At 36.0% G+C, this 72,089-nt stretch overlaps 1 pseudogene; it reads right to left on the bottom strand.

The window, feature by feature from the left end:
- Positions 1-46,620: 46,620 nt before the first annotated feature.
- Positions 46,621-47,738, bottom strand: LOC126777479 (uncharacterized; annotated as a pseudogene).
- Positions 47,739-72,089: the final 24,351 nt, after the last annotated feature.

Raw genomic sequence — 72,089 nt, 5'->3', positions numbered from 1 at the left:
TCCCAGCATGATCTCGCCAGTAACAGCAGCGGCACTAGCTGTCGGGTCATTTCCACTGAAGCAACGTTCCTTCCAAGGGACCGACGCATAGAAATCGCGCATACCGTCCCAATCCACCGACTTATAGTGCCAAACGCGACGTTTACATACCGCTAGTGGCGGCAGCTTGGCCTGTGGCACTCTGGTAGAAATAAGGCTGTGATCCGAAGAGCCAAGAGGAGCCTGAACCACAACCTGATATTCCACCGGGTGAGAAGTCAGCAGAAGGTCCAGTAGAGAAGGTGCTTGCCCATCAATGTCTGGGATCCTGGTGGGCTGATCAACCAGTTGGGTCAAGTCATGTGTGAGAACAAAAGCATGAGCAGTCCTTCCAGCATGGTCACTTTTGAGGGATTTCAACCAGGATTCGTGGTGAGCATTAAAATCCCCCAAAAACACCAATTCCGCGTTAGGAAATTGCTCTTGCGCAGCATCTGCCACCCGACTAAGATGGTCAAATAATCGGCTTGTCTCCAAGTCACCATTGTGGGATCTGTAGAGGCACACGTAGACTCGGCTCTGACGAACCAGGTCCACACGTACCACCAACATGGAGAAGGAGGGGTCCTCCAAGCAGCGCAGTCGGTGACAGCAAACATCCGTCCTGACGAACAAGCATACTCCGGCTTTCGCTTTGAAGGATTCTTCAAGCGTGTAGCCGGGATAATTAAGGTAGCTGGTATCGGCAGGACGGAGTATTTGTGTCTCCGTGAGAAACAACATTGCTGGCCGTGCTGTCTCGAGATGGTGGTGGACAGCGTTGAGGTTAGTGTGGAGTCCTCGGATGTTAGAGAACTCGACCTCAAACAGCGAGGGTATGGTGGGGGTGTGCACCGCTGTACGACCGTTATTTTTTTTTTGTTGCGCCATTTGGGAAAAATGAAATGGAAAAGAGACGTGAAGCGAGCGATGTATTGCCACGATAGGGATGGGCAAAGTGTGGAGGCGTGTTTCCCCAAGTGGTTGCCAAAAGGAAAAATACACTGACCCGCCGGACGGAAGGGCCCCCGAAACCCCCCGGAAGTGGCCGCCGGGACCCCACCCACCGGTCACCAACCGGCACGACGGTCCACCCCGAGATTATGCGTGGCCTGGTGGGGCAGCCTCACGAGCTGGTTAGGCACGCTCGGGCCCCTGTACTATGCCACGGGCGGCCAGCGGAACAGCCGTTTCTTCGGGTCTCCCTGTCCGGCAGGTCAATACAGTTTCCCCCGGCATTGGTTCAACAGCCGTCTCCAATTGGACCAACACCCATCGCGGCAATACTCGCTCGGGCTCTGGCTGTACGCTGGCTGACCTCGAAACGCGGCTGCAAGCCACTTCACGAGTTTTTCACCATGCGTACGGTGGTAACAAGCCAGGCGGACGTTAGCATCCTACCACCAGATGAGCAGATGGTCGCTCAGATATCCCTTAGTCGCCTCTTACGACACCCATGGGAAAGAGAGGGGCAGTGAAATGTATTCTTTCTCCGTCACTGCACGGTGAACTACTAAATACTTTCATGACTCGTCTCCATGAGCATATTTTGTTAGAAAGTTCCTAGTTCTTGTTCTTATCTTATGACATCTGTAATATACTATTATTCATATGTTTATATAATAGCTCTGTATTTATTTTGTAGATTTTATATGTATGTATGTATGTATATTTTTGATTACTAATTACCGCCTTTACGGATTTCTGCTTAGGCTAAAGGTTGACTGGCAGAGAATGCCTTCAGGCATTAGGTCCGTCTCTTGTTCCAACTGCATATTGTGGTTGTCAATAAAGTTTTTAAATAAATAAAAATTGTTCCTTATAGTGTTAATGTCTATAGACTCGCCTCGTTAGTTTAGTGGCTAACTTATATGGTCGCTGATAAAGAAGATTCAAACCCCGTGTCGAGCTGATCAAAATCTGTGAGATTCGAGTAATTTTTAGTAGCAGCTTGGAGTCTGGAAGTTGACGGCGTTTTCTCATGCCTATAAATATTGTAAGGTCTTTGATCATGTACTTGGACTTTTTTCGTTGCTGTTGGATGACTTTTTATTTAGCACTTTATTTATTTGTGCACAAACTTGTATTCTATACTTTATATTAGGCACAGATTACTACTCTCCCGTTAGAATAGTCGCCGTGGCCAAAATCGGTCAGGAGAATATTCATGAACATTGATAACAATTTATGACCAGATGAATTGTTAACCAATCAGCTTAATAGGGCTAAAAGTAAAAAAAAGTAATAAGTAAAAACACTTTTAATAATGAAAGTATTCAGTAGGTATTTGACGAATCCACTTCTTACAACCATTAAAATTTCTCATTCGTTCTTAGTAAAACGAATCCTTTTGACCGTTAATTGCTTTCGCAGCGCAAAGTGAACGCCTTAAGTTCAGGATGTCACCTCGTAGCGAAGTTTGCTAATTAACGGAGTTGAAATTTGATCATAATGCGAATTCTACTTCACTTATACGAGATGTAAGAGATATTTAACGGTACTTTATATATATATGATATAGTATCTGATACTTATTACGGGCTTAATATTAGAAGTGTTTTTTATGATAATATAATGTATAAAATAATATTTTTATATAATTCTCGTAAATTAGAAAATTACTTTTTGTGTTTTTATCGATTTATATAAAGGCAGACGACCAATTTTTATTACTTTTATTACAGTTTATTATATATAAGTATAAAGATTTCCTATACGTTTTTTTTAATGTTTTGGTTTGTCATCATTAACGGTCGTATTTGTAAGCGTTGTTTAGTGGGTAGTTAAACAATACCGCGTATTTCTAATTTCAAAACAATAATGTCAGAAAGAGATAAATATTTGTTTAACTAAATAGTCGGTAAGCAACATTTATAAGTAAGGCCGTAAATCTTTATATTTTTGATAAGAGAGTAAATTAATGTTTTGAGTCTTGTATTATATTTGTTTTAAAAAGCCAGCTCTTCTCTCATAGAAACTGGTACTGCGAAGTAACCCCTTAAACCATCAACGCACTACCAACTACTGGATTTGGATGTTATGTACATTGTGTCTGTAATTACACTGGCTAACTCACATCTAAAACTCAGCAACATTTTAAATTCAGCGGTAGAAAATTGAATAATTAATGAGTGGTGACCAGACGAGAAAGTTACTTGGATTATTTTAGTTTTGTTTTATTGTATAGGCATGGCAATGCTGTCAATCACAGGCAATGGTTAAGATATGTGTAAATACAAAAAATACAAATATATAATGACAATCAAGCATTCTATCTCTTTCTATCATCAGTAATACGATATTTAATAAAATAATATAAAGGATTATTAGTAAGTCTCACCTTCAAATCGGAACACAATAATACCAAATATTGCTGCTTGCTGGTATAATATGAGTGGTTGGTACACACCCACACGACGAAAATAATTTTTAAATACTATGGAATCTTAAATTTTACCTCAACTGAGCTGAAAACAATAATTTGAAATGACACACATATAATATAATATATATATATATATATATAATATATATATATATATATATAAATATAATGTCTTTTCCTGACCCTTTGACAACAAGTATGCTAAATTTCACGAAGATCGGTCGAGTAGTTTTGACGCGAAAGCGTAACAAGCAAATAAACAAACTCACTTCAGCATTTATAGCATTAATTAGGATAGTGCATAAAAATAGCCTCCGTTTGCCCTTGCCAAAAATATTCGTAATGAACATTGTACTTCAAAAAAGAAAATGAGTAGATCAGTAGTATTGGTCTTTGGATAAATACACCTAATTGTGTGTTCACGACACAAATTCCACCAATTAATCGTTCTAATTGGTTTATTCGTAGAAATATATTATGTTCTCATAGTGTATTTAATTAGTTAAAATACTGTAATTGCTTTATAAATGCTCGGGCTACTACAATTGCGCCCAAAGAACAAACCATGAATACTGGTGACGATATCGGTAAAAACGGTGATTCTTCGACATAAATGTTTACTAATATTATAACTGCGAAAGTGAATTTGTTTGTTATAATTTAACATCTTAATTAATCAAACGATTTGCATGAAAATGTATACACGTTGTTAGGTGTATAGAAAAGGACATAGAATACTAACACGGGGTGTGTTACTCTCCCCCAACACTGTGGTCGCAGAACTTTACTAATTAGCGAAGTTGAGGTCCAATATCAGGTCACATAAGAGCCTTACATTTGGTACATATCCTCATTATTTTTAAATATGTGTTAATCATATTTTAAAAATTAACTTCTTCTTCTTTTCTTTGTTAATAATTTAATTACGAAATATCGTATCGCTGATAGTAAACTCAGATTAGATAGAAGATAGAAGTCTTTTTAAAAAATAGGCTTATTTCCGATCCTACTCCGATCATCATCATCATATCAGGCGAAAGACATCCACTGCTGGACAAAGGCCTCCCCAAGGATTTCCACGTTGGCCGGTCTTGCGCTGCCCGCATCCAACGGCTTCCCGCGACTCGTTCTAAGTCGTCGGTCCACCTTGTAGGGCGCGTGCCCACGCTGCGTCTTCCGGGTCGTGGTCGCCACTCGAGAACCTTTCTGCCCCAGCGGCCGTCGGTTCTGCGAGCAATGTGCCCCGCCCACTGTCACTTCAATTTAGCAATTCTTCGGCTATGTCGGTTACTTTGGTTCGCCTGCGGATTTCATCATTTCTGATTAGATCTCGCAGAGAAACTCCGAGCATAGCCCCCTACATTGCCCTTTGAGTGACCTTGAGCCTTCTTATGAGGCCCATTGTGAGCGACCACGTCTCTGATCCATAAGTCATCACTGGCAACACACACTGGTCGAAGACTTTCGACTTGAGACACTGCGGTATTTGGGATGAGAAGATATCGTGTAGCTTAGCTTAGCTTAGCTACTCCGATATTTTATAGAAAATTGCCTTACAATACTTAGTTATCTCGGAGCAACATATTATTTCTATAGTAAATTCAAATAATCGAAGTTCATTTCGCCAATACTAAATAATTAATTTAAATCTTAGTTTAAAAAAGAAAAACTATATATACACACACCATATTATATATATACACTAATATATACATTGAGTAATCATGTATTGACAATCATAATATAATCTTGTCAATACATGATTACTCAATGTATATATTAGTGTATATATATAATATGGTGTGTGTATATATAGTTTTTCTTTTTTAAACTAAGATTTAAATTAATTATTTAGTATTGGCGAAATGAACTTCGATTATTTGAATTTACTATAGAAATAATATGTTGCTCCGAGATAACTAAGTATTGTAAGGCAATTTTCTATAAAATATCGGAGTAGCTAAGCTAAGCTAAGCTACACGATATCTTCTCATCCCAAATACCGCAGTGTCTCAAGTCGAAAGTCTTCGACCAGTGTGTGTTGCCAGTGATGACTTATGGATCAGAGACGTGGTCGCTCACAATGGGCCTCATAAGAAGGCTCAAGGTCACTCAAAGGGCAATGTAGGGGGCTATGCTCGGAGTTTCTCTGCGAGATCTAATCAGAAATGATGAAATCCGCAGGCGAACCAAAGTAACCGACATAGCCGAAGAATTGCTAAATTGAAGTGACAGTGGGCGGGGCACATTGCTCGCAGAACCGACGGCCGCTGGGGCAGAAAGGTTCTCGAGTGGCGACCACGACCCGGAAGACGCAGCGTGGGCACGCGCCCTACAAGGTGGACCGACGACTTAGAACGAGTCGCGGGAAGCCGTTGGATGCGGGCAGCGCAAGACCGGCCAACGTGGAAATCCTTGGGGAGGCCTTTGTCCAGCAGTGGATGTCTTTCGCCTGATATGATGATGATGATCGGAGTAGGATCGGAAATAAGCCTATTTTTTAAAAAGACTTCTATCTTCTATCTAATCTGAGTTTACTATCAGCGATACGATATTTCGTAATTAAATTATTAACAAAGAAAAGAAGAAGAAGTTAATTTTTAAAATATGATTAACACATATTTAAAAATAATGAGGATATGTACCAAATGTAAGGCTCTTATGTGACCTGATATTGGACCTCAACTTCGCTAATTAGTAAAGTTCTGCGACCACATGCGTGCCAACTTTACGAATTAAACTTTGGACGAGCTTATGTTACGAAGTTTTCGTTATCTTTTATTACGTAATATGGTAGAAAAACATTGCGGTTTTTTATAAAAAAATACCATATAATAAGGTTGTGGTTGTGGTGGGTTAGTATAGTCTACATCCAGTCAGAAGTTTACTTAATGGTAGAGTTTTGTGCAAACACATCTGGGTAGGTACCACTCACTCATCAGATATTCTACCGCTAAGCAGCAATACTTAGCCTAGCCCTACCACTTACTTTATTATTACTTTATATTTCTCAATGTATGTTCCAATTATATTATATTACTTTAAGATATATTTTTATTTCAAACTACAACGGCCTTACTTATAAACTTTGCGTAGTGGCTGTTTATTTAAACAATAATTTCGCTTTTTTCTAAAATTATTGATTTAACATTCGAAATAAGAAGACATTGTTCAAAAGCCAAGATGGCCCAGAGGTAAGCACGCATGAATCTTAACCGATGATCGTGGGTTCAAACCCGGGCAAGCACCACTGAATTTTCATGTGCTAACTCTTATTAAAATACATCTCATGCTTGAAGGTGAAGGAAAACATCGTCAGGAAACCTGCATATGTCGAATTTTACTTAAATTCTGCCACATGTGTATTCCACTAATCCGCATTGGAGCAGCGTGGTGGAATAACCTGCAAGCCTTTCCTGGTGGTAGAGCTTTGTGTAAGCTCGTCTGGGTGGGTACCACCCACTCATCAGATATTCTACCGCAAAACAGCAGTAGTTGGTGTTGTTGCGTTCCGGTTTAAAGGATGAGTGAGCCAGTGTAATTACTGGCACAAGGGACATAACATCTTAGTTCCCAAGGTTGGTGGCGCATTAGTCATGTAAGCGTTGGTTAACATTTCTTACAATGCCACTGTCTATGGGCGTTGGTGACCACTTACCATCAGGTGGCCCATATGCTTGTCCACCTTCTTATTCTATAAAAAAAAAACTTTGGCCCAGCAGTGGGACATTCACAGGCTGTTTCTGATTGTTCAACTAATCACCTACTAAATAAAGTATATAAAGCCGTTAGATTCCAAATGTGAATTAAATTAAATAGCATAAACATATATCAATCAATCAACAGCCAATCGTTGTCCACTGCTGAACATAGGCCTCTCCCAAGGTGCGCCAAGGCTCCCTATCCTCCGCCTTCCGCATCCAGTTGGTGCCCGCCACCTTCTTAAGGTCGAAGGTCCACCTGGCTGGAGGGATAATATAATATAAGCATAAACATAGTGAATTTCGAATTATATTTAATCAATTCCAAAGGGTTTAGAAATGTGAGATATTTAAGGTTAGAATTCGGAGGGTATGTGAGAAATTTTAGATCGTGTAATGAGACAAAGGATTTGAAATATCCGAATCGGGATAAGGTTGGGTTTCTTGCATTTTCTATAAGGTAAAGGTGTAATTCTAAGCTGTTCAATGACCTGTAGATAAACCGCCTTATGTTCGTCAATGATATTTTATCATATTAGCTACAGGCCACGGGCCTTCTTAAGGCGGTACGCAGAAAAGGCTGTCAAGTTTTAAATGTAATGAATGAATTTTGGAATATTAAAATATCAATTTTTATTTATAACAGTATTTGTTTACTGTGATAAAAATATATCAATTATTTACATCAATCAATCAATCAACAGCCAATCGTTGTCCACTGCTGAACATAGGCCTCTCCCAAGGTGCGCCAAAGCTCCCTGTCCTCCGCCTTCCGCATCCAGTTGGTGCCCGCCACCTTCTTAAGGTCGTCGGTCCACCTGGCTGGAGGGCGCCCTACGCTGCGCTTGCGCTTATTTACATCAGATATACTAATATTATATATGTAAAAGTAAGTTCTTTCATCACGAATTTAATGAGAACAAGAGATTCATTTATGTAGTGTTTGTATGTGATAAATTATATAAATTACTTATTTACATATTTATATACAATATAACGAGAACATTAAGTTTATGAATTTTTCGTTTGTGTTTTTGACTACCGTTACACTCTTAAGAGATGTCGCTTGAAGCTATAGGCTATAGTAGCTGATAAGCTTCTTTGACTTTGATTATCTTAAAAGAAAATTAACCAATAGTTCCTTTGTTAATGTTGAATCATCATCGAGAAAATGATCACCGTATTAGTTTAAGACAGGTGCTCGCGCAAAACTTACCAATAATTTTAAAACATACACACATTAAAACACTCTATCGCTCATATAATTTAATCAATCGATTAGGTGCATCATTCAATCGTTGCACGTAAAAAGTGCATGAAAATGTAAGAACTTCTTATTTAAATAAGATTTTTCGCGATTTTTTAGTTTTTATATGAAGTTTTTTTATTAGAACCATTTGAAAAAAAAATCATTTTTAGAAGTAAACAAAAAAGCAGTAATTACAGATATCAGAGAATGAATTCAGTTATAAAATTTCTTTTCCAATGTAAAGTCAAATTTATATCACTTAAATTCCTTGACACTTTGTCTATAACGAGGTTCTCAGATTTACGCTAAAGACAAGGCATACATTTTAATTTAATATCTGGTAATTCGAAGCGTTACATGTCTGAGGACATCCTTATCATGATGAGATCATCGTTAAGTTTTGTTTTACAATGATTAAAATATAATTATTTACTTTATCATTTAAATGCTTATATTTTTCTATTTATTATGGAATTAATAAAAATACCTTCGACCTGCTCCTCGATTCCATGAGCTCATGCATTGAATTGACAGTACCACTGAGAATCATGGTCATATTTACCTACTTTCTTCGATCAGTGAGATCGGTCAACTTTTGAGTGCAATTTTTTTTATGTTATAGGTAGGCGGACGAGCTATAGGCCACCTGATGGTGGTCACCACCGACCATAGACAATGGCGAGTTAAGAAATAATAACTATGTCTTAGATCGCCAATGCGCCACCAACCTTGAGAACTGAGTTTTATGTCCCTTGTTTCTGTAGGTACACTGGCTCACTCACCCTTCAAATCGGAACGCAACAATACCAAGTACTGCTGCTTAGCGGCAGAATATCTGATGAGTGGATAGTACCCACCCAGACGGGCCTACATAAAGCCCTACCACCAATTGTTCATTCAGTTGCAAATAAGTTGGGCTTAATGCTACTGCACTACGAAAAAGGAGTTTAAAATTAATACATGTAACCCCCCCACCCACCTACAGCATTAGGTAGCGTAATAAATTAAAAACAATAACTAATAGTACTGTGCTTCAGAGATCCTCTAACTCCTCGTCATTAAATAAATCCCCCACGAAAAAAATCCATGCTCAATTATAGCTTAAAAAATGAAACCAGATCTCACGAATTCAGAAAAAAATTATCGTTTTCGAGGGTACCGAACAAAAGAATCGTACTTTACTGATAAAAGAATAACAAAAACGGCGAGTTATTCCAGAGTTTTCGAACAAGAACAATCGTTCGGGAACTTTCTTTTTATTGACACGGCACTAGCGTTCGAGCAAAGTACTAAACACCGGAGGAAATATTTTCCTTTATATAACAATTCGATTTTTAATTTCATTTATTAAATAATGATGATGACTATTGACTGGGATAAGAAAGTATATTACATTTTTGTAGTCAAACATTATTGAGAGGCATAACCTACGATGTATTGTTTATCACCATATACTTAAAACAAATAGCCTACCTTAACGCTCTTATCATTGAAATACTAAGAAGAGCAGAACAGTATTCCAAATATTACTTAATAAACGATTTTCATTTACGCTATTTTCATTTTTATCTTTGCCGAATAAAACATTTTATTGTAAGCTACGAACGAACAGTTTCGTGTTTTCAATAATACGATAACCGAATTTTAATGACGTCACGTGATGCGAACATATTCGATTTGATCTAATATTTTGAATGTAGAACAATTTTCAATATCTGGAACAAGCCTTCGTTATCGTAGCGAAAAATAACAATTTAAAAATAGAACACTAGAAAAAACGTGAGCTAACCCTTATTCAAATCCGGTTGATTTTATTCAACCAATCACCGCGAGATTGTCTCTCGAACGCCCAGACGAACAAACGAGCGGGAAATGCAAAAACCGAAATAAATCTCGCACCAAGACGCCGGCGATTTGCACAGGGTCCCATTTAAATTCCACCACGCTATGTAATTCTGGTTGTTCAGGGAGCTACTAATTGTAAAGAATCGAATTCGGAGTGAGATTTTGTGGCATTTTGTGGAATAGATAACTAGATTCCATTCAATATGTAACAGCTTCTTAATATTTCAATTATGTTGTAAGTTCTTAAAATAGTAGAATCAAATTCACGCTTTCATTCAAAGGTAAATTCAAAAATATTAACCATTTTCAACTTATGAATTTAATACATAATATGTTATGCCACATGTTCTAATTTCTATATAAACTGATAAATTATAATCGAATGAAATTCTTAATTACAATATAAAAATTTTATTCGCAAGTGATAAAATTCTAAAATCTTTTAGAAAACTCCTATTAAGGACGATCAGACAATGAAACTGATTAACGCACTCTCACCGCAAACCACTGAAACGTATATAAGCTTTGTATCAAACTTATAAACTATATATACGTAGCTATATATAAATATCTTTTGTATACATAGATACATATACAATCAGTGATTAAAAATCGTGACAAAGAACTTAACAATGAGTTGAATTCCCTGGTAGGGGAAGGTTCATTTGAATTCGGTCTTGCTATTTGAATTGGAGATTTTACAGCCTTTAATCTAAAACCGACGGTGGATGATACTAGAGCGTGTGCCGTTATCCTACTAATTAAGGACAGATGGATACCCGACGCTTGCAAAATTATGGACATTTCGGCTTTTTAATATTTATGGTTACTCATTTTCATGTCCTGCATCTTTTGGATTTAATTTTCTATTGCTACGATACTTTTTTGTATTACATTTCGATTTATTATATATTTGTTTACTCAAAAGATTTTTAATTATTGTTACAGTTTTTTTTAAGTCAAAGCCGTTTGTGTGAAGTGAGGAAAAAAATATAAGCATTAATTAGAGTACATGAGTCGAAGGAAAATTTTCTGAGCTAAAAATATTACATTTCTAGCATGCGCTTTTTTGTTAATTAATTACGTATTCTGTCATGAAATAAAACTAGAGAAATGCTAATAAGAATAGGTATTTAATGCTCTTAGCATCACACTGACTCGAATGCAGAAAAATCCAGTAGAATTTCACGTATGAAAACATTAACGTGACCTGCATACACCTTAAACGAATTTTTAGAAATTCACCCTCTTCTCGCAATTTTTGCTCCCTACTTATTCAGTTGCAGAAAATTCTAATTTTCAGTATTGTTTGTGATACCAGCTACTTTGTATTCCTCTTATTTGTTAGAACTACGCTCTGTTTTATTAGATTCCATATTTTCTTTGTGTCAAAATTTGTATTTTATTTTACAGAAGGATTGTATTGTGATTTTTTAAAGTTTTTAGAGGAAATTATTAAATTTTAGGTAAAAAAAAACGATTTTTATGATACATTTCCTATCAGGATCACACAGATCAAGTTTGATTAAGCGAAGTGACAATTTCTGCTTTAAATAGACCAATTTTCTAAAATGATCACGGCATATGAAGTTTTGTTGAAAATTCACTATGGATTTAATTCGAGAAAATATTATCTCGCTTAGTATTTTGGGTGGTCGTTGTAACTTCAATTAGGTTTTGTAATTTAAATTGCATTTTAACTCATCAGAAACATGCTAAGCCCTAACTCAGATATCCTGTACTAATGAAGCATGTCAGCATACATCCGCCCCTTTTATAATCTTATATTAAACTTCACCTTTTAGTACTTGAAGTTCTCGCAACAAAAATTTAAATCAGTGCAATCCCATTAAAAGTGCTAATTGTTTTCGGTTTGTTATCCACAAATTTTGGTGCTGGTGAATACATAGTCAACATTGTATTGGGCCGGTTGGCGTGGTTGGTAAATACTTGCCTTTGACGCCGAAGGTTGTGGGTTCGATACCTACCCAGGAAAGACATTTGTGTGCATGAACATGTCTGTTTGTCCTAAGTCTGGGTGTAATTATCTATGTAAGTATGTATTTACAAAAGAAAAGTAGTATATGTAGTATATCAGTTGTCTGGTTACCATAGTACAAGCACTGCTTAGTTTGGGACCAGATGGCCGTGTGTAGATAACGTACCAGCATATTATTTTTTTTTTTTTATAGAACTATTATTGAGCATTTTAAAAGTAAATAATTAAAAAATATATATGTGTAGCAGCGAATTTCTTGGTAACATTATGATTCAAAATGAAAATATTTTTAATAAATTTTATTATGTTATATTTACATTTGTTTTAAGTTGCAAACAATGGTAAGCTTTCTTTGAAAGAGGGGACGTTAGCCCAGCAATGCGACATTACTTTTAGTTTTGTGGAAACAAAACTATTATTTTGTAAAAATATATTGTTATAAAAGCGTTCGTTCTGTTTGATTATCAACGCATAGCCAAAACCACTGAGTCTAGAAAATAGGTAAATAAATTTACCTATGATTTAGTAAGGATTTCAACTTTAATGGAAGGGGTTTTACTAATTTTACCTGTACGTAGTCAGGACAAGAGAGAAAATATTAAACGTAAAATCTAGACAAATGTAAGCACGGCTATTTTAAACGAACATGAAATACATTGTTAAATAAGTTAAAAGTCGATAATAGCATCTGTTTGGCCTTTCCTATTTGAAGTGATTTATGATACAAATAATGTTAATTGAAATATTTTTGGGTAGAATTCGTTTATATTTGAATTTTTTTATATATATAAAGAAGTGTATTTTTAATATGATAAGTTTGTGATTGAACACTAGTATTTCGGATTAGAAATGAGTGAGCCGTTGTAATAACAGATAGCATTTTAGTTACAGTCGGTGGTGAATTGACGGTGGCCGGTGGTGGTTGTGATCACTTACCATTCATTTCCCTATTTGCTCATCTGCCTAACAATAACCAAAATATAATATATTCGTACGAAATAATTTCAATTATGTATGTTATGGTTTTCGTTGGATCTAATCGAAACAATAAACATCATCACATATTGTACCTGTGTCATATAATATTATTATAGCTGTGAAAGTGTGTTTGTACGTCTTTCCTTCTTAATCTCAGCAACTAATGAACATGATACTTTATTTATTTTAAGCGTTATCCCAAAAAAAAAACAATGATTTATGTTGGATATTTGTTTGGTAGTATAATTCGATTACCTTTCCATGCTATAATGGCTGAGTAGAAATTAGCTTATGGATTAAGGAATGACATACTCTGTCGCGAAAAATAACTGTTCCTCTGGGATAGATGTAATAAAATTTGGTATAAAGGAATATTAGATTTCGAAATTATTTCCTGTGGTTTAACTAAATGGTTTAATTAAATATGATTTGTTAGTTACCTCCTACGCTAAAACGACTAATAGGACTGTGATCAGATTAGTGGAATAAAATAGTTCCAGTGAGATTGCATGTGCAAGCGTTTATATGTGTGGGTATGTATGTAGGCGGGTATGACGTCATACATATATGCTTTAAAACATTAACTAACATTAATAAGGCAAACGACTATCAGTTTTAAATGTAATTTAGTTCATAAATAACTTTAACATGGATCTATAAATAACATAGGGTGAAATATATTTTCGAGTATATATTACAAACATTATGAAGCCATTTGAAATGCCCTTTAATTATAATAATTATCCAGGCAACCTTGAAATATATATTTTATCGGAAAGTTGCAATGATAATAAACATAGTCATACAACAATTTGTCGAAAAAATGTGATCGACGGGTATTGATTTTAATATGAAACAACGATTAGACTTAAATTATAAAGACACTAACTTCATAATCTGTCTACATTCATTATTGGATTTTACTGCCTCCTTGATTTGCCTAGAGGCAAAGGCCACAGATCTTCTAGACCTGGGCTCAAAGTCGAAAGCCAGGTAGGGCCGATAAAATTATTGTCGAAAAAACTTAACGAAAAACACTCCCGTGCCTCAAAAAGCACGTAATGCCGTTTCTGTGTCTGATTATTCCGATCGTGTCCCATGAATGAGAAGAAGAATGAGAGAATAGAGAGTGCACTTGTGTTTGCGCACACACCAGTGCACAGTGCAGTGAAGATCGTCATCATCACATTTATTATATCAAGTTTACGATGAAATTTATTTTTTGTAGCTTAACGATTTCACTTGCTCAAGACTTAATCTATAAATAACATTATTAAAACTTTCTTATTTACGAGTTTATGAAAATCGTTAATAAATAATTTCTTATTATAAGTTTCTTTTACAAAAGTATAATAGCGTAAGGTATTTTGAAGAATTAGTAATATCCCCCCCCAATTAAGCATAAAACTTATGATAAGAGGGGTGGGCGATAATACCCCAAGGGGTGAGGATTGAATCTGCAACTGTCACATCGGTCACTAATCGTTGAACTGTTGATGCTACGTATTGAATATTTAGATATAGAGCGATTTAATTAAATTTTAATTGAATTACTTAATAACATAGTTGTTAAAGGCATTTTATTTATTTAATAAATAGACCCTTTATATATTAAAATAAAATTAGAGCAAACGATAACAGTATAAAGAACAAAAAATTAAATAACTATCTTTATTAAGCGACGCTTCTTTTAAAATTATTTTAAAAAATAAATTGAATTATATTTATAACTTATAATTTATTTTAAAATGCCTGCACATCTTAAGAAAAACAAAGCTTGGCAATAAACAACAATAACGCTCTGAAACTTACCTATTAACTCAAAAGCCAAAAACTAAACAAAACACACTCTCAAAAAAGTTTCACGCAAATCCATCATAAATAATGTCAAGGCCACTAATGTTCACAATTAAAAAAAGAAACGAAAAAATCCAAATTCAAAAACTTATTCGATATCGCGCTCGAAAACTTACAACGAAAAACACATCCACCCTCCACGGAGTTCGGAAACGCACTGAAAGAGCACCGAGAAGCGTCTCTAGGGATGAAACTAAGAACTTTTGCGTTTGTAAAATTTAGTTTTACACGAATTTGAGCCCTATTCCTTGTAAATAAGTGATACACTTTTTTAATTGTTGTTTCATCAAATTGGTTGCGGTTTACATTTCGGTGGGTACCCGATTTCATATGGACACTAATTTGTGTGCCGGAAAGGATGTACGTTACAAAACTCGGGAAATGTTACGCCTAATGTAGCAGATTGATGTGTTCTCCGTTATAATGTTTCCTTCGTGTTACGTTCTCTCGTCGGTTTTTAATTTTTTTTTTTAATATGGTATATTTTTTTGCAGGCCAGCTTTGTGTTAACTTATTTGGGTTGGCAATTACAAATATATGTGAAATAAATTATTTATTAGATTCTATGTCTCGCACCGCATTGACTGTACCATTAGAAGTTATTACTTATCTTTTTAACATTATACGACCTATTTACTCGATCAAATATTTTATTATAAAAAAAAAACAAAAACTAATTTTTTTTTAATATAGTAATAAATTGAATACTTGTATATTGCTAATAAAAAAACTATTATTACCTTTAATTGTTATAAGTCCGCTAAATCCTCTTAATGCCTTAACGAAGGGTCTGGCCCTTTATGGCTTAATACGTCTAACTTTTATACAAATAAAACAGCTTCTACAGTATATTTTTATGAACTTGTAAGTTATTTTTTGATTAAGACATTAAATTATATAACCTATTCAATTACTTTTAATCGTTTTAATCTCACTTTTTATCGCTCAATCACACTGTAGTTCTGTGTACCTTTAGTTCTGATAAGAAGGATTTGATACTTAATATACAATTCCACTGTGAACTGGAAACTTCATTTACAAGTATCTAATTTGCAGGTGCAGTATTCCGTCTGATGTTTTTACCGTACAGCACGAGATGAATCGTAAACACTAACTTAACACTTGAAAACTTAAGTCTGGATTAAAACCATTTTATCGAAGCCATTTTAATTTATAAAGATTTCGATTTATCAATTTTTTTATAACATTTTTTTATTTTGAAGTATATTATTTTATAATTTGAGTGCTATACTGTTAGAAATCATTTTGTGAAATGTTGAAATCTAACTTACGGTGATACGCTATTTTGATGCGTATTTAATTTAAATTAAAATACAAAATTCTATGAAATAACTATTATAATCATTGTTTCATATCAATTTCTTATATTTCGATGTTGTCCGTTGAGTTTTCAGTTTTTATAGAATAGGTCCCAATAGTATTATAAAAGATGCCTTAAAAATATATTTAAAATATTGTTGTTATATTCGTTATAAAAATGAAGAGGAGTTAAACATTTTCTAATTAGAATTAGTTGTTTTTCAGCTTAATTAATTTAATTTAACAAAGCAGATTTATTTGTAAAAAAATATTAATGCATGTTTTTACTTTTAATTGGAACATCCTGAAAAACCTATCCGTATGTAGTTGACGTACTTAAGACACGTACGAAACGATTTGCTTCGTCGTTTCTGATACGCACCGCTAAGGTCTGGAATACCCTCCCGACCTCCGTTTTCCTATATGGGTATAATACAGGTACCTTTAAGTCAAGAGTGAATAGGCATCTTGTAGGCAATAGCGCTCCACCTTAGACTGTATCATCACTTTCCATCAGGTGTGATAACCGTCAAGTGCTAGCTTATATATTTAAAAAATATTTTGAACACTAATCTTGTGAGATGACCGCTGAAAAGTGCTTGACATAACTTTATGATTTATTGTTTTGATTAATCAATTTACTATCGTAAGTGATTAACGCTACAACGTACATTTATATGAAATACTGTGTACATATATAATTTGTAAATACATTTAAATATTTATAAAGTAACAACGCTGTTCTCTTCACTCGAACCGTGGAATGATTTTAATTAAAACGCAAACAAAACGAAAATATATTTTGTGCTTTCTATGAAACAATGACACATTCGACTTTTCATAGAAAGAATTTTTTGTGTCTTACAAAATTACAAATATAGTGTATAATTAATGTAATATTGAGAAATGAAAAATTTATGTAAATTGTATTTGTTATATGATATAAAACTATATACTTCATATCAAGATAGAACAATTGCAATAAAAAATATATTACACGAACAATATTATATAGGATACAATCTAAACCTACGGTCAGCTGTGAGCTTGGTAAAAACCTGTATTTCAGGCGACAGTCTCATAAAACGGAAGACATTTTATAAACATAATCATACATTCAAATCAGCTTAGTTTATATTATATTCATATTTAAACATAAAAAAACACTAATTTATAAATGTTTTTTATATTTAAATGAAATTTATCATATTAATTTAATTTTTTAATATGGTAGTTATTGCGTGTGTGTGCGTACATGTTTGAGCATGCATACTAATGTACGAGTGTTTTTGAGTGTGTGTGTGTGTGTGTATGTTTACATGCGTGTTAAGAGTATATGTTGTATGAATGGTGCTAAAGCATCCTCACCTTTTGATGAGTAGATTTTACCACCCTGTTCCAATGCGTGTTGATACAGGTGTGGAAAACTAAGCGGCACGGTAGCATGCGAAAGCGATCCAGTGGCGCTCCTCGTTAAGATGGAAAGGGCACCGCTGGTTTTTTAGTTTGTATTTCGATGTTCGGGGCATACTCGGCGTCTAAGACACCGGCGAGCCCCACGTACCCCCTACTATTCCCGTGGGGGAAACGAGTGACACGTTTTTCCAGTGACAAAAAAAGGCATCAAACTTCAATGTTTCACATAAAAACCTAGTCGCACAATTTTTCAACTGTAAGTTCACATCCTATGATATTTGACGTCATTTAAAAATATATGTTTCATTTAGAGTAAAACAGGCATTCGAAACTTAAAAATACTTCACGCTGATAAATATTTCCTTTGTTCGATTGTTTTCTGAACATAATGTGATACAAACAACGTGTAGGTTTGGAGTATCGCTTTCCTCCTTCCCTCCTGTATTGATAACATATCGTTCTATAAATAAATTATATCTTAGAGACGTCAGCTCTTCGATGAAGTGATATTTTAGAAATTAATAACAAAAAAATGTTTGAAAAGACATAAGTTGTATAATGTTTGTTTGACAGAGTTTATTTTGAAATGATAACTTCGATTTTTTATTAAAAATGGATATTTTATTTATATATCTTTTAAATTATTAATTTTAAAACGAAAAAATGGAGTATCGATTGTAAATTTGACTTATAACAAAGATGTAAACACCACTCGTGCGTTGTTATGTGCCGTGTGCGTGTAGTTACATTAGCAAACTCACCCTTCAAACCGAAATACATCAATAAAATTGATTACATAATGTAAAGGGCATATTCATAGCCCAATGTAATATTTTCCTTTATTATGTTACATGTCTAAAAATTAAGCTTCGTAAAAAAATCCATATGCTATGTGCATATGGATTTTGCAAATATGATCATGCAAATATTTACGCACACGCACACACATACGCTGACACGTACACCCCGTGTAAGACTTTCTAACGGCATTGTTAAGGTTGTAAGACTTTCGAAATTATCGTCTAGATAAATATTTTGTATAAATTTATTATTGCAAATATTACATAAGTCGAATGTTACTTTTTTATGCACGTTAAACGTAAAGGCCACTTTATCAAAGGAAATCAGTGGGAGTAATCATTTTCAAAAAGCAACCATTACTCACAAGTTTATAAGTTAATATGTTCCTTTTGTATCTTTAAACGAAGCCTTTGAGTCTTCTTTTTAAATAATAAAGCTTAAAAGATACTTTCCATCAGTAGTTGAAATAATATATTGACAGCAAAGATATCCATTTGAAAACTAATGACACCATTTTTTTATAAGTGAAACCTTTTTGGAGACAACTGAAGTATAATTACGTTTTTTAATACATTATTTATTCGATTCGCGCTTTAATTTTATTGTAATGTGTTATGATATGTTCCATTTTCAATATATATATATATATATTTATTATTATTTATTAAAATATAACTATATACTTGTACAACAATTTGGTTAAAGTCACGAAGTTTGACCGAAAACGCTAATTCGGAACCAATCTCGAGACTGTCGTGAAACAATGCGACTAACGCTCCGGAGCTGGTATGCGGTGTTATCCCCTTTCATCTTTTAGAATTTTCAAAAGATTAAGTCAAATTTATTATAATAAATCATTAAAAATGTAAAATCTAAGATGAAAGTACAAAGTACAAGCTTACTGATTAGAAATTATAATGTTGAAATAAAAATATAATATAATATAATTAAAAATATAAAAAAATATAATATAATTTTATAATATAAAATTCTATAGATTTTACCGGTTTTAACCAATAATTCTTCCACCATTTTGGATCTTCTGGTTGGCGATACATTGACTATAAGTGGCTTATTTCATAGAACAACAGCCTGGGGGCCACTTACAATGAGATGGACCATTTACGCGTCGTAAAATTTTTCTTTGGCAGCAATAAATTTCTATTGCTAGTATGAAACTAATTTAGTTGCCATAATAAAATTCCATTTCATTTATTAATTAAAATTAAAAGATATGGGTGTTTTGAAAATTCATTTAAATATTATATGGGTTTATTTTTTATAAAAAATACTGAATCACTTACATTTTTTTATTTATCAAAATACTATTATTAAAAAATGTCTTCTCAAAAGTCGAACATGGGATAGACTACTTAATTCCAGACGTGCGAACTATTTTACTGAACAAATACCGCGGGAGCGTTCGACAAATGTTTGCCCAAGATTTGTTCAAATACTTTGATTCCACTTATTTTTGGCAAAGTTTGTATCAATTAATTGACGCTTTGATTATATTATCTTTAGAGATAGAATAGGAACGCTTAAGTTATCTTTGAATGGTTTTGTTATATATTATAATTGGTATTGGTCGATGAGTGTTTCTATAATTGAATTTCTTGTTACTTGCTAGCTCTCCTGAGTATAATATCATATCCGTTGCCTTTATAGAGAGTTTTGTATTAAATTCGAACGTGAATAAACTTAACTTTAATATTATTATAATTAAGCTCAAAAACACAGCGTTATATTATTTATAGCATTACATTAGAGTATTTGACTGTGATACTAATTGGATTGATCGATAGGAAGGAACATATCTTCGACCGCATTGTAAGGCTTGTGAAAATAAGGATATTGTGTAATAGACGCTTGTTCCTCCTAAAATGAATCTTTTGTTTTGTGATAGTATAGATCCACTACAATAACAAATGCGCTAGTAGCTCATTCTGTTTGTCACGTTAGCAGCTCTAAGCTACCGAACTAATAATGAAATTTGACATTTCCAATTTCGCCTATCCAGATTTATGCCTAAGCCGACAAGGTTTAGACACAGGCTTAGGCTAGCCATTGGCCACCCAGCCCACAGAATGGGTGGGTCTCATGTCAAAGTGTCTAGGGACCTTATAAGTCCGGGCAGTGTGACCTCGACTGAATGAGATAGATCAAGCAAAAGGTGATTGTTTCAGATGTGTTATAAAAACGTTTCTTCTTCTAACATTATTGATAATGATAATATAATAATATTAATTATTCACACACGGCCATCTGATCCCAAACTAAGCAGAGCTTGTACTATGGAAACCAGACAACTGATATACTACATATACTACTTTTCTTTTGTAAATCCATACTTTTATGGATAATTACACCCAGATTCAGGACAAACAGACATGCACACAAATGTCTGTCCTGGGTGGGAGTCGAACCCACAACCTTCGGCGTGAAAAGCAAGTATCTACCAACCACGCCATCCGGCCCGTCTAAATCGTCATTGAAACACCATTTAACAAACAATTGAGAAACCTTCCAAGACTCAATCAAGTCACCGATTAAACTTAATCGATTCGGATAATCGAGTGCTCGACAAATACTGTAGCTATTAAGACGGTGATTTTGTTGAAAGTGCGACTTAACCAATATGAGTTGCGGGAGATGAGTCAACATTTAAAAATCGATTGGATGGTAGTTGATTTAAAAAGAGTGGTAAATCTCACATAACCTCATTTTCTTAATATGTTTTTTCTTAAAATATTTTTTTAGAAGCAGCCCAGCGAAGCAGCCCGAATACCCCTGTGTCTCAGAAAGCACATCCAACAGCTTTCCTTGCTAACAGTGGGGGGGTATGTGAGGCTCGCCGGTGTCCGAGGCGCCGAGTGTACCCCGAACATCGGAATACCAACTAAAAAACCAGCGGTACCCTTTCCGTCTTAAGGAGGAGCGCCACGGAATCGCTTGCGCATGCTACCGTGACGCTCTGACGAATGGCCTGTCTATGCAGGCCTCCATTCTCTAGGGGGGAATACCAGGGTGTGAATAAGAAAGTTTAATAGCTCAACGGTATACGTTTAGCGATGTGAAATTGTAGATTCGAAATTTTAAATCTTCTTAACTAAAATTTAGCGCCAATTTTTTTGTGATAATTAATAATACCTTGGAAAATATTCCCAGTGTTATTCCCTTTATATCAAAGATCAGCTTAATCTGACTTGATAAAAGTACATAATTATTTAGATAACTAATAAAGGCTTAGAAAAAAATTATGTTCCGACTTAAGCTCGTCGCTGTACCGATTGTTTCCGATTCGAATTCACACCAATTTATTCCGAAGAAATAAACAGGAAAGACGCCGAGGAAGCTCATTGGGATCATGAAAGCGGTCGTAATTTGCTACAAAAATTCCCTGTTTATTTTATTCATGGTTTTTTTTCTCTTTTGCGAAACGGACAATATGGTACATAAACTTTTATTTTGATCTGAGTTCAATTTTACCGTATAATAAACTGAGTTTAAACAATGGTTAGATATTCATAGTGAAGTAATGTTGTGAATATTTTTATTCGGGAGCATTAATTTTACTATTAAAAAGTTTATGATTTCTTATATATTTGGTGATGAATAATGAATGATTTTAGCAGAAGCGATAGTTACTTTGTAACTGGTTAGAAAATCAATTGATTCAGTGATATAACATGAGCAAAGGGCTAAACAGTGTAATTAAAGAGTCAAGCGTTTAATGGGTGGAAGCATATTGATATTTTTCAATAAGTTGTACTTAGAATATATATATAAAATTTACAGTTTTAATTTTCCACTACTTGGCTAAGGCCTTTTGAGAAGAAGGCTTGATGCTTCTGGCAGATTTTCATACGACTCACAAATTAAGTACATGATAGTTTCGCTTACCTGGATTTGAACCTGCGCTTATCTATTGAGTTTCATATTATATTCTAACTGACCATCGCTGCTATACAATATGGATTAAAAAGATTATATGTTTATCTATTATTGCTCATTTGTTTTCTTACTTAAAAGTTTTAACATTAGAATTTCAATATGCGCAATACTTAGCCATCATTTTGTGCATCGTTGTTATCACGGGACGGTCGGTAAATGTAGAATATCGAAATTGATGTTTATTTAAATAAATATTTAATATTTATGAAGTAAAATAAAATAAAAATGTCATATGTATAAATATATTTTTCTCATTGTTATAAAAATATATGATTTGCAACGCAAGCAAAGTATATAAATAAAAATATATCTTACAATGCACCGTAACAGCCTGTGAATGTCCCACTGCTGGGCTAAAGGCCTTCTGTCCTCTTTTTGAGGAGAAGGTTTGGAGCTTATTCCACCACGCTGCTCCAATGCGGGTTGGTAGAATTCACATGTGGCAGAATTTCAGTGAAATTAGACACATGCAGGTTTCCTCACGATGTTTTCCTTCACCGTAAAGCACGAGATGAATTATAATCACAAATTAAGCACATGAAAATTCAGTGGTGCCTGCCCGGGTTTGAACCCACGATCATCGGTTAAGATTCACGCGTTCTTACCACCGGGCCATCTCGGCTTTTTGCAATGCACGCATATATATAAAGTAATTACGGGTGGCAGATATGAGAGCGTCATGCTGTTTGCCGCTACGACTGACTAGTTGGTCTTATCTCCATGGCAACCACTTCACACGTTTTAAGGCAGTTTTTACGTTTTCGTCAGTTATTTAATAAACTATAGATTAATAGTGCAGTAAAGTTGGCCCTTCAAGCGTTATTATGGATTGCCTCTTGTCCAGGATTAGTGTGAAAGGCACTTAAGATTTTATATTAGTTATGTTGAAACCCATAAAAGTAGAACGTGACTTTAGCTCACCGTTCGTATTTCTATGTCATTTATGGAACCTGAATGAAATGCCAAGAAATTACTATTAAAAGTGCTATAATAATATTATGTATTTAGTTTTATTTTAATAATAAATGGCCCATAGTAGGTATATAAATATTTTCTAATTTTCTTAGCAGTTCTTTTCGGTATAGTTGATCGTATTTTATCCTTGTAAAATTTCGACTCAAAGGTTCTTGTGAGAGCCTAATTGAATAAAGTATACTTTGATTTTGTTTAACGTTGTGTTGATTCGTTAAAAAATGGTGTGTCTTCTTCTTTCGAATGTCAAATCAATAATGACAGACAGGGACAAATCTAACTTAACAGCCGCTAAGCAACGCTTATAAGAAGGGCCTTATATGTTTACGCCTATTTGTATATAATCTCTTCACTGTTGTATAAGAAACCTAACCATTAAAAAAAATTTTACTTGCATTTACTGCGAAAATATAATCAAACATATTTTATTAAATTTCCCGAAATTCGCCAAATAATATTTCGTGAATGTCTATATTTCTTTGTATGTCTGATTATATATGTTGAGTGTGTATGTTACAGACATATATAAAAGCAACAGGTTAGTCTGCCTTTCTGAATCACGCGGGCAAGATATTATAATATTAAAATGTTTTTAATGCAAAACAACGAACGTAAAATCTCACCTTTTTTTAAACCGACAGTAACGTTTTAAGAGAGAACTAAGACTAACTCAAGGTTGGAGCCAATATTAAGTTATTGAGTTTTTCTTTATAGTAATTCTCAGTAGTGGACGTTGCAAATTACCAGTGTTAACGAAAATAGTCTAAAGTTGGTCCTGCGATTGAACTATTTCTTGTCATATCGGATAAGACGTCTCATCAGATTATGAGAAACAACAGAGTACAGCTGTGTTTGTGAATACGCATGCATGCATGCATATATCCTGCATAGTTGGTTAGCCTTCTTAAGACCACGTGACCGAAATTGGTCAACCAACCAAAATTTTATTGGCCTGTATTCCCCCCTCAAGAAGATTATATATTTAGCTCTAAGCTTTATTTTACTAACATAGATTGAGTTCAATTTAAAATGTACGTATAACTCTTTGTTCTTCTTACCTTCATTAAAATGTCAATCATTTTATTCTTTAGATATTGTAATAATGATATTGTATTCAAACTCGTAACACGATATAATATTTCAAAACTCATCAGGGATATTAACAATAATTTTGCTTTTAAGGACAATTTACTACCGGGATGTTCTCGAAAACTCAATATTGTATGGCGGCGACCTGTTGACATTATTTGTTCGTCATCTAACAATATAATCTGTGGAGCTACGAGAACGTACTCGAAACTTGCTGCAGAATGTAATCGTGATATGTTATTAAATGATATTACATTAGCCATTACAATAATTATAACATTTAAAGGATAAAGGTATCATAATACCGTAGCATTTTATCTCGATTTCAAAAAATTCACGAGTGAGCTACGAGGTGAGTATTTTACGGTATTCTTTATCCTGGTCGACTTTTACCACGGCGTTAATTCACAAGGAAGAATAGCATACTATACGGAACCTATTTCAGTATACAAATGTTTGCGCAAGCAAAGTAGCCCTCTCGTAAACGATGGGACGGCAAATTCAACACGAATGGAAATAGTTCAAGCCAAATACCAAGGGCAATACATGCTTTCCGAGGCACAAAAGAACACACACTGCTAACTTCCACACTCTGGGCTGTTATCGGGAACCTATCGGTTGCTTGGGACCTGGGGCTTGAACCGACCTCGGGATTTGGCCTTATATCTAGTCACTAGACTAATATGTCAGTCAATTTAAAGCTATACTAATATTATTATACAGAAGTTATTCTGTCGGTGTCTTACGTTATTATAACAATACATTTACTGATTTTTTATACGACTAGCTTGAGCCCTGTCATTTTATTAAATTATAAGAGATGGTCAAGTTCACGCACTATTAAGTATTTATATCCTCAATTTGTGTTTATAATTCTTGTTGTTCTTAGTGGTAAAGATAAACCACTATAGAAAACCTGTAAAATGCTACCAGGTGTGTATCTACCAACCCGGGGTGGGATATTGTTATGGAATAAGCTTCAAAACTCGTTCTGGAAAGAGTAAGCTTTTGTTCAGAGCATTTACTTTTTTATTAATATTTATTACATAACAGGATGTTTATTTTGTTTACTTTCACGATAAAAGATTGACTTACACCATAAAATAATCCTTTATCGTAAATCCTTAGGATGTCGTAACTTTTTATGATCGTTCCACTTACTCGATCCAATTTTTATTACGAAATCGATTGTGATATTTTTTCTTAATACTTTCTTATTATTTTAACTAAATCGATATGATATTTATATTTCCTTGAATGTTATGATATTTTTAATAATAAATAAATTCCAAACGGAACATATATATCATTTCTATGAATTGATTTTTGTTATATAGTAACAGCCTGTAAATGTCCCACTGCTGGGCTAAGGCCTCCTCTCCCTATTTGAGGAGAAGGTTTGGAGCTTATTCCACCACGCTGCTCCAATGCGGGTTGGTGGAATACACATGTGGCAGAATTTCGATGAAATTAGACACATGCAGGTTTCCTCACGATGTTTTCCTTCACCGAAAAGCACGAGATGAATTATAAACAGAAATTAAGCACATGAAAATTCAGAGGTGCTTGCCCGGGTTTGAACCCACGTTCATCGGTTAAGATTCACGCGTTCTTACCACTGGGCCATCTCGTTAACGAAATTCGCTTTGACATAACATTTTTGTTATGTCAAAGCGAATTTCGTTTTAATTTTTTTAATAAAATTTGTATTTAATTAAGGTATATTTATCTATAATCATAAGTACGTTATTTCAGATTTATTTACTTTGCTTGGGATCAGATGGCCGTGTGTGAAAAAAAAATATCGAACTAATCTTTTATCTAAGTAACAAGAGACATTTAAGAGAATGGCAATTGCTAAACAGTAGTCGTAAGGATAAATAACGATATACAATATTTCACAACTCCAATTGAAAATATGTTTCGAATCGTAACGCATGTAACGAAGTCGTAGTCATTATATTGTCGTATTGTCAACCGTTTTATCATTACTATGCCATTAAATTACAAAAATTTAAACAAAATACTTTATTCAATTTCTTAACACTCAATATAATCGACATTTCAAATATATCACTGGTTCCGATTCTAGTATAAGATCGTGGTAGACAGTACAACGTAAGAAATCCAAAAAAAGTAAAGTAAACAAAATAAGCGTGCGATAATGATGACGTTGACGAAGACCAATATATATATATTGGTCTTATAAATATTGAATTAATTATAAGTACAGGCTCGCAATTAATTATAAGCACAGGCTAAATAACAATGCTTTCGATTTCTGTTTTCCAGTTAAATACGTTGTATAATTCCATATCCAGAGCGTATTGACGATATAAAATTTTGTTTATGGTTCTTCCAGTACTGGTGTCTATGGGTGTTGATGACCATTTAACATGAGGTGGCCCATTGGCTTTAAGTCTAAAAATAATTGAATAAAAATATTTTAATAACAAGAAGCCACAAAAACTTAAGCACTTATCTACCTTTCTATAGAATTGAAAAAGTGGTATATAACTGTACGAGTTAACCGCAAGTGTCGCTGGAGTCAGGCCAAGATGTCGTGAGCACTCAACGACATTTTAATTGTTTAAAGATATTTCCTCTTCATTTATTTGGCACGTTTCAAAACGATTTCATATTTATCTTAAAATCGATGAAGTGGATACACTGAAAATGTATTTTAATTAAAATTTTAAGGCAGAACAATACAACTGTAATTATGTCAGGATATTAAATTAAATGTAAAATTATCATTAGTTTTTATGTATGTAGATAATAAAAATTATTAAGAAAGTATACGTTCATTTTCACGCAGAGTAAATAAAAATTCAATTTTATTTAACTATCTATGTAACTTGATAGCCGGAAAAGAGAAACTACCGAGCTTATTGTCGACTATTTACTTTAGAATTTGTCATCTAAATGTCATCGTAGCTTTGAGTACGAGATGCAAATTGGCCGTTTTTCTTTTAATTTTCTTTTATATATATCTTATTTTTAAAGAGGGGGTTAAAAACACATAAATGTGGTGAAAAAACATGTCATCAGTGTGCCAAGCCGTCGTTATGATGCGATGCACATATACATAGCTGAAAACTTTATCCAATTTCCTGGTATCTTCACTTGATTTATTATCATTATATTATACATCTAATATAATATAATTTTAGTAAACATATATAAATTTAGTTAAGACGATTAAACTGTTCAAATGTGTTCGTCTTGAGCCTAATTAATGGCTTCGCTAAGTGTGTGTGTGTGCGACATCAATATAATACAGTTATATTGTTAAATTAAATTAATCAAATTTGCAAACAAATGTGTATTCATATATCATAAATGTGTATTTATTACAGGCACAAGGGACATAACATCTTAGTTCCCAAGGTTGGTGGCGCATTGGTGATGTGAGCGATGGTTAACATTTCTTACAATACCAATGTCTATGGGCGTTGGTGACCATTACCATCAGGTGGCCCATATGTTCGTCCACCTTCCTATTCTATAAAAAAAACGGACTTCTCAACTAATATTATAAAGAGAAAATACTTTTTTTCTCGTAAACTATAAACTCTGAAATTACTGAATCGATTTTAATAATACTTTCAATAGAAAAAAAGCGCCATTGAGCTGCTTTATCCACGTTCACGTATGGATGTGCATAAAATGTACTTTACTTAACTATATAGTTACAAACTGAATTACACGGGGTGACCACGCGCGCGGCTAGTATTTTTTACAGTCCAAAGTAATAATAATATACTAAATCAATAATAATTAATTAGACTTTAAAAGAGTGGAGTATTTTCATTCCGACGTGATGATCTCTTTATATTAATTAACTGGCTTCGGTTGGTTTATAAACGCCTGTTTTATACAATTTGTTGTATTGGTTAACGTGAATGCATACTGGAATTCTCCTTGTAGCATGAGATTATAATACATAGTTCATTCTTCTACTTTTTTTTTATAGAATAGGAAGGCGGACGAGCATATGGGCCACCTGATGGTAAGTGGTCACCGAACGCCCTTAGACATTATCATGTTGGATGTCAACCATCGCTTACATAGCCAATGCGCCACCAACCTTGGGAACTAAGATTTTATGTCCCTTCTGCCTTTAATTAGACTGGCTCACTCACCCTTCAAACCGAAACACAACAATATCAAGTACTGCTGTTTTGCGGTAGAATATCTGATGAGTGGGTGGTACCTACCCAGACGAGCTTGCACAAAGCCCTACCACCAGTACTTAAATAAATAATTCATCTGATGTGAATTTATTTATTCAATCGACTGCCATATAGATTGAATCTTCGAAAAAGATGAAAAGTGTATAAGGAAGATCTCAAGTCACGTTTATTTTAATTTGATTTGCTTTTAAAATTTGAATCGAAATATTCTTTAGTTAGCTCTTTGCGATTTTGAGTTATCATATTATTTAAGTTAAATGAAAAACCAACGGTTTGTACGAGTAGATTCTACTGAGAAAATTCGGCAAAATGCTCAATGGTTTCTCTTTTTTTAAAATTAAATACATATTTAATTCTACATTACCGATATAAAAATTTGAAATATTTGTGAAATATTATTATATAAACGAATACATTAACCTAGGAAGGATTTAAAGACTATGTGGAGGTGGAAACTTGATGTGCTTATTTTAAATATACTTCTCGTACTTATATAATGATTACCGCTGATCCTGTCGAAACGACATATGTTATTGCAATTTTTTTTGTGACGCAACTGTAAGTATTTTCATTCAAATCTTTTCGTTTTAAATTATTTCCAATTGTAGTTAAATATTCTTCGATCATTTTAAAAGAGTAGTAATGATCTAATACGCTTCATAAGAAAGAGATTTTCACTGGAAACTGTAGTAAATATTATTTTATGGGTTTATTTATTTTAGTGAAATGAATATATTATATTCCGATTAGAATTAGTGTTTGTATTACGCAAAAAATTCGTCTATAAGTTGACATATTATTAAGACAAAATCACGTCAAATTATTATAAAGTCTGTAAATGTCTCAATGGACTAAGGGTTCGTTTGAGGAGAAAGTTAGGAGTTTATTCCACCACACTGTCCATATCTAGATTGGTGGACTTATGTAGTTGCAGATTTTCATCCTACATAATAAATACAAATTAAGTACATAAAATTCATTAGTGCTAGCTATGAGAGGTTTTTAATATATCATTAATTATATAATTATCATTTAAAAAAGAATAATTTTTACTTATAAGAGCTTAGGATATATTATTAAAAAGACATTGTCACAATGTACAATGACTTATAAACTCGGTGTTAACAATGAATGGCACCTCATTAGGAAAGCAAAACGGGAAGACTTAGCATAAACTTGTGGAAAGGAATAATATTTTAGCATTTGAATAAGACGGTTTGTCCAGTTAAGTGTTTTCCTTAACGCGAGTTTACTTTACAATTCTAGCTTGAAATTCTATTAAAGTTATGCAACGAATCGCGTTTTAATAAATAGTGATTTAAAAAAAATGTTAATCCGTTTTAAACTTGGATCTATCTAATAATAGTTTTCATTTTGATACATTACTTTTTTATATATAGAATGGGTAGGTGGACGATCATATGGGCCACGTGATGGTAAATGGTCACAAATAGACATTGGCATTGTAAGAAATAATAACCATCGCTTACATCGCTAATGCCCCCCAACCTTGGGAACTATGATGTTAAGTCCCATGTGCCTGTAATTACATTGGATCACTCACCCTTCAAACCGGAACACAACAATACCAAGTACTATTGTTTTGCGGTAGTATATCAGATGAGTGGGTGGTACCTACAAAGACGAGCTTGCACAAAATCCTATCATCAGCGGATGCTATTAAAGCTATTGGTAATTAGTTTTGTTTAATATTACAATAATCATTTCGTTCTAAGTAATATATTCCAATTGTAAAATATATTTTTCTCTCCGATGTCTCTTGAGAAACTATGAATATGATAAAATAATTATCCTGAATTTATCAATTTCATTTATTGATTTAAAAAAAACTCTTTTTTTATAGTATTATAAGTTTAGAACACGCAAAAGAAAACTATATATTATACATTGAGTTAATTAAGAACATTGTATCAAAAGAGTGGGGGCGATGAAAAAACTTAAAAATACATTTTTTATCGCAATAAAATCGTAAATCGACGTTCACGTGGGCGAAGTTGCGGGCAACAGCTAGTTTGGAATTAGATCATTATATACTAGGTTTTATTTGCTTCTTCGCTTCAATAAAAATAGTTAATGTCACGTACTGTCTTATAAACAAGTTGATTCATTTCTCCGATGCTGCATAAAATAAGTTGAAGTAAACAACAAACATAGTATACAAATAAATAAAATAATATGTACATTTCATTATAATACTATTTAGTAGGAATGCTTGAAGGATGTAATGTGGTATGAAATTATTATGTAAATTCATTAATATCGACCAATATCCAATATCGTTCGCTTTACGCTACGACATTCTACGCTTTACCACAATGTAGCACAGTGCTACGATATAGTATATCTACGGCTGCGAAAGCTACGAAGCTGGTTATATATTAAACAGTTATTTGCGAACATTATTTTTACATCCTTCGTAAAAATTAATGACTATTAATTCCATGCCAGCGTAAATATTTGTAATGGAATAATAGACGCAGACGCTTTTGTCTGACAGTGTTACATTTTCAGATAGAATTTTAATAGCTGACCTCAACACGATAATATCCTTAAAAACTAAGCTTAAGAACAATTATTGTAAGTTGCATTTAAAGCATAAATTGGTGAAAATCACTCTTACTATGAAGATTTAAAATCATTTTTAAACGTTTAAAAAACAGACCCTTTTTAAAAATGAATATGAAAATAATTCGTAAAAATATTACTATTAAAAATTGGGATACCAAATATCAATAAATTATTGTTAAAATTTAGTAGATAAATAATAAATATATGATTCAATGCAAACTGTAATTAATAATGAATAAAACATTTTGACCATTCGCAGAGGCGTATATATAACTCTAATTTCAAACAACGGGTGTTGCCACGAACATCATAGTGCTCTGTTTAGTGCGCACCTATAAATAAGTAATTATATTAATGCATTTCATATGTCGATATAATTTATAAAATAAAGAATATTGGTTTACTCGTGTGTTCTCGCTCTTTAGTGGGAAAAAAAATTGCTAAGCTACGTCTTTTATGAAGGGAACTATAATTTTTATAACAGACTCCTTTTTTCTTGCAATGTTCCATTTTTAGTTTTTTTAGTTCAAATATTGCAAGCTGAATTTGAACCACTTACTCTTTTCGTACGAAGTTGAAATTTTACATGTTTGTTTAGTTCGGATGATAAAATATATTTTATGGAATTGACCATGACCTGATTGACTTGGGATTATTATCAGGCACAACTCCTTAACGGTAATAGCATAGACACGAAATTTTAAATACAAATATAAGCTTGTTTTTTAAAATATTTTTCTAATATTTATTATATTTAATATTATCATATCATATGATAAATCCTGGAGTCAAACCCTGGATCCAATAAAAAGTTATTAGGTTTATCTGTGACGAAAGTCTCTGATGTTCAAAATTTTGTCAAGCTTGTTAATTATCAAACATGCCTCGTAAAGCACATCACACAGGATTATGAGAGTGAGGAAATAGAAATGCACTTATGTTTATGAACACATTTATAAACTATTTTTCCTGCGCAGTTCGACCAATCACAACGTATACAAAGATTTTTCTCCGTTGTGATTGGTCGTCTTGAAATCGGTCAGAAGCAAATAATTTATTAGGTCGAGTTACTTTATCCAGTAACTATCTCTTATGCAACAGAAACCGAAACATGTCTAAACTGAAATTCATATGCAGTCCGTAGTAGCCGTATTGTTCGAGTAACGACGCATCACGCTTGCATTGCATTAATGTGTTATTGTTTTAACACGCCGCAAAGTTTTTTCATGCATATATTAAATATGAAACCAACCGTGGAAATGTAAATATTTTATTTATTTGAATTACAATTTTTCGCTACTATATCGCGTATTATTTTCATTCCGCTAATGGTTGGCTCTAGTTCTGTCTGGCTAAGGGGCTTAGGATATTTTTTTAGGTTCTCACTACTGAAACGAATACAAAGCTCTACCACCAAGAAAACATTTATATATAACTTTGTCTAGTGATGATAGTAAAATTGCGCGACGGACCCGCGTAAGGTTTCATTAATGGTATTCGAGTTTTAGGACTTCGGGTACTGACAAAGCGATATTAATATTTTTTTATCTTATTTACTAATAAGATAACAAATTATATACATTAATATAATAATTAAAGTTAAACTTTTTAACGCGTGATTACTAATTTAATTTAAAAAATAAATATAACATTTATATAAATTACAATTTTATGAAAACTGAACACAGATAAACAATTCTAATTAAATACATTTTGATACAGCATGTCGACACGTCATTATAATATCACCCGGTCAGATATTTCTGGAAGCATTAAGATTAGTAACATTAGCTTACAAAGACTTTATTTATTTATTAATCCTTTATTGCACACAATTTACAAACATATAAAAGAACATGTAGTACATATTGTATGCAAAAGCGGCCTTATCACTTACAGTGATCTCTTCCAGGCAACCAAAGCAAAGGCAAAGGGAAATGTTTATGTTTTTTTAACCAGGATCGTTAATCGGGCATAGTGTGATAACAACTTATAACTTAAGACTATTATTATTCTATCTTCTCAGCATATGGCCGTCCACTGCTGGACGAAAGCCTCCCCCATAGAACGCCAACCATCCCGATCTTGGGCTGCCCGCATCCATCCCGTACCTGCCAGTTTTTTATTTTTATTATTATTATTATTATGGAGTGCTTATTTAAGTTCAAGTAAGAAATGATATATGAGCATTGCGAATACAGCCAGAATAAAATGTAAATTTCCCTTTCAGCAAGGAGAAAATTTGAAGTGTATTAAACACCAAAATTTCCTGCAATAGTGAGTTCCAGAATAAGAACCCACCATTTATGATTCACGCTTTCTCTCTAGTGTTCTATGAGGTATTTCAACTGAATGGCACTGTCGATAGTGGCAAATAAGTTCTAGACAATTTAATATGCAAAGTTTAAATCACAGTATTGGCTTTCAACTACAATTATCGACAAAGTGATTTCAATGCAAATCGTGTCCCAGCTGCTTTCAGCCTGGCTAAGCCCATTACAGTCCGGATGAATTACGTACATATGCTCACATGAAACTGAAACTATTCATATAATTATATGTTTTATAATATAATGTCAAAAAATTAGATATATAAATTTATTTTCTTAATAGTCAAATTACTTTGTTACTATTTTGTGAGATGACAATTGAAACGTATTTTATGATTACTGGAATATATCTAGATTATGATTGATAACTATATATGTATGTATATTTTTAGGAACTGAAATATCAAATAAAAACAAAAAAATAATCACAAAATTACGATTTTAAAGTAATTTTATGTAGACACGGACTCAACAATACAAATTAGCTAATTATGTGAAAAAATCATATTGATATACTACACTGACATTACAACTACCGCGCGTAAAAGAATAATAAAAACAAAAGAAGTCCCTGACAGCTACAACGAGTATGCCGCCAGGGCTATTGTCCACAGATAATATATAACTTATTCATTTAAGCATAAAATAGTTCATATGACTCAGATAGAAATCTAACAGACATGATGTTCTATGAAATAAAATTTAAATGTTGTCGCTTTTTTCAGTAATTTTGACTCTGACATCTGAGATCTCCAAATCTTTCGCACAATTTTTTGAGCATCTGTTATGTTACCTTGACATATTAAAGTGATACATAAAAACGTAAAAATTAAAAAAAAACGGTAGAGCTACATGAATTAGCATATAATCTTGTTAAAAGTAATATTAAAATGAAAATAAGTTTTTGCTCTGTACTGTTCTGTCAACTTCAAAGACGAGGCTGACAGTGTTCATGTTTTGTTAATATTGTATTTACTTTTAGCTCTATATATATCTACTTTATAATTATTTTGAGATTGTTATTTATTAAATTAATGTAATACCTAGTCTTATTGTCTTATTTCTTTGTCTGCGATACGTAGTTTTTACCGTAACCGTAACAGCCTGTGAATGTCCCACTGCTGGGCTAAAGGCCTCCTCTCCTCTTTTTTGAGGAGAAGGTTTGGAGCTTATTCCACCACGCTGCTCCAATGCGGGTTGGTAGAATTCACATGTGGCAGAATTTCAGTGAAATTAGACACATGCAGGTTTCCTCACGATGTTTTCCTTCACCGTAAAGCACGAGATGAATTATAATCACAAATTAAGCACATGAAAATTCAGTGGTGCTTGCCCGGGTTTGAACCCACGATCATCGGTTAAGATTCACGCGTTCTTACCACAGGGCCATCTCGGCTTTTTTCGTACGTACGTAGTTGTTATCATCAGTATAATTTGTTGTTTGAACTACATACATTTCTTCTCGTTTCAAATTTTGGTTATACTACTTTATTTTCTAAGCGGAATCTACAAGACGGATTTAGATGAAATTTGGAATAGACATATCTTGAACCCTTTACACATACTTTTATTTTACACATAGATATAACATCTAACCTCCTTTCACCTCACTTGCGTGTGAAGCCGCGTGCAGAAGCTACTGTGTCATATTATGTAAACATCGGGGTTTTGAGAAATTCACTGGAACCGCTATTAGAATGGTGTAAGAATTATAAATGTAAATATTCTGAATTAATAATTCGAAATAAAACAAAAAAAAAGAAAATTTCCTGACAAAAAGTCAATAAAAACATGAGTAAAAAATAGAAGGAAAAAAGAAAAAGTACTAACATACTAGGAAAAAATACTTTATTCAACATTACACTATTAATAGTTAAATTAGAAACTACCACGAAATTTGAATAAAATAAAAATTTGAACGTTTCGAACATTTTTTTTTGTATTTGTATAAAAATGTACTAAATTGTTTTATCCTGTTTATGTCTAAATATAACTATTGTTTAAAACTCAATAAACAAACTTCATAATATTAGTTAGACAGTTGTTTCTAAATATAAGTATCGGCAAAGTGATAACAACTTAGATTACGTTTCGAGCTAAAACTGTACAAGTAACATGCAAACCAGCTGAATAAGGAAGACATGCTTCGTTCGACTATGAACTAAATTCTTGCTTACCTTCATAATCGTACTGTATACAATAAAATAAGTTATAATGAGGTTTTTTCACTACATCAGATAAAGAAATCATAGCAAAATATTAATATTTTATATAAAGCATTCAAATAATGAAAAAATATTTAGTTATTTATAATTAAAATACCTTAATACTATTGATTAAAATAATGTTGTTTTTCTTGCCCGTTCTGATCGGTACAGTTTATATTGCGATCCGGGGGCTGCTTCAAATTTAATGTAATCTTGTATTATTACGATATGAAACTATTTGCAAGAGTCTACCGTAACAGCCTGTGAATGTCCCACTGCTGGGCTAAAGGCCTCCTCTCCTCTTTTTGAGGAGAAGGTTTGGAGCTTATTCCACCACGCTGCTCCAATGCGGGTTGCCTACTGTAATATAAATTTCTATTAGGTCCTTACATATGAAATTAGCTTTTTTACCGTGGCACCAGTGCTGCAGAAACACCTCAAAGGATAATGTTGTGTACGGCGCTGGTGTCGCAAAACAAAGCATGGTACGTTTTTAGTTTCAGAGTTTTCGTTCTGGAAATTTCAACCTTCCGAACCAACTCCGTGGATGCCGGAGACCAAAGTGGAAAATGAAGCATTAAAGACTATTGTGGAAGCGGATCCATCACAAAGCACTTCAAAAATAGCTGCAGGCTTCGGTAAGTGATAGAACTGTATTAATCCACTTGAACCAAATCGGGAAGTAAAAAAAACTTGAACGATGGGTACCTCATGAAATGAGTGAATCTAACTTGCAAACACGCGTCGACTGCTGTGTTACTTTGCTCAACCGACACAATAATGCAGGGATTTTAAATCGAATCATTACTTGTGATGAAAAGTGGATACTTTACGATACTTCGAAGTACTCGTCGCAATGGCTGAACCCTGGAGACCCAGCCAAATCCTGCCCTAAACGAAAATTGACTCAGAAAAAATTATTAACTAAAACTAAAAACTAGGAAGAACTAGCTGCTAAACAACCAAGATTGGTCAATCGCTCTAGGCCACTGCTGCTTCACGACAACGCAAGACCACACACTGCACAACAAACAACTACTACCTTAGATGAGCTACAATTGCAATATCTGCGATATCCACCGTACTCCCCGGACCTTGTTCCAACAGATTACCATTTTTTCCGGAATTCGGACAACTTCTTAAAAGGAAATAAAAAACAATTCCGATGCGGCAGTCCAAACCACCTTCAAAAAGTTTATTGATTCTCGCCCCCATGGTTTTTTTAGTAAAAGGATCAATGAACTACCTATGCGATGGCAAAAGTGCATAGATAATAACGGTGCATACTTTGATTAATTAAATATATTTTACAAAAAAAAATTGACTTTATATTCCTCCCGTACAAAACGCCAATTTCATATGTAAGGACTTAGGTCCTTCCTATTTTGTTATGTGTGATTATTATCTTAAAAACTCAGTTCGGTTTAAATAAATAATTTTTTACTAGCTGGTGCCCGCGATTAACATACACGTGATAGTCGGTTTTATTACGATATATTTAAAAAAATGCATTTCGTATTTTTTCATCAGATACACTCATTATTGATAAATACTTAATCTACCTGTCAAACCGCAAGCAAATCCGTTCAATAGTTTCGGTGATTAGTATGTACAAAAAGACAGCCAGACTAAAAAAAAAAAAAAGTTGTAACTCTTTTTACGTCGCCCACACTCGTTTTGATAAATTTATTCAGTGTACAGATACAAGGCATTTACTGCTTTATTATTTGTATAAATAAGAACTACAATAGAATTCGCTGATAACAAGCTACATGACCTAACTTAGTTTACTAGTAGATGTCATTACATCGTTTTTTATCTATTACGTTGTCAGTAAATAATTTCTAAGTTTATTCTTATTAATTTTATGAAATTTTTTATCTCATCGGAAACTTTGTCAGACAGCTGTGCGTCCCTTAAACAATAACGTTTTTGCCATAATTAGTCCGTTAAGTTATTATACGTAACTTATTTTTGTTTCCTAGTGATTGTGTTATGTTTTTTTATGTGAATTGAATAGAATTTGTCAGTTTGTCAATATTATTTACACATTGCCATTCAAAAGTTTACAAACAATCCATGCATAATGATTTCAATCACTGTGTATAAAATTAGCGACCATGCAATCTCGATTAAAACAGTAATTTGGCGGTAATATTTAAGCACAATGGTTATGTAGAACTGGTAACCGGTTAAATCTGGATTAGAACGATGAATGGACAATAATAATTTACGAAAATAGTAGAAAGATTTATTTCAACTGCTAACAATTTCATTCTCATTAGCAACGGGTCGTCCAAGCGAGCGCCGCTATCGGTCGGACGCCATGCGGGCCGTCCGATACTTCGTGTGATATCGTAACAAACGAGTTAACGCTTGTTCACACAAGCAAGTGAGATGGAATAGAATAATAAATAGAATAAATACACAAAATATAAATCTATATACAATAATATAAAAAAAATGTATTCAATTTTAGCCTCTTTTATCATATAAAATATTACAAGTACATTTTAATTTTATAGTTAAAGTTTAATTTTTGTGTTTTACGTTTTACAGCATAAAATTTAACGCTCGCGTTGGCAGCGAATGTACAAGGCGTAGACTGAAAAGCAACATAGCTGAGTCTATAAACTTTTTAAAAGTTGACAAAATTATATTGTTAAACTTTTTCTTTATGATTTGTACCTTAAATATGTATTTTTTGGAGAATAAAGTTCTGTATTATTATTATTATAGTATAGTAACAGCCTGTAAATGTCCCACTACTGGGCTAAGGCCTCCTCTCCCTATTTGAGGAGAAGGAGAAGGTTTTATAATAATTATATTTTCTGTTTATAATTATTATTATTATTATTAATAAAAAAAAAATAATGATTAATATTAATAATAATTAAAAAATTAAATAATAAAAATTATTAAATATTAATTAAATAATAATAAGAAACAATAGTAAACCTTTCAAGAATACATTTTAATACAAAACTAGCTTCAGATGCTTTAATTGCGTGTACGGTGGGGGGGGGGGGGGGATAAGCCTATTTGCGTTAAGACTTAACTTTAACTGAGATGTTATATCCTTTGTGCCTGAAGTTAAGCTAGCTGACTCGCGTTCAAACCGGAACACAACAATAATAATTATTGCTGTTTGGCGGTAGATATCTGATGAGGACCCTTTTTTACGCTGGAAAAACGCATTTCGCGTTTCTCCCACTGGAACAGTGGGAGGTATGTGGGGCTCCACGGTGTCCAAGGTGCCGAGTGCACCCCGTATATTGGATACCCACTAAAAAACCAGCAGTACACTTTCCGTCTTAAAGAGGAGCTCCACGGAATCGCTTACGCCTGCTACCGTGACATCTGATAGGGACCCAGGTGGACTCGCACAAAACTTTATCATCGAGTAGAAATGATTTGATTGGACGCATCCTGCGTTACCAGTAAAATAATTTATGTGCTTAAATTCTTTCTAAAGTCAAACACTCATTGTCACAATCCTTGTTTAAATCATGCAAGATAGATATTATTTTCAAAAATTTCCTTATATTTATGATGATGTACTTCTGACTGATTAATTCACAAGAGAGTTAACTGCGCAAGAGATATATAAAAAAATTTAGCAGTATTTTTTATATTAGAAAATTATGATATGAATGAATCTTAAAATTAAAAAACTTAAAATTAATTACGAATAATTAATTGAATACAATTAAGTTTATTCAGTGAAAAGAAAAACAATATTTGAATTTTGAAATTGAACTTGTTTTATTTAAGTGAGTATACATTATATTTGTTCAATTAAATTTATTAAAATTCAATATTTATAAACTAATTACAGTTAATGATACAATGATAAAACCGCAAAGGCTTGACATCGGTCTAATAATTAATTAAATGTACATATTATAATTAACGATTAAAAAATCATCAAATAAAATAAAGCATATATGAAATAAATGGAAAATTAAAAATAATGATTATACCTATAGTTTGAGCAGAAAATATTTTTTCAGCTTTTGCCAGATACTTTTGCAAGTCTAATCATAGTTTATCATAAATTATAATCATAATAAATTCTTGAGAATATTCTCATAGGCTGGTATATAACATATGTAATGCATAATATGAATAGAGTGAAAGAGTAAATGATGGAAGGAATAGAACTTGTGCTAGCGCTTGCGCACAAACACTGGCACATTGTATAAATATGTCCCTCGCATATATCATTCTAGATATTCTCCCATGAGAATGACCGATGATATGACGGTATTCGTTTCTATATAAGATTAGACAGCAATTTTTACTTTAATATAGATAAAGAAAGCATTTTACTCAACACGAGTTTATATAAATTATGAAAAAGCTTGGAGTTAGGATGTGTTGATTTCCAAGCAATATATGTATAAATTTAATTTTATTTGATATACTCTGTTATTAAAATGGTGAAAAAGAGTAGTTACTGAGTTTCTTGCTGGTTCATCTCCGCAGAATCTACATTCCGAAAAGATGGTAGCTTAATATCTAACATAACCGTTTAATAGTGCGTTTTGATTTAATTTGATTTTTTAATTTTTGAAATGCATAATATTAATGCATTAAGAATATCGCAACAAACTCTATAGGGCGTACCTATTGTTGATATAAAGTCACTTTTTTACACATATATTTTTTTATAATATAGGCGGACGGGCTACTTGATGGTAAGTGGTCACCATTGTCAATAGACATTAGCGGTGTAAGAAATATTAACTGTTCCTTACGTCGCCAATGCGCCACCAACAATGGGAACTAAGATGTTATGTCTCTTGTGCCTGTAGTTACATTGGCTTATTCGCCCTTTAAAACGGAATACAATCAATCAACAGCCAATCATTGTCCACTGCTGACCATAGGCCTCACCCAAGGTGCGCCAAAGCTCCCTGTCCTCCGCCTTCCGCATCCAGTTGGTGCCCGCCACCTTCTTAAGGTCATCGGTCCACCTGGCTGGAGGGCGCCCTACGCTGCGCTTGCCGATTCGCGGTCTCCACTCTAGGACTCGTCTGCTCCAACGGCTATCGGTCCTACGACATACGTGACCAGCCCACTGCCACTTTAGCCTGCTAATTTTGCAAGCTATGTCGGTGACTCCGGTTCTTTTCCGGATAATCTCATTTCTGATCTTATCCTTCAAAGATACTCCGAGTATAGCTCGCTCCATAGCACGCTGAGCGACTTTGAATTTGTGGACTAGTCCCGCAGTTAGTGTCCACGTTTCGGCACCGTATGTCATGGCAGGTAAGATGCATTGGTTGAATACTTTCGTCTTCAAACATTGCGGTATAGACGACTTGAGGACTTGACGAAAGTTGCCAAATGCTGCCCATCCCAAGCGAATTCTTCGATCGGCTTCCTTCTCGAAGTTGTTCCTACCGACTTGTATTATCTGTCCTAGGTAGGTATATTCACTAACAACTTTGAGAGGTTTCCCCTCGACGTATATCGGTCCCGGCACGACATGAATATTGAACATGACCTTGGTCTTGTCCAAGTTCATACCGAGACCGACACACCGCGAAGACTCGCCTAGGCTACGCAGCATTTCGGTGAGTTGTTCCAGCGACTGCTATGATGACGAATACGACAAAGCTAAATTTACTGTTTGGCCGTAGAATATCTGATGATTCGGTGGACCCAGACACACAAAACCTTCATCATGTAAATTATATATACATATCTCAAAATAATCTAAGCTTCGACCATTGTGTTTTTACAAACATGAACCATTATATATAAATGTTTTTCAGTAAACAAGGTTCAATTATTCTCTGTTATTTTTGGACTGCTCGTTCGAGCGAGGCACTAGGTTAGGAACAACATGTTATCTAACTGGCGCGGCCAAGCGTTGAATTTCCAGAGCTACCTCAAACCAATTTGAAATACCTATTGCGTTATTGTGTTAGTAAATACAAGGATATATAGCAAGAAGAAGGTTCTATGTATTTGATAATATTTACTTGATTCAATTTAATATTTAATATATTAATTATTTCATTCACATCCCCTTCCAGCCATCAAATTTACAGTAATCTGTGTTGTTTAAGCGCAATATAAAATGTAACAAATATCAATAATTATGTACAATTTTTATGTACTTGCCTTAAGTAACCCAAATACGGACCCTCTATGGGTAAGTTATTGTAAAATATGGTGGTAGAAATGCCTGTCATTAATGCTACAAATATAAAACTTGGAATACTTGAAAAAAGTTTTGAGCCATAGCATTTTGTTTTTATTTTTGTTTAATTCATTTTAAAATTAGAACTTTATATACACACATTGAATATTTACGATGTGTATGTTCATTCTATATGGAGAACGCACGCTCCCCAACTGTGACCACAACAGGTGCAACTCGACATGTCGGTAAAAATATATGATCGCGGTCAAAAAGAAGATGTATAACAATATATCTTTATTCATAATAGAGATTGAACATATTAGTTAGATATTATTAGATATTACAAATTGGCTTGTACAGATTAATTTAATTCCAATCAAGTGGGTGTAGCTCTGTAGTCCTCGCTAAATAATTTTTTTAAAGTATATACTAAGTATAGAACAATATATTGATTTCATTGGATAATTAAAATTGCAAAATTAGCAGGCTGAAGTGGCGGTGGGCTGGTCACGTATGTCGTAGGACCGATGGCCGCTGGAGCTGACGAGTTTTACTACGAGGCAAACGCATCGTAGGGCGCCCTCCAGCCAGGTGGAGCGATGATCTTAAGATGGTGGCGGGCACCGACTGGATGCGGAAGGCGGAGGACCGGGGGCTTTGGCGTACCTTGGTAGAGGCCTATGTTAAGCAGTGGACGATGATTGGCTGTTGATTGATTGATTGGATAATTAAAAACTACTAACCGCTTTTTTAACGCTCGAAAAACGCATTACGCGTTTCCCCCACGGGAACAGTGGGGGGGTATGTGGGACTCGCTGGTGTCCAAGGCGCCGAGTGCGCCCCGAACATCGAGATACCCACTAAAAAACCACCCTTTCCGTCTTAACGAGGAGCGCCACGGGATCGCTTTCGCATGCTACCTTGGCGCTCTGACGGCTGGTCCGCCTATGCGGGCCTCTATTCTCTAGGGAGGGTTCCCAGGGTACTGTCAACCCCCCCTAGTCTTCCTAGGCATCTTCTTCCCGCGCCCGCTCCGCAGCCTCCTTCTGTGACATCACACTATCGCAGAAGGAAATCATCTCCGACCAGCACCCCTCGCTTCCGAGCATCGCGTCGATGATGCTCGGCAAGGAGAGATCTCCAACAACCGCCGCCAGGGAATGCCTTTGGGGCCCCCACGTGGCACCTCCCGTCGCGCTATCTCGTGCAGATACTTACCGAAACAGCCATGTCCGGTAAGCACCTGCGTCGGCCCGAACGAGAGCGTGCCTCGTTTCCTTTTGACCCAGCGACTCAAGTGGGGACGTACCACGTTCACTATCGCCAGGCCCACCGTGGGGGACCCCAGGTCCTCCTCCCATCGGGTGATCAGGGCCTGCTGGGCTAGAGCACTGATCCACCCGACCTCCGCCGACCCTGGAAGGTCACCGCGTTCCCTCGCCTCGGCCCGGAAGCGGTACACCTCAGCGAGCACCTCCGCCTGGAGTTCCTAGGGCAGGTCGCCCGCGAGGAGGGTCGCCGCTGTCCAGGATACCGTACGATATCCCCTGATCGCCCTCAACGCTATGATCTTCTGCGGCTTCCGCAGGAGGGCCCAGTTTTGTGCGGTGAGTGCGTTCACCTATATCGGGGCACCGTACAGTGCCATCGACCTCACTACACCGGCATAGAGGCGCCAGCATAGCGATCCCGGTCCTCCCACGTTCAGTAGGAGGCGGCCTAAGGCGGTGGCGGCATTGACGAGCTTCGGGCCGAGTTGCACGAAATGCTGCCCGAATCTCCATCGCCCGTCCATGACCAGGCCCAGGTATTTCATCTGGGCCTGCACCTTGATCACCGTCCTGTGGACGGTGATACTCGCCCCGCGTGGGGGGCCTCTCCGTGGACCGTGGAAGAGGAGAGCCTCCGTTTTGGAGATGGAGACCCTCAGGCCCAGCATTTCCACGCGGTCCACGAATCCTGGTTGAAATCCCTCAAAACTGACCATGCTGGAAGGACTGCTCATGCTTTTGCTCTCACACATGACTTGACCCAACTGGTTGATCAGCCCACCAGGATCCCAGACATTGATGGGCAAGCACCTTCTCTACTGGACCTTCTGCTGACTTCTCACCCGGTGGAATATCAGGTTGTGGTTCAGGCTCCTCTTGGCTCTTCGGATCACAGCCTTATTTCTACCAGAGTGCCACAGGCCAAGCTGCCGCCACTAGCGGTATGCAAACGTCGCGTTTGGCACTATAAGTCGGCGGATTGGGACGGTATGCGCGATTACTATGCGTCGGTCCCTTGGAAGGAACGTTGCTTCAGTGGGAATGACCCGACAGCTAGTGCCGCTGCTGTTGCTGGCGAGATCATGCTGGGAATGGAATACTACATTCCTAGCTCAGATCTCGTCAGTAGGAGTACGCGTAACCGTTGGTTCACTCGTGAATGTGCCGATGCTGTATCAGCTAAGCAGGTGGCATATCGCAAGTGGATCAACGGCTGCATTAGCGGGGCATCTAACATTGAGTCACTGAAAGCAAACTATAATAAAAATTCCAAGTCCTGTAGAAAGGCATACACGAGAGCGGATGCACAGCGCATTGTACAGATTGGTCATGACCTTGTTTCGCATCCTAGGGGCTCCCGTAGCTTCTGGCGTCTGACCAAGTCTGTGCAAAACAATTTCTGCCAACCTTCGCTGCCACCGCTCAGAAATCCGGACGGATCGCTAGCTCACAGTCCGCAAGAGCAAGCTGATCTCCTGGCTAAACTCTTTGCCGACAATTCCGTCATCGATGATTGTAGTGCACTGCCACCTACAATACCTGCATGTGGCCATACGATGCCTGACATTAAAATCAGGCAACGTGATGTGCGTGCGGAGCTGCAATCACTTGATGTACGGAAAGCTAGCGGTCCCGATGGAATACCAGCCATAGTGCTGAAGAAGTGCGCAGCGGAGCTGTCTCCTGTGTTAACGCGCCTGTTCCAACTTTCTCTCTCTTCGGGAAGTGTGCCGGAGGCTTGGAGAAGAGCTAATGTGCAAGCGGTTCCCAAAAAAGGGGATCGGTCTGACCCGGCAAATTATCGGCCAATAGCTATCACCTCAGTACTTTGTAAGGTGATGGAACGGATTTTAAACAACCAACTGATCCATTACCTAGAAGATCACTGTCTAATTAATGATCGTCAGTACGGGTTTCGACCAAAACGGTCCACAGGTGATCTTCTAGCGTACGTAACACACCTCTGGGGTGAAGCTATCGACAAGCATGGAGAATCGTTGGCTGTCAGCCTCGATATCTCCAAGGCTTTCGACAGGGTCTGGCACAGAAGTCTTCTCTCCAAGCTACCGGCATATGGTCTGCCTGCTCAGCTATGCACCTGGATTGCCAGCTTCCTACACAAGCGTAGCCTTCGTGTTTTAGTAGATGGTTGCGCTTCACAATTCTATGTAGTGAATGCTGGGGTCCCCCAGGGATCTGTGCTATCTCCCACACTCTTTCTTTTGCATATCAATGATATGCTCTCTCTTGGGAACATACATTGCTATGCAGATGATAGTACAGTGCATGGTGGATACCACGGACGCGCAGTGGCTGGGCGGGCGGAAACTGAGGAGAGGCGGGAGAATCTTGTCATTGAACTCGATAGGACGTTAGATCTCATCGCCAAATGGGGCTCTGATAATTTTGTTGAGTTTAATGCCAAGAAAACACAGGTATGCGCTCTCACGGCGAAAAAGTCAACATTTTCCCCTCTTCCCTCCCTCTGTGGTACTCCGCTGGTGATGCAAAGCAAAATCGCCATGCTGGGGATTGACGTTCGCTGCGACCTTAGTCCAAGGGATTACATCGAGGCTGTTATAAAAACAGCTTCACGGAAACTCGGAGTTCTGAACAAGGTGCGGCGCTTTTTCACGCCACAACAACTGTGCCTGCTGTACAAAACACAGGTACGGTCTTGCGTGGAATATTGCTCGCACCTTTGGGATGGCTCCGCTAAGTACCTACTTGAGGCCTTGGACCGGTTGCAGCGACGTGCCGTACGCATTATTGGCGACGTAAAGGTCACAAACACCCTTGAACCTTTACAATTGCGTCGTGAGATAGCAGCACTGAGCGCTTTCTATCGACTGTATCACGGCGAGTGCTCTGAGGAATTATTCTCTCTAATTCCTGCTTCCCCCTTCCTTCTTAAGTCCACGCGAGCTGGTTCTCGATGTCACCGCCTAACTGTGACATCAATTCCATCGCGAACAAAGAAATTTGGCAACTCCTTTCTTTGTCGCACTTCCGAAAAATGGAATTCCTTACTAGCTCACGTATTTCCCTCCTCTTACAACCCGGGTTCCTTCAAACGAGGCGTGAAGAGGCATCTTGCGGGCCGGCAAGGCGAAGGCGGCTAGTGCAGAACGTTTTTCCCGTCTGTACTGGCCGTCGTCGCGCTTGGACTCTACTACCACTTACCATCAGGTGGAGTAGAGTCATTTGCCCTCCCGGCGATATAAAAAAAAAAAAAAAAGAGAGTCGTCCCGACCTCGGTCAGGCGGGCCGCCTCCCGAAAGTCTCACCCCGTCGCGGTGATGAGGGTGTCGTCTGCGTAACACAATACCCCCATACCGGGAAGGACGGGGGCTCTCAAGAGCCAATCGAAGCCGACGTTCCACAGATTTGGGCCGAGAACCGACCCCTGTGGAACGCCGCAGCCTACCCGACGCCAGACCAACTTGCCGTCGCCCCCCGCCCAGACGACCTCTCGGTCCTGGAGTTACGCCTCCAACAGCCTCCTCAGATAGTTTGGCACCCCATGGTATTGGAGTGCCTCCCTGATCGTCTCGAACGGGAGACTGTTAAAGGTATTTGCCACGTCTAGCGACACCGCCAGGACCACTTTCCCCTGGGCCACCGCTCCATGGTCCGAGTCTTCAAATTGTTCAAGGCGTCGATAGTCGAACGAGCCGCCCTGAACCCGAACTGAGCCTCTGAGAGATCCGGACCGACCTCGTCGAGGTGTTGAACGAGACGGGCTGCGAAAATCTTCTCAAACAACTTGCCCGTCTCGTTCAGTAGCACTATCGGCCTGTATGCCGAGGAGGAGCCCGGTGGTCGACCCTCCTTCGGCAGCAGCACCAATTTCCCCTGCTTCCAAGGCTTCGGGAACTGCCCGCTTCTCAGAAATTCGTCGAACAGCTCCCGAAGCCTTGCACCCAGGTATCCCAAGGCGTTGCACAGAACATCCAAGCCCTCGGTCATCTCCATTTCTCGCTCCGTGATCAGTGGTGGAGCCACTGCGTCCTCTATAACGGAGCGAGGGGCCATAGGCGGAGGGACAAACTCGCCTGGGTGGGGAAACAGTTCCCCGAGGAGCCCCGGCGGCAGCGTCTCCGTCACGGGGGCGACTTGGGTGCGGAATTTTCCGCGAACCCCGCGGTACGGTCGCCCCCATGGATCCCGATTGAGGCCCGCCAGCAACTCCTCCCTCGCCTTCTTTTTGGCCCGACTTATCGCCAGCTGTAGATCTTTTTTCAGCTGGCGGTAAGCGGCCAAAAGCTGTCCCTCTAGGTCCGTGTCGAGGCCGTTGCGCCTGCGACAGCGGACATAGGCCCTCCGCGCTCGGCTGCACGTCACCCGAAGCTCGGCTATTTCCGATTTTCCGATTTTTACACATGCCGACGCGGAACTCGGCATGGCCGCATCGCATATCTCTTTGAGGGCACTGCGCATCCGGCCCGCCAGCTCTTCCAAGCTGGCACCCTCCTCCCATCCCGCGGAACCCCACCGCTGCACGATGGCGGCAAAGTACTAACCCCTGTAAGAATATATGTAATATAATATATAATCTAAGCTTACATAAATACTATTCACGACATTATTTATTTGTCATTCACAAGAAGAAGACATTGCTTAACATATATACGTATCTCACATCTTCTTCTAGCTTATACAGTTTATATATAAATATATAATGACTTGTTCTGACTGATTCATCAACACAGAGCCTAAACCACAAGTATTAATGATTTGAAATTTTGTCAGTTGATCCATTTTATAATGAGAATAACCACAAAGAAGGATTTTGTACGGAAAATCTACCCCTGAAGGGGTAAAATAAGGAATGAACGGTTGTATAAAAACCCGACATTTTCAAAGTTAAAATGAAATTTCATAAACAAGTTTCTGGCTAGAAATAAATAAAGATTTAGTTCAGGGTTTTTGCAAATCTACCCCCCAAGAGGGTAATTTGGGCTTGAATGTTTATATGAGGAGACCGTTTGATGTAATGAAATTTAATATAAAGGCTTCTAAGCAAAAATAAATGCATATGTATATGTAAATTTAAGCTAACATAATGTTTACTTGAAGGTTATGACATTTATATAGGTATGTGTATAATTATATAAGTGATATTATTTTTATATTATATATATTAATGAAGCGTTTTTATTTTTTTTATAATTGGAAAACAAAAAGTTACTTTTTTATAATGATTGCGTAATAAACAGACTTGACCGGTATTAAATATGTCATTTGTGACAATAAATTGCCACATTGTTTTTTTTTTTTAAATAATTTTAATCATCGTTTTGTTTGTCATTTAAAAATGCTATCTATAATTACAGAATATTATACAATATTTAAAAAAAAACGGTTTTCCATTGAAATCAAGCCGAAAAAAAATATCTTGGTAACGTTTTAAATTTCTTTACACATCCTTCCGTGGAGATTACGAATATATTTTTTCAGTCGCAATGTTTGAAAGAAGCCCACCAAGCGTATTCATTGAATAAAGTCCTCAAAGAAGTAGCTTACAAAGCGTCCGTGCCCGCTTATTAGACTTTGGACATGAATTTTGGAGCGACAGTCATACGTACAAAGCTACGCTAATTGGAAACGCGGCCAAACGGATGGTCAACACGGGGCATATACACGTGGACAGAAAAACGTATACACATAAAAAAAACAAATTATGCATGTAAGGCATTATATGGGACGAATGCTCTCGAAAATGAATATTAAAACATGCTTTAGTAAACATGTATTAGAAATTTTAAAATATTTTTCCGTATAGACTAGTAAAGTAGGTAGAGACAGTCTTTTCCACTATAATATAATATTAAAGTAAATGTCATATTTTTATAATTTATTGAGCTAACTGAAACATTTTATGACTTTGTACGGCTTGTACTACCTTATATTGAAAGTATTTACTTTTGTCATTATGACATTTATTCGAACAAATATTTTGTCATCGACTTACGTTGCAAAATTGGTCTCCACGGTGGGTAAAGTATTAAATTTATAATATATAAATATTTATTAAATCAATTTAAGTATTTATAATTCTTTTTATATGTTTAATTTAAACCTTCCTGCTTCCCCCTTCCTTCTTAAGTCCACGCGAGCTGGTTCTCGATGTCACCGCCTAACTGTGACACCAATTCCATCGCGAACAAAGAAATTTGGCAACTCCTTTCTTTGTCGCACTTCCAAAAAATGGAATTCCTTACCAGCTCACGTGTTCCCCTCCTCTTACAAACCGGGTTCCTTCAAACGAGGCGTGAAGAGGCATCTTGCGGGCCAGCAAGGCGAAGGCGGCTAGTGCAGAACGTTTTTCCCGTCTGTACTGGCCTTCGTCGCGTTTGGACTCTACTACCACTTACCATCAGGTGGAGTAGAGTCATTTGCCCTCCCGGTGAATATAAAAAAAAAAGAAAAAAAAAACCTGTTTTTTGAAGGTTTTTCTAAGTATTTGTGAAAAAATAATTACTAATCGGATGCGTAGCTGCAGAGATTATGCTACATTCATTTATTGGTGGTAGGGCTTTGTGCAAACTCATCAGATGTTCAGCCAGCGTAAGTACAGGCACAATCATAACATTTTCTTTTCCAAGGTCGGTGTCGCGTCGGCAATGTAAGCAATGGTTAATATTTTTTACAATGCCAAGGTTGGTGGCGTTGGTGACCACTTACCATCAGTTGGCCCACATGCTCTAGCCTACCTATACTATAAAAAAAATACAAAAACTTACAAATTTTACCTCTTTATAATGTAGATAGATAAATATAATAATAAGACTTAACTGAATAAAGCCTTACAACAGGTTTATTCAAAGTCGTCTGGGCCTGAATCTCCCACATATTAGTTATTTTACTGCAACATGTTAAATTAGTTATTATTGCCATTGAAATATAATATTATTTTATTAAAAAAAAAAATTAATACCGAAAAAAGGTAAGGTAGGTAAGGTAGTTCTTTTCAAGTAAGTCTATAATTATTCCTGTTCTAATTTAATACCAAAATTCTTGTAAAATACTATTTTAGATTATACATATACGTTTATTTTTATAAATTATTACATGTAAATTATAACTTCAATAACAGAAACCTTTTTTTATAGACAAATGCAAATGTTAACTGATAATATAATATTCTAACAATTCGCTCAAAGCTACATTGGAAATTCGGGCAATCATGCACAAAATAGAGAGTGCGCTTTCATACAATATAGTATATCAAATGTATCATTATAATAATCAACTATATATCGGTAATGTTTAAAGAAATAGTGCTAAAAGATTATTATTTTATGTATAATTTTTCAGCTCGTAAGTGTAAAAATTGTACACAATGACCTACTTTTTCTATGCACAAAGAATCCTTGACAGTGCCGAATAGTAGATTCGTTTGACAATAGGGAACAGTATTTTCATACTTTTTGCTTATAAAATGCTGTTTAATTGCATAACGAGTTTCAATAGCGCTTTGTTTCAAGGAAAAAATTGAATGACGATATTTTTTTTTTGTTATTAAACGAATAATAAACTATTAATACATTTAAAATCCGACAAAAGGAGTATTATATATAAAAGGAATATTTATATTTATAAATATCAGTGGGGTGTTGTTTTATTTACGCACTGTATTGCTGTTTATTATTATAATTATCATAATTTCATATTTTTATGTATGTATGTATATGTAGGTATTGTATATATAAGAATAACAACGTCCTCCAGACCAATTTCGGCCACGGTGGCCAATCTCAAAAGAGATTAGCCAACTACGCAGGATATATTATAGTACACAAGTGTGTGCGCAAACATAGGTGTACTCTCTAATCCCTAACTCATAATCCGATGGGACGGCAATTCGACACGACCGGAAAGAGTTCAGGTGCAGGACCAACGGCTTTACATGCTTTCCGAGGCAAGGAGAGCGTACACACTTTCAACTTCCAGAGCTGTTACCGTGAATTTTCTGACAGAAAAACCCAATAACTTTTTATTGGCTCGACCTAGGAATTGAACCCAGGACCTCCGGCTCTGCGGCCTTATATCAAGCCACTAGACCAACGAGGCAGTCAATTGCTTAATTGTATACATTTATTTAAAAAATAAAAGTTAAGTTGATCTTTACACTTACCGCTTTATTTATTTCATGTCCTTCACCCAAAGGTTGTATGGAAGAGATCGCTCTTTTAGCGATAAGACCGCCTTTTGTACATTAATAGTTTTCTTTTTTTTGTATGTTTGTGCTTATAACCGTATGTTTCTGTAACTCTTTCGGTATAGAATAAATTACATTCTATTATATTCTAATGTCGAATGATTATAGGTCCTATAATCATATTATATGTCTTACTATTCATGCAAGTACATTCGTTTGTTTTAATAATAACTTTTTAAAATACCCAATGTACAGAACAAATAAAGTCTAGACTATTTTATCTAAGTAATTTAGCGGTAAGGCTTTGTGCAAGCACCTCGGATATACCACTCAATGATCACATATTCTACCGACAAATAGAAATACTTAGTATTGTTGTGTTCTGATTTCCGACGTTGGTGTCTTATTGTTAATATGTATGGTTGATATTTCTTACAGTGCCGACCATTTACCATCAGGTGGCCCATTTGTCAAAAGACAAGAAACACTCTGTGCATTTATGTGCTTAATTTGTGGTTTTTAAAATTGGACCGTGTTGTTCAAATACCTGGCCTCCAAAAAAATCGACCCACCTACATTTTTTGTAAAAAAGCTATCGTATGGTTTTAAACTACCACATATTTATATTTTTAAGATTGATAATGAAAAAATGCAATTGTAGGATTGTACAATAACAGAAATAGTGCGCAAAAAATAGGTTTTTAGGTAAATATGTGACAAAACACGAAAACACAAAATTTTACGCAATTTTATTTTTTTGTGTACAAAACGATTATGCCGTTTGTTTTTAAATTTGGGTGCCTAAATCTTACTTTAATAGGGAGTGTTTCCTCCTCTTGACCTAATCACTGCCTGCATACGCCTATTAAGTGACCTGATTAGCTTTTTAATGTCTTCCTGTGGGGTCCGTTGCCATTCTTCAGTTAGGGCAGCTTCCAGTTGATTCAGGGTTTCTGGAATTGAATTTCGTGCTCGAACCGTACGTTTTAGCTGGTGCCAGAGGTGCTCTATCGGGTTTAAGTCCGGACTAATGGCTGGCCACTGCATAACTGGAATTTCGACTTCCCTGAGATAGTCTTTAACAATTCTAGCGACGTGAGGTCGTGCGTTGTCGTGCATAAGTTGGAAATTATCCCCAATATATCCAGCGTAAGGCATCACATGAGGCTCCAGAATGTCCGTTATGTAAGTTTCAGCATTAACTGCACGATTACGGAAAAAAACCAGCTCTGTGCGTCCCGTCAAAGAAATACCTCCCCAAAACATTGTAGAGCCTCCACCAAATCGGACTGTTTCTCGAATGCAACACTGAAAGTAGCGTTCTACTGGCCTTCGCATGACGTTACGTCGTCCATCAGAGCCTACTAGAGACATTCGGCTTTCATCACTGAACAATACTGTCTCCCATTGGTCCAGTGTCCAATCGACGTGCTGCCTAACAATCTGTAGTCTTGCTAGTCGATGGGATGCTGTGAGTTTTGGTCCTGTTGCTGGCTTGTGAGGGGTTAAGTTTTGCTCTCGAAGTCTTCTTCTTACAGTATTTTCCCTCACAGACACTCCACGACTTTCTCGGAGTCTACCTTGAACGTCAACAGCCGAAAGATGTCAGTTTCTTAAAGACGTCAAACCAATAAAACGGTCATCGGTCGGGTTCGTGACACGCCCCCTGCCAGATCCTGGTCTCCGGCGATACTCCCCAGTCTCCAAGTAGCGTTTGTACACTCTTCGCACCGCTGAACGACTTAATTTTAGTGTTCTAGCCACATTTCGCTGACTTAACCCCTCATGAATAAGAGCTACGACTTGAGCAGCTTCTGCTTCAGTAGTATCCATTTTTTATGTTTAAACTTATTAAAATTATTGTTTCAACAAAGTTTCATACACTTAATCAATAATAAACATCGAACCGAGATGACTCCGCGTTAAGAACTGGAAATAAACTAACCATGCACTTTGTGCACAAAGTAACGTTTTCTTATCAATACTTTAAAAATATTCCAAATATCCTCAATAACACTTACAACTCCTCCAAATCAATATCAAGTGGGTAATAAAATGTTAAATGTATGTCCCATAAGTAAAACAATCCACCTAGATCGTCGCATAGTTAAGATAACAACTTTGTAAGTAAAAAAATACGGGTGGGTCGATTTTTTTGGCGGCCAGGTTATGTTGTAACTTACAGAAACACTAATACAGTGATTAAGATTATACAGATAAAACCATTTTATTGTGACAGAAAAATCCGAGATGGTCCAGTGGTAAGAACGCGTGAATCTTAACCAATGATCGTGGGTTCAAATCCGGGCAAGCACCACTGAATTTTCATGTGTTCAATTTGTGATTATAATTCATCTCGTGCGATGAAGGAAAACATCGTGAAGAAACCTGCATGTGTCTTATTGCACTGAAATTCTGCCATATGTGTACTCCACGAACCCGCATTGGAGCAGCGTGGTGGAATGTATGGATAAGCTTCAAAACTTCTTCTCAAAAAAAGGGAGAGGGGGCCTTAGCTCAGCAGTGGGACATTCACAGGCTGTTAACTGTATAGTGACAGTAACGATATCACAAAATGTCATGATATATCCTTAAAATAATATGCAGTCTTACATGACACGGTAATAACACGCTCCAATTCATCTAGTAATAGACTGTGAAGGGAAACATTGTGCTCTTCACAATGTTCACTAGTTTGTGCAGATACAATTCCGTCACAAGGATATCATATTAAATCGAAATATACTTTACTCGAGTCTTCTTAAAGCATATTTGAACTGTCATTTTTATTTAATAATTGCCACTGAAACATCGTGGTGGAATAAACTCCAAACATGAGCATAATTGAAGGTATGTATTATAAGGCACTATACAAATTTAAACCTACATTACACATATGAAAATTGGTATATTTTTCAGTCAATCAATCAAAAAATAATTGACAGTTTGGATTATATACTGGCTTAAGACATAGACATATCACTGCCTCTCCTCCCCTCACACAAGAGAGAAGCCACGGGCGGAAGTCTATTGCACCGGCCGTCAGCGTTCACAATTGAGTCATTATTATAAGCTCAAACCCATCATTATTATAAGTACGTTGTGGAACACAATCAATTATTGAGTGTTGAACAACTAGCAATGATAAAATTTTGAATAAATATCAATGAATTTGTCTATGTTGGTGATTGTCTTTTGTTTATTTCATTTATCCACTATTTAGAAACATCACGAAGAAAGCTTGAAAACCGTAAAAACGAAATACATACGTATAAAATATTTTTTTCAAAAAGTGTGTCTATATCATTGCAAATGGAATCATTTGCCAGTTGCCGGATGCTGTAATATTGATGCCCCCATCAATTTCTCTTACATGCTTTGGACAAGTTGAATTTTTAAAACCAATGCCATTTGGAACGGTGCCAGCCTTTGACGTGCTCGACATGCCGGCAAAACGCAGAAATTCTGGTTAAAAAGTTACATTTTCATTTGCTCTTTTACTTGTTAAGATGTTACGAGTACTAATTAAAATGAAAGCCTAGATACGCCTAAGATGTTTTAGAGATTTTCATATAAGTAATACAGAGTAACTACAAACTGGTAACTTAATATGATATGTATGTTTGACTGTAATGACAGTAAGTAATAGCTAATATATAAGAAAATATTCATTAGGATGTGGAATGTTTTACTGTTGGTAGAGCTTTGTGCAAGCTCGTCTGGTTAGGTACCACCCACTCACCAGATATTTTACCGCAAAACAGCAGCACTTGGTATTGTTGTGTTCCGGTTTGAAAGGTGAGTGAGCCAGTGTAAATATAGGCACAAGGGACATAACATTTTAGTTCCCATGGTTGATGGCGCATTGGTGATGTAAGCGATGGTTAAGTCATTTCTTACAATGCCAATGTCTATGGGCGTTGGTATCTACTTACCATCAGGTAGCCCATATGCTTTTATATTCTATAAAAAAGTACTTGGATTCAGGTCTTTCTATTGCATTTATGCTCATTTTTTCATGTATTTTTTCATTTCAGAAATGTGTGTGTTATGGTGTTAGCGTAATTTCGTTTAATTTAACACATTAATCTACTTCACTGGTTTCTCAATTCTTTTAAACTACGCGGAAACAAAATTATACAAACCAGTACCACTTATGAGTAAACATGCAAAACTGCAAACGACTTACCGAGCTCCAAGAGAAGACCTTACCTTAGGAAGAGAAGACCTTACACAAAACACCTTTTAGAGGCTTTGTTTTTAATATATTGAATTTAAAAGAATGTCCAGTGGATTCAGGAATTAAACTCGAAGAGAGTTGTGGAATCTGGACGCAAAAGGCGAAGAACCAGGATCTTTGGCGAGGTCTTTTCCCAATAGTGGGATTTAACGTTACAAGAAATTACAAATCATTTAATTTAAAATGATCTATTTATTCAAAAACTTTAATCGTGCTGTCAACGTTGATATAAGCATTTAAATAAATCATTTATCACAGTAAAACTATCTTCCTTATCTAACGCTATTCACCTTTTCCATTTGCACTACAAATCCGGAACACACCGTTTGCCAAGAAGCCGCCATCTTGAATTTAATGTTGCGGCGAATAGCGGAACATCTTGAATAATTCTTGAGTTGCAATCGCAGTAAGCATAATGGATAGAATCAACGTTATTTTTATTTTGAATACTAATTAATAATAATGTGAGAATTAAAATTAAAAATATATAGTTTAAAGTATATCATGTGACATGAAAACGTATTTTAGAAATACAAATATACATTTTTTTAAGCGAAATAGGTTTAAAGTATATTAACGAAATTCTTAAACCCGTTTTACGAGTCATATAGGGAAAAAAATATGACGGCTAAAATTATATCTATATTTCTATAAAACCATATAAACGCTAAAATGAAAATATATAAACGAGGTAATCATAAATAATAAAAATAGTCTTTTATATGATCATAAATAGCTAATGTAACGCTTAATGGAATAAGATTAATGTTCTCTTTCAAAAGCGACCGAGAACATTATATGGAATAAATGATAATTTCATTGAACAATATGACAATAGTTGTAACTGAAATCAACTAATCAACTCACTCAAACATGTACCATAAGCAGGTTCACTGACCTTTTATCTGACGACTATATTTAATATTATATCTATATGCTCCTTTGTGTTGCAACAAAATGAATATTAAAACACCAATTATATGTTTTTAATTTGTTTTTTTTTGGGTAGTGATTGGAATCAACAGCGTTATCGGGACATAATAAGAATGATGCCAGATGATTGTTGATTTTTTTTCGACCAGACTTGTTGCCCCTGTCCCAAGTAGCATCGACAGCGTCACCGGGCGGTAGTGTGACTTATAGTACGCGTGTCCTAAGGGCGCCTCCTGTGAGGCCGAACTTCGGCTTAGGACACCATCGACGTCAGAAAGGAGGCAGATGATTGGAGTCCGCTTAATGGCTAAGGAATCACTTTAGCAATATCGGAACGCAACTTAGGACGCTATTGACGTAGGGAGAAAGATATGGGTTTCAGATTTATAAATATAGATTCTTCGTATTCTTAAATACTTTGATGGGTATCATTTACAGGGGAATACATTTAACTGAGATAAAATTGTAAAAAACAAACAATAGATTATAAAAAGGGTACCTAAAATAAGAATTTAATAAAGCTTCAATTACAGTAAGTCGAATCGACGTGTGAATGCGAACAGATAAATATCTTATACCCAGAAGAAGTATGCATGAATGTTGAAATATTTAAGGCAAGAGGATGAGTGAATTAAAATGGCTGTGTTTTTTTTGTAAGAGACGGCAACGGCCAAGAGGCTCGCCTGATGGAAATTCACTACAACCGCCCATGAACACCTAAAACACAAAAGAGCAGGTGCGTTGGCCTTTAAAGAACAAGTAAGTTTTTTCGTGCAGGCTTCTAAGTTATATTGGTTCAAAAAAATCGCCTTTAAACTTTGATATTGAGATAAATGAAAAAGAAAAACAAATTGCCTTTTGGGAATTAAAGCAAGCGAATTATGATCTTCTATATATATATACGCACAGATCAAATTCGTTTAAAGAACACGAATTAGAATTTTAATCATAAATACAATGCAGATACACAGACATAGACGCTTCAGTTATGAATAAACGAATTTCAACCTTGGCATTACCTAAACTAGTTAAATCAAATTTCCATATAGACAAATAGAAAGCGAAGAAATTTGCATATTTCTGCTTTCACAGCGGCGATGAGGACATTTTGTATATTATAATTAGTTGAGTGATTCTTAAAGTGCTCAGGCTTTATTAATAACTAGCTATTCTATCCGATTTTGGACAGGTAAAATTGTTACATCATGGTTTTTAAAAGATAATACTTTAAGTACATAGATAAATGATTAATAGCTTGTAAGAGATAAATTCAATTTTTTTATTCTAAAATTGATTGTTATGGTTTATCCTTAAAACAGATATATGAATCTGTTCAGAAATTTGGGTAAATCTTTAATAATTGAGCTCGATAAGGATTCTGTGCCAGTATTTCATAAAAGAATTTGTCCCTATTTCCGATGATTAAGCGTCTGTTCAGAATAGGAAAAAAGAAAATATTAATGAATGTTCGTATACATCAATGATCAATTTCAACTTTTAATTATTTCATATATTTTCAAAAATTAAATACATTGAAACTGAAATAATACCTCAAAGAATCGAATTCCTGGAATAAATTCGAGAACAATACGAGAGCTTTATTTAAGCTCGATGTCAAAGCTCAGAGCTTAGTGCTTGCGCAACTTTTGAGTATAGATTAATAATGCAACATTCGAAGTTTGATTCGAAACGTATTGTCTTGTTTTGTATTCGGTTGAATATCGTTTTCAAATTTTTACCTTTGACTTTTGTATTCTGGTCCAGCATATTGTGAAATATCGATATCTCTAACGGGGTCGTTATTAGAAGTAAATTTTGATTTTTTTAGAAGAATTATTTGAAATTATTTTTTTGACATTCGAGCTCATTATTTATTTCTTAAATACTACAGAAATGTTATATTATACATATTTATATCGAGCTCGTCCCCTAATCTCTTATGCACGTGTTGCAATGCCTCTTATATATTTTTTCGAGCATTCTATTAATACATTAATAGCATTACACCAGAAACCTTTACGCAAGCGTTAATTAAATTGGAAACATATAAAATAAACCACCCACAAGCCACATTGACGACAAACTAACATAATTTATTATATATTAAATAGAATACTTTTTAATTATTTAATAAATAATTGAGATACAAGAACAAGGTGTGAAATAACTAATAAGAAAGTATTAACTGAAGATAATGTATAAGTTCAGAGTTGGAAACTTTCAAGATAAACATTCGTGGTTTTTGTAGTGTCACAATTTATTGTTGATTGCATTTTTTTATTAAATAAATAAATAAAAATAAAATATATTTTTGCGATTTAATTGAAGGTGGGAATTATTATGACTTTTCCACGCATTCATCATTTGTACAGTAGCTAAAAATATGTTATATATAAAAGTATTATAATAGTATCTTTGATTATATTCTTGCAGTAAATGTAAGCATGTGCTATTTTGTCGATGTTTTGTTTTCGATGTTTAAGCCACACCGTTGCTACCTAAAAAAAAAACAAATAATTTAGCTTTTTTTATTTTTCTTACAGAACAATGAAGAGATTACATATAAAATAGACGTAAACATATACGGATTTATAAACGTGGCTAGCGGCTGTCTAGTAAAACATTGATTACTCTCTTTCTGTCATGATTGACTTAACATTCGAAAGAAGAAGATACAACATTCTTTAACTGATAACCCGCTAGACAATGTTTATAAGTAAGGCCGTTAGATCCCATGAATGACAATGTAAGAAATATCTCACACAAAGTAAATAGTCGAGTTAATTTAAGATCTCTCTTGAAATTATGGTTCCAATTACTGATAGCAAAAATATAAATATGAGCCAATAGCTCATAATGAGCCAAAATAATATTGCCATAATCAAATTGATATTAACAGAGTCGCTCTCTCACCGATATCAAAATTATGTTATATCATTACGTTCCTATTTCATTCGCACCTTCAGAGAATTTATCATCAATAATATCTATATTGTGACGAATTATTCATGAAGCTATTTCATATTTTGATAATTACATTTATAAACTCTAACACTTACAAATTAAAGACGATATTCCTTTGTATCGCAGTAATTTAGAATTAAAAGCCAGAACGTGGTCGTACAAACATTTTGTTTAAATGCGGTTAAGTAAATCCTTACTCGGATGTGTTAAAGATGAATTTCATTTGTTTCAATGTAAGTTAAGATTCAGTGAAGCGGAGAATAACCGGGAGCGCTTGCTGTAAGTGTAAGCCGCAATCTGCCGATATTCAGGTGTTCTATGCTACTATTACATGGAAGCGACTTTTTAAATCACAAGAAGAAATAATTAATTATAAAAAAAAATACAAGACAATAATTTAATGTTTCAAATATTTATATTGAATAGAAAATGTATATATATGAAGCGCCAGTATTATAAAGATAACTAATAGTAGCTCTTTGGGAAGGTAGTCTGTGGAATATTTTGAGTTATTCTTCTGACGTGTGAGTAAATCAGAGTAATTACAGGAACAAAGTTGGTGACGCAATTACGATGTAAAAAGAGGTTTATAATTCTTAGGGAGTCAGTGTCGCAAAATTTCTTCTGCCTTCCTAATATTTTTTAAGAAACTTATATTAATTTCGTATTTAAAATAAATTTATAAATCAAAATCAAAACTTACATATATAATAAATACATATACTTATTTATGAAACTATCTAATGACATGTTGTAATATGTATGTTATATATATGCAATTTATTTAAATATAAATCATACAAATAATCTTTATCTCATCTAAAAGTAAACAAACGTTTGCGGCAAATATAATCCAGTAAAAATAAATTAAAGTATTTCTTTGTACCAACAATCCAAGATCAGATAAAAATCAAACAACTCGCAACAAAAAGCACTCATTACTATTCCTCTCACAGTCCATCTCCATACAAGACGATCCTTTATCTGAATTTTAGCAGATCTCACGGTGAAATATCGGGGCCGTGCGCCGAATATAAAAGAGCTGGCAGCCCTAGCATTAGCATATCGTTTGACGTTTCAAAGGCAATTTTATTGGCATTGTTATCGACCGCCAGCAATGGAATTTAAACAACCCATTAGGGTTGTCAGTAACAAAGTGTTTTTTTATGACTTCAGAATTAATTTTGTAAGGATTGAATATATATAAGAAATCAATATCAATTTAATGTTTCAGAGCAGATAATTTACAGTAACGACAGTTTCTTGACGTGTTTAAACTTAGTAGTATATAAACTTTTAGATTTAGATAGAATTGATCTGCAGACCCAGATAAAAACAAAATATTGGTGATTGTATATTATTCGATGCATATCGAACAAAAACAAAAAAAAAGTTGTATGAAGGCGATAATTTATTGCTTTGGCCAAAACACGTTTCTTAATGCTTGTATTTTCTTTCTATATTTGTTGTATTATGAAAACCGTCTGAAATATGTATCAAGTAAAGGTTAAGTCAATTATTCTGTTTTTTTTTTTATCTAATTTCACATTTCGGATGACATCATAAGATCTCTTGATTTAATCACGGGCCAAAAACAACAAAAAGTTATTGGGTTTATCCACTGAGAAATTCTTAACAGCTCGGAGTCTGAATTTGACAGTGCTTACACTCCCATGCATCGGAAAGCATGAAGAGCAGCTGGTTCTACGCCTGACTTTTTTCAGTTCTGTTGAATTGACACGAATGTTTGTACAATCAAATAAATAACACGCGCATTTGGCGAGGTTCTTTTAAGACTTGTAACCGCAGGCGATATTATTCAGGAGGATATTATCGTCATTTATATCACGCAGTGAAATTAAAACCCGTAAATATCATATTTACTTGTGGTAGGGCTTTGTACAAGCTCGTCTGGGTAGGTACCACCCACTCATCGGATATTGTACCGCAAAACAGCAGTACTTGATATTGTTGTGTTCCGGTTTGAAGGGTGAGTGAGGCAGTGTAATTACAGGCACAAGGGACATAAAATCTTAGTTCCAAAGGTTGGTGGCGCATTGGCTATGTAAGCGATGGTTGACAGTTCTTAGAATGCCAATGTCTAAAGGCGACCACTTACTATCAGGTGAGCCCATATGCTCGTCCGCCTTCCTATTCTATAAAAAAAAATCCAAGGCTAAATAAAGTCAAAAAACAAAAAAAAAAAAACCATTTATTAATGTTAACCTATGCTTCTTGTCCTCGTCCGACTTTTCTATTATATATTCACATGCTATTTCATTTTCTTTCTATTACACTTTAAGCTATTTGGTGAATATGAGTTGCTATGGGCAACAGTAAATCGAATTCATATAAAGAAATGAATTTGACTGACAGGAACGCTAGTTTATTTTTTGTGCAGAGGATTGGAATTGCGATTCAAAGGGGATATGCAGCGTTCTCGCCACAATTTGTACAGTAGCTGTTTTTAATCGTTATTTGTTTATATTTTAGGCTTTAGTGTATTATTTAATGTTTGATTAAACATTATAGTGATGATCATTTCAAAGTGCTATTCTGTAAGAACTCACTTTTAATCCATTAAATGTTTAGAACCGATTCATGGTGATATACTTCTTTGATGCGTGTATTCTTGAAAAATTATAATTTTTTAAGAATACACATAGGGTAGGCTTTACACTTTACTTTGACACATAAGAATATTAGTAATGCCTTAAAAACAGAAATTACTAGTGTGTGATGGCAATATTTTTTACGTTGTAGGTGGACGCTTAGCAAGTCCGTCTGTGTAGATACAACTCATTTGTTCTTTATTCGACAACTAAACAGCAATCATTAGTATTGTTTTGTTCCACTTTGAAGAGTGGGTAAGCCAGTGTAACTACGCACAAACTTAATGTTTCTCATAGAGCGATTGTGTCTGGATGGTAATGACCACTTGCCATCAGGTTGGCCATTTGCCATTTGCATGTAGGTTTTTCTTTATGCCAAAAAAAAAGCGGAAATAAAGGGAATAATTCTCATATATGAGTAAATCCGAATCAAAAACGAACCAGTTGATTACGTTTCAAAAGATATCGCCTTAAACTAAAATAAAATATAAATTTTGTATTGGATCATAAAGGCGTAAAACTTTGTGTTTTGAATAAAACTATAACAGTTTTTGTCAGTTCGTAGCATCATCGAGAAAGATTTTATGAATTTCGTTCCCAAACATATTGCGTAATGCAACGAAATGTTTCTATTATTATTGTTTGCTGGTTTAAATTTTCAACCGACTTCGAAGACATGCATGGTCTGTATCCCCACGGTATATGAGGATTTTTTTAGAAAATTTACGAAAATTTTTATGACACTATTACCTTTACATAAAAAGGTACTTTTATATATACATAAAATTAGTGGATAATATTATGATTTCTAATAGTTAAGAATAATAATATTTTTTTATTATTATTATTAAATAAAACTATTTAGATGTACTAAATAAGACGTTTTGAAATGATTCAACATTTTTTTTTTTGTTTAAATTTGATTGGTAGTCTTTAAATTTCACTTAACAGTTGATCAACTAAACTTCTTTAGATTGATACTACCAGGTTCCCGACTTCGTCTCCTTTGAAAGTTAGTTTTATTACGATATGACAAGAAATACATTTTATGTTACCACTTGGGGTTGGCCATGATTTAATCTGAAAGAATTCCACACCAATGTGGCTGGTAAATTATTATACGATTGACTTTATTTAAAAGCAGATATATTTGATTCGATAGCCTTTATATTGGCACATTTGTCTTTATATACATTATTAAGAATTTCTTCCGATTCTTCCGGCGTAGCCTAGCGGCGCGCGCGACTTGATCACATGATGATCATCATAGTGGAGACTGGCCCTGCCGAGTTCATCGGCCGGCCAGACTGGCTTTAGACACTTCTGCTTGGACTTTCGCTTGTGGCTGATATCTCATAAATAATATTTCAGTTGCTCAGTTTTGATTCCTTTGTTCTATTTGGGTGTGTAAATTGTACGTTTTTATGTGTGATTTATCACTTTTTAAAAACCTATTTCTATCTTGATTTCTAATAATTAATATATATGTCAGTGCAATATTTTAAAGCTATTTAAATACAGGCAACTCTTTAAATGAACTTTTTCAAAAGATATGAACATAAAATGTCAAAATAAAACATAGATCCAATTAAAAGTCCAGAAGCTGTCACACGAAATTATTTCAACACTTGACAAAATTTTCACACAAATTGAAGCCGAGTGGTTGCCACGCTTACAAATCAGAAACGATATTCATTCCGATTATCAACTTTATCGTGTTGTAATAAAAACTATATATCTAAATTGTACTTTTTTACTATATACGTAGTTAAATTATTTAGGCTCACTTCGGTGGTTTGTTTTTATTGCTATTCGAAAATGACACTTATTTCTCTTGAAATAGGATGCTTACTTTTATTTTTATTTATACGATATGCTATTGCGTATAGTAGTTCATATATTATTAAGCAGAAACTTTCTCACATAAGTATAAGAAAGTTTTTCACATTGTAACATCAACGTAATGTAGAAAGCGGGGGAGACGCAAAAAAATTTTACAAAAAAAAAACATCTACAATTTTGCTATGTTATTATCTTTGTAAATTAGATAACTTATACTTTCTTTTACAAAATTAAAACTCTTAAGACTAACCTAACACGATATAAATTTGTTTACTTATAGTATAAAAAAATAAAAACAAAAGAAGGTCGACATAGTTATTATGAATAAATTATTTATTAAAAAACTTTCGTTCAACAAAGTGCGTCCCCGTTTTATAAGTTCTAAATTGCTACATCGAATATTGTGAATTTTTAAATTACCCTAAAGTTACTCATAATGTTTTTAAATTTAGAACTTTATTTAATCCCAAATACATTAGTTCTTGGCAATTTTGTCGAACCCTAAACAGTTAAAATCACACTTGTTTAGATATAAACATTTTAAAGGTTCCAGGGAATATAATGGATAGTGTTAATTCAACTTTCCACATAGACGCGACAGCTGGCGTCCTCATTACTTGAATTATGGATGAGCCAAGACCCGGCTTCCAACTACATGCAGATTAAGCCGCAATAACGAAGGATGATATATATTTGGATAGGGCAATTTGTGTTTTCATAGGTCTATGGACCTAAAAGGGTGTTTGCTTATGAAAGAAAATTGGGTGCTGTGAAGAAATTAGTATGATTCGATGATTACAATGTTTTGGTATAAAAGTCCGTTACTGGATTTATGTGGGGTTATATAATGTGCTAGAATTAGTTAATTTTATCGATCGATTTCTTTTGTTTATTATTCGATAACATTTAAATTATTACCACGTTTCATATGTCTTTACAGTCTTAAAGTACTGATCCAAAGTCCAGAGTACAATTGCCAAAAGTTGAGTTTTTGTATCAGACATACTCTTTTTACTGAAAAAGGTGGGATTTGCAAATGGCTCACCTGATGGTAATTGATTTGAACACACTTAAGCATTGTAATAGTTCCAGTGTAGTGCTCATTCTTGAATCACTCAGAAAAATATCAGGATAATAGGCTAAAGAACCTCAGATCAGAGATCTAGAGACCTGCATAATACACTAAAGATCTTCCAAGTTTTTAATAGCAAATAATTACTTGTTTCATTCATCTGTTCTGTAAAATGTGATCGCAACATATTTAATATTAATAATAATAATAATATCATACACGGCCATCTGATCCCAAATTAAGCTTGTAAAGAGCTTGTGCTATGGAAACCAGACAACTGATATACTACATATACTACTTCTCTTTTGTAAATACATACTTATATAGATAATTACAATTACACCCAGACTCAGGACAAACAGACATGTTCATGCACACAAATGTCTGTCCTGGGTGGGAATCGAACCCACAACCTTCGGCGTGAAAGGTAAGTGTTCTACCAACCACGCCAACCGGCTCATCAAAATATTAAAATAATTTAATGGTACTAAGATTTTGTACAAGTCCTTCTATGTAGGTATGACTTATCAGTAATTCTTCTACGAAATAGCAAGTTTTAGGATGAAAATGGAGAACATATTATTGAAAGTTATCGGTACGTAATAGTATATAATTATAATTTTTACTAGTTTCCGCCCACGAAAATCTCGTTTCCCTCGCAGAAGCCTCCTACGCGTAAGAGGGAAGCGAGATTTTAGTCACTGTCCTTGTCTTTACCCCGGACAACGGGTATTTTTTTTTTTTTTTTTTTATATCGCCGGGAGGGCAAATGACTCCACTCCACCTGATGGTAAGCGGTAGTAGAGTCCAAACGCGACGACGGCCAGTACAGACGGGAAAAACGTTCTGCACTAGCCGCCTTCGCCTTGCCGGCCCGCAAGATGCCTCTTCACGCCTCGTTTGAAGGAACCCGGGTTGTAAGAGGAGGGGAATACGTGAGCTGGTAAGGAATTCCATTTTTTGGAAGTGCGACAAAGAAAGGAGTTGCCAAATTTCTTTGTTCGCGATGGAATTGATGTCACAGTTAGGCGGTGACATCGAGAACCAGCTCGCGTGGACTTAAGAAGGAAGGGGGAAGCAGGAATTAGAGAGAATAATTCCTCAGAGCACTCGCCGTGATACAGTCGATAGAAAGCGCTCAGTGCTGCTATCTCGCGACGCAATTGTAAAGGTTCAAGGGTGTTTGTGACCTTTACGTCGCCAATAATGCGTGCGGCACGTCGCTGCAACCGGTCCAAGGCCTCAAGTAGGTACTTAGCGGAGCCATCCCAAAGGTGCGAGCAATATTCCACGCAAGACCGTACCTGTGTTTTGTACAGCAGGCACAGTTGTTGTGGCGTGAAAAAGCGCCGCACCTTGTTCAGAACTCCGAGTTTCCGTGAAGCTGTTTTTATAACAGCCTCGATGTAATCCCTTGGACTAAGGTCGCAGCGAACGTCAATCCCCAGCATGGCGATTTTGCTTTGCATCACCAGCGGAGTACCACAGAGGGAGGGAAGAGGGGAAAATGTTGACTTTTTCGCCGTGAGAGCGCATACCTGTGTTTTCTTGGCATTAAACTCAACAAGATTATCAGAGCCCCATTTGGCGATGAGATCTAACGTCCTATCGAGTTCAATGACAAGATTCTCCCGCCTCTCCTCAGTTTCCGCTCGCCCAGCCACTGCGCGTCCGTGGTATCCACCATGCACTGTACTATCATCTGCATAGCAATGTATGTTCCCAAGGGAGAGCATATCATTGATATGCAAAAGAAAGAGTGTGGGAGATAGCACAGATCCCTGGGGGACCCCAGCATTCACTACATAGAATTGTGAAGCGCAACCATCTACTAAAACACGAAGGCTACGCTTGTGTAGGAAGCTGGCAATCCAGGTGCATAGCTGAGCAGGCAGACCATATGCCGGTAGCTTGGAGAGAAGACTTCTGTGCCAGACCCTGTCGAAAGCCTTGGAGATATCGAGGCTGACAGCCAACGATTCTCCATGCTTGTCGATAGCTTCACCCCAGAGGTGTGTTACGTACGCTAGAAGATCACCTGTGGACCGTTTTGGTCGAAACCCGTACTGACGATCATTAATTAGACAGTGATCCTCTAGGTAATGGATCAGTTGGTTGTTTAAAATCCGTTCCATCACCTTACAAAGTACTGAGGTGATAGCTATTGGCTGATAATTTGCCGGGTCAGACCGATCCCCTTTTTTGGGAACCGCTTGCACATTAGCTCTTCTCCAAGCCTCCGGCACACTTCCCGAAGAGAGAGAAAGTTGGAACAGGCGCGTTAACACAGGAGACAGCTCCGCTGCGCACTTCTTCAGCACTATGGCTGGTATTCCATCGGGACCGCTAGCTTTCCGTACATCAAGTGATTGCAGCTCCGCACGCACATCACGTTGCCTGATTTTAATGTCAGGCATCGTATGGCCACATGCAGGTATTGTAGGTGGCAGTGCACTACAATCATCGATGACGGAATTGTCGGCAAAGAGTTTAGCCAGGAGATCAGCTTGCTCTTGCGGACTGTGAGCTAGCGATCCGTCCGGATTTCTGAGCGGTGGCAGCGAAGGTTGGCAGAAATTGTTTTGCACAGACTTGGTCAGACGCCAGAAGCTACGGGAGCCCCTAGGATGCGAAACAAGGTCATGACCAATCTGTACAATGCGCTGTGCATCCGCTCTCGTGTATGCCTTTCTACAGGACTTGGAATTTTTATTATAGTTTGCTTTCAGTGAGTCAATGTTAGATGCCCCGCTAATGCAGCCGTTGATCCACTTGCGATATGCCACCTGCTTAGCTGATACAGCATCGGCACATTCACGAGTGAACCAACGGTTACGCGTACTCCCACTGACGAGATCTGAGCTAGGAATGTAGTATTCCATTCCCAGCATGATCTCGCCAGCAACAGCAGCGGCACTAGCTGTCGGGTCATTCCCACTGAAGCAACGTTCCTTCCAAGGGACCGACGCATAGTAATCACGCATACCGTCCCAATCCGCCGACTTATAGTGCCAAACGCGACGTTTGCATACCGCTAGTGGCGACAGCTTGGCCTGTGGCACTCTGGTAGAAATAAGGCTGTGATCCGAAGAGCCAAGAGGAGCCTGAACCACAACCTGATATTCCACCGGGTGAGAAGTCAGCAGAAGGTCCAGTAGAGAAGGTGCTTGCCCATCAATGTCTGGGATCCTGGTGGGCTGATCAACCAGTTGGGTCAAGTCATGTGTGAGAGCAAAAGCATGAGCAGTCCTTCCAGCATGGTCAGTTTTGAGGGATTTCAACCAGGATTCGTGGTGAGCATTAAAGTCCCCCAAAAACACCAATTCCGCGTTAGGAAATTGCTCTTGCGCAGCATCTGCCACCCGACTAAGATGGTCAAATAGTCGGCTTGTCTCCAAGTCACCATTGTGAGATCTGTAGAGGCACACGTAGACTCGGCTCTGACGAACCAGGTCCACACGTACCACCAACATGGAGAAGGAGGGGTCCTCCAAGCAGCGCAGTCGGTGACAGCAAACATCCGTCCTGACGAACAAGCATACTCCGGCTTTCGCTTTGAAGGATTCTTCAAGCGTGTAGCCGGCATAATTAAGGTAGCTGGTATCGGCAGGACGGAGTATTTGTGTCTCCGTGAGAAACAACATTGCTGGCCGTGCTGTCTCGAGATGGTGGTGGACAGCGTTGAGGTTAGTGTGGAGTCCTCGGATGTTAGAGAACTCGACCTCAAACAGCGAGGGTATGGTGGGGGTGAGCACCGCTGTACGACCGTTATTTCTTTTTTGTTGCGCCATTTGGGAGAAATTAAATGGAAAAGAGACGTGAAGCGAGCGATGTATTGCCACGATAGGGATGGGCAAAGGCGTGTTTCCCCAAGTGGTTGCCAAAAGGAAAAATACACTGACCCGCCGGACGGAAGGGCCCCCGAACCCCCCCGGAAGTGGCCGCCGGGACCCCACCTACCGGTCACCAACCGGCACGACGGTCCACCCCGAGATTATGCGTGGCCTGGTGGGGCAGCCTCACGAGCTGGTTAGGCACGCTCGGGCCCCTGTACTATGCCACGGGCGGCCAGCGGAACAGCCGTTTCTTCGGGTCTCCCTGACCGGCAGGTCAATACAGTTTGCCCCGGCATTGGTTCAACAGCCGTCTCCAACCGGACCAACACCCATCGCGGCAATACTCGCTCGGGCTCTGGCTGTACGCTGGCTGACCTCGAAACGCGGCTGCAAGCCACTTCACGAGTTTTTCACCATGCGTACGGTGGTAACAAGCCAGGCGGATGTTAGCATCCTACCACCAGATGAGCAGATGGTCGCTCAGATATCCCTTAGTCGCCTCTTACGACACCCATGGGAAAGAGAGGGGCAGTGAAATGTATTCTTTCTCCGTCACTGCACGGATAAAACGGGTCACGGGTATGCAACATTTCATGATGATTAGTTAAGACGTCAAAGCGTAACAAGCAAACAAATAAACAAACTCACTTCCACCTTTATAATATCGTTGATCGCAAGAGATGGTTTTTAAAAAATGTCTCAATATCTTTATCTAATTTCCTATACTTGAAATAATTAAATGTATTTAAATAAATAAATTTATTAAATAAAATCTTCAAGAAGTGAACCTAATATTCTAATATTCTAATGATAAAAAAATAATGATCACTCAAGTCAACACTGGTCACAAAAACTATTTCAAGAACTCGCTTAAAATATAAATACAGCTCTGCTATGAAATACCCACGAGAGCTCTAAGCAATTATTCAAGTAGGCCAAACTCAATCTCAGTAAATTTTATCACATCATAAACTTTCAAGGGTAAGTAACTTTTTAATAACATACGAAAATAATTTGAAAGCATAATTTTAGTAGGTTTCACGAAAAAAATATTCAAGCACGAAGTTTTTTTTTTCAGATCTTGTCTTACTGCCTATAAATGGTTCACTACTGGATAAAGATCTCCTCTACTCTTTAGTGGCTGTTCGCAGCGTTGCAGAAAAACATAGTTAAGAAACCTACATGCATCTAATTTTATTGAAATCCTGGCACATGTGTATCCACCAACCCGCATTGGAATAGCGTGGTGGAATAAACTCCAAACATGGAGGATGATGACAAAGGGAGAGGAGACTTTGGCCACAACCATATTGAAACCATTATTTATAGAACTAACCTAATAGCTTTTTTATATGGCAATTATCCTAACTACTAGATTTGAATTGTGAACGGTTAGTAACTCCAGCAGTTTTTCCTGTTTGGCATTTAATGAGAACCAAAAAAAACATTAATGTGTGACGGAGTTTGCGAATTTCATTAATTTGAGATCAAAGTGTTCCATATAAATATCAACGATCTTATATACTAATCGTGTCCTACACAACGTTCATAGGTAAAGCCTATAACCTAATGTTGTCATTGTTCACACCAAATAAGTATACAAGTATATAAGTTAACCAGAGAGTACCTTCTCCATTAAAAAGTTATAGTTCTTCGACCAGGTGTTTTCAATGTCTCACCTATTAATTTATTCTACCTACGATCTCAAGTCGGGTTTGACTTGGAACATACATTACAGGCGATGTATTACGTGCACTGACTCGTGTTATTTTAGTTCGTTACAGATTTCCCAGATGGCGCATCCAATGAGCGATTTCCTATTTATATGTCGCACACCTGGAGATTACTCAGAATATTGACAAGTAATTCGAACTATAATTTAATGATTTTGATGCCGTAAACGTATCGAATTTCACTGGTGGTAGGGCTTTGTGCAAGCTCGTCTGGGTAGGTACCAAAACAGCAGTACTTGGTATTGTTGTGTTTGAAGGGTGAGTGAGCCAGTGTAATTACAGGCACAAGGGACATAACATCTTAGTTCCCAAGGTTGGTGACACATAGGCGATGTAAGCGATGGTTAACATTGCTTACAATGCCAATATCTATTGGCGTTGGCGACCACCATTAGGTGGGCCATATGATAGTCCAACTACTTATACTATAAAAAAATCTTTCGTCAGTTTCATGAAGGTTTTTATAAGATTTAGCTACAATAATTTACTAAACTGTTTTGATTACTAAATATGCAGATGTGTGACGCAGTAAATATCGTCATATTCATAAAGGTCCATTTAATAAATCTACAATGTGTTGCATTCACTTGACTAACGTAATTTTTGGTATAAATACTACTAAATAATAATTATATACATTAAAGCCTTAAATATATACAAATGGTGATAGTGTGGAATGGTGCCAAGAATGCTAGTAGCATTTAACCTTTGTATCGCAGTTCCAATCCTCTGGGTGAAAAGTGAAGTGATCAGCACTAGATCAATAAGACGTGGTTTAGTATTTTTTTTTAAATAAGTTTTTGTACTATTAGTTCAAGGTCATTTAAAATTGAAATAATTTAATAAACATACCTATTTAACGTTACCAAGATGGCCTAGTGGTTAGAGCGCGTGAATTTTAATCGATGATCGTGGGTTTAAGCCCGGACAAGAACCACTGAAGTATCCTTGACGGTGAAGGAAAACATCGTAAGGAAATTGCATGTGTCTAATTTCACGTGTTTATTCTACCAACCGGCATTAGAGCAGCGTGGTGAAATAAGCTCCAAACCTTCTCCTCAAAAAGGGAAATAAGGCCTTAGCCCAGCAGTGGGATATTGCTACTTAATTTTTTACCTATTAACTGAGCTTATTGCAGGTTCTTTACGACAAAATGTTCATTCCGAGCCGGTGGTATAACTTAATTTAATTTAATCTTGTACATTATATTTATAGATCATTCAATTTACAAAACAAAAAAAACATCGAATTAAAAAGAAAAAGTGATTTTAAATTTATCCTCATTAATATATGTATGTGTTCGTGTAGTTTATATGAAATAGATAGTTAGCTTCAGTCACAGTTAAAGCGGCAAGCCGC

The sequence above is a fragment of the Nymphalis io genome, chromosome 23 (assembly GCF_905147045.1).
Source record: "Nymphalis io chromosome 23, ilAglIoxx1.1, whole genome shotgun sequence".
Classification (NCBI taxonomy): domain Eukaryota; kingdom Metazoa; phylum Arthropoda; class Insecta; order Lepidoptera; family Nymphalidae; genus Nymphalis; species Nymphalis io.
The sequence above is the reverse complement of the archived record's forward strand: the minus strand, read 5'-3'. Positions and strand labels throughout refer to the sequence as shown.